Source organism: Amblyomma americanum, chromosome 5, assembly GCF_052857255.1.
Source record: "Amblyomma americanum isolate KBUSLIRL-KWMA chromosome 5, ASM5285725v1, whole genome shotgun sequence".
NCBI lineage: Eukaryota > Metazoa > Arthropoda > Arachnida > Ixodida > Ixodidae > Amblyomma > Amblyomma americanum.
This window is the reverse complement of record NC_135501.1, coordinates 180656474-180717421: the sequence shown is the minus strand read 5'-3', so window position 1 is coordinate 180717421 and position 60948 is coordinate 180656474. Positions and strand designations below refer to the sequence as shown.

The window sequence follows — 60948 nt, the reverse complement described above, 5'->3', positions numbered from 1 at the left end:
CGCGCAAGATGGCAGTTAGAATCCAAGTTCTACTTGAAAACTCTTATCAGTTCAGTTTTTTCAGTATTCACACCTCGAAAACCATCTGTCGTTTACACACCCGGGGGGGGGGGGGGGGGGGGGGGGGGGGAGGGGTGATGTTGCCGGTCAGGTCGTATTCAGAGATGAGAGCCAAAACTGTTGCTTGCACCACTCAATACAAACCAACTTTACTCTTCTTTATTTCACAAAGCAGTAGCCGCACACCGAAAATAATTTACTATTCCACGTCGTAGTGCGTGTTACCTTGTATGCAGGTTTCATTACGAGGGGGCTTTGGAGCAAAAATTGCACTTTAAAACAATTTCAGACCAGCCACGAGAAAAGACCAGGAGCTCGTGTGCTGTATCGTTGACGGAATGAAAATACGCGTCAGTCAACGTGGCTCGACATGCACTTCTGGAGTTACTTAGACCCTTAGGGACAGTAATTAAAGTGTGTACAAATGAACTTTCTCTCATTCAGTGTCAACAAGAAGTGGTTGCATCAGTTTATATTATTATGAAATAAACGACTAGAAAAATTATAGTGCTGGTTTTTTTTTGCATTTTTAGATGCTCCAGAGAACAGTAAAAAAAAAATCAGTATTCGCGATTGCCCTCACATGAGGCAAATTCAGCAATGGCAGACACTAGTAATTAGGAATTACACGCAAATAACGTAAAATACTACACACGTTATAAGCGTATCAATTAGTAATTTTCATCTCAGCCAACGCCAAGGTTCCGTTTCATCTGGTCGTTACTAGAACACCTTAAGCGCACTTCACCCGTTACAAATAAATCAAAAGCCACACACGGCTCCTCTATGGACAAGCCAAGGCCGGGCCCGGTCCAGGCCCGACAAAACATCAAATTTTCAACCCAGCCTGGGCCGGTCACGGATTTTCCTAATTGCATCGTAACAGACTTCTCAATTGCATCAACAACTGAAGCAACCTTCCAGATAGACATCCGGGCTAACCTCTCCAGTTCTTTGTGCCCTCCAGTGTTAAATCTTCCTTCTTCCGTTCTTTCTGCGGAGATGAATTGCGATGAACTTCGTGGGGATTTTAATTTGTCTATTATAGCACTCAATATAAATGACCGCGATGAAACATTCAGGGGAGCACGAAGTGACCTTACCTGACAAGCAGCTTCTTGTTGAGCTCTCTAGCTCAACACGATCACCTCAAGCTTCTCGTATTAGTCTCAGTTTCAAGTTACGACATGCTATACTTTCGTTATATACAGTGTGTTCGTTATATCCGGTTTCAAGTTACGACATCGTTATATTGAAAGTGTTCACTACATCCGGTTTACGTTTTGGAAACACCCTCGTTCCGTCGCACTAGGTGTCCAAGTGGTTAAGGCGATGGACTGCTAATTCATTAGGCTCTGCCCGCGTGGGTTCGAATGCCATCCTCGTCGAAATCCCTCTGTTTTATTTGCTTCACACGTAGAGCGGACACTTTCTAAGGACGCACAAATTCTCTCCACAACGATCAGCCTATAAAGGCATTTGCCTTAAAAACGTCCCTTATTTGACTCGGGGCCCAATCGCTTTTCATTTGCTGAGTTGAGGTATGCTGCACAGACGGCTATGCTGTAGACGCTCAACCCAGCGTGGACCTAGGCCCTGCCTTCTTGAGTGGTTTCATGTAACTATTTAGTTGCAAGTAATATTCGCTTTCTCCCACGCTGACAGAAGGCGACACAGGAACTTAAAAACGATTTCTCTTGCTGTAACGTACTACCGCTGAACGCGTTCGTTACGTGTGTAGAAAGAAAGGGTTAGCCTCCTTGAAGTTATTCGAATGAGCATGTTCGATAAAAACGATTTATGAGCTTTAGTGAAGAGACTCCTTGCGCAGGAAGACTGGTAAATAGTGTAAAAGTGAAAAGCACTAAAGTATGCCTGCATGAAATATGAAGCCAATCATATAGACTGAACGCGAATAGAAGAGAATTGAGGGTACTACTCGTAGAGTTTGAGAAGGACTTGTAGCGTTAAATTTCCTCTCTTCAGCTTGTTTATGGGCTGGAGTCCTAAAGCAATCCAAGGACCAAGCTAAATAGCATAGGATCGAAGAAACCGTAAAGCTTCTGCCAATTGTCCTAAGATTGATCCTCTTTGCATAACATCATCGAGAGAATGACGTTTGTGTATTTTACTTAGCACATTTGAAGCTAGCCGCATCTCGTACGCATAATACTTAATTTAACAAAGAGCCGCATGACCTCATTGTGTGCTGTTACTATCTACAATGTTCACACGAAAACACTATTATCAGAATACGCCTAACCATCGCACATTCTGAAAAAACTCGCATCATTGCCTCGCCAGTTCATACTCGTATTTCGAAAACCTTCAAACCAAGCCATTGCCAAGTACAAATGAAGCGACTTGCTTTCGAGTTTGTAAAATATAACTTACAATGTATACTATACCATTCATACAAATACAAAATACAATGCATGCTGTATAGTCTGCATTCTTCTATGCATTAATAGGCGATGCAAGGTGAACATCACAGGCGACCCAAAATTGAGCAGGAATGGGCAAAACTCCGGCCTCCACCAAAGGTGGCAAGGTGCTTTCGTCCAAAACTTTTACTCTCTGAATGCAACAAACTTTCTTGGCCACACTGCCACAAGTTTTGCCTTGCCATTTTTGAACTTACGTCGGAAAGACATCCTCAACATAACTGGTAGCTTTTTATGGAGGTCTGAATTAATACACCATACACGCACTTCTCCAGACATGGCAGGATGAGATGGTTAAGCGGTCACTGCCCCTTAGGCATCAAAATCTGCTAGCTATCCGTTGTGCACCTCCTGATAATAGAAATCTCTGAAGCCCTTGGCGCGTTCGAAGGGGCCCCCAGGAAGGCAGCGTCCAGTGGTGTCTGTCAGGTGCACATTGAACAGGAACCAAGTGAACAGGGGACGCCTGCCTTGTGTGTCCATGATAATCTTCGCCTGCGAGGACACCGAATCAAAAAAAGGTCTTCTGAGGACTAGTTCACGCATGACAAAAGAAAACATGCTGCGCGAAATAGCACGAAGTCATTAGAGATAAATTGACAAGAAGCGCTTCTTTAATTGAATGAACTTCAAATCGCGGGACTGAACCATGAAGCCTACATGATGGACAACAGCGTGGTGGACAGCACGGGTCGAATTTAAAAAACGGGACGTGAAAAGCGCTCTACCGGCATTATTTTTGAAGCCCCTTTCATTCTTTGAAAATAGTCACTTGCCAGGTAATTAATGCATACTTTTCACATTCGTATCATCCAGGATGCCTGCGTCAGTTGGCTATAGGATTTAGGGGTGAATTCTTTCTCAGGACAGTGCTGCTTGATGGCTTTCTTTCTTGCCCTGTTTCTGATTGCTTTCTGTCTGCGCTAGCCGCCGCGACTTTCTCCTCTAACCATCAAGACTTTACAAGTGTTGTTGTTGTTGTTGTTGTTGTTGTTGTTGTTGTTGTTGTTGTTGTTGTTGTTGTTGTTGTTGTTGTTGTTGTTGTTGTTGTTGTTGTTGTTGTTGTTGTTGTTGTTGTTGTTGTTGTTGTTGTTGTTGTTGTTGTTGTTGTTGTTGTTGTTGTTGTTGTTGTTGTTGTTGTTGTTGTTGTTGTTGTTGTTGTTGTTGTTGTTGTTGTTGTTGTTGTTGTTGTTGTTGTTGTTGTTGTTGTTGTTGTTGTTGTTGTTGTTGTTGTTGTTGTTGTTGTTGTTGTTGTTGTTGTTGTTGTTGTTGTTGTTGTTGTTGTTGTTGTTGTTGTTGTTGTTGTTGTTGTTGTTGTTGTTGTTGTTGTTGTTGTTGTTGTTGTTGTTGTCGTCGTCGTCGTCGTCGTCGTTGTCGTCGTCGTCGTCGTCGTCGTCGTCGTCGTCGTCGTCGTCGTCGTCTTAGTGACATGCCATATACCCACCACGGGGGATAGGCAATGGTTCACTGAGGAGAGCCGAAAGATGAGGGTCAACTGGTGCCAAGCTAATGGCTGTGCTTTTGTTAATATATCAGAATAATGAAAGAGAGAAGACAGAATTAAAATAACAGAGAGAAGATCAGAGAATTGAATACATGAAAATTCCTGAAAGATGTTTCAAATGAGAAGAATTTTGGATGCAATTAGCAAGGAAATCTGCCGGCAGCTGTTATGTAATTGAGGAGGTATCCGCAAACTTGATGCAATGCAAAATCTTTGGCGCTCGCACCCAAGGAGAGTAGAAGCGGGACCGACAAAGTGAGTCATTACAAAGTTGGGACATTTACGCCTAGGTTTTACTACATGCACATATATGTGGAATAGGACATACCCTATATTCATACATCGCGGGCAGTCCTCGTACAATTTCGGGCGGAGTGGTGCCGCCCTAAAGCGACGCGATAACACCTCTGCAGGTGGCTGTTTAAAAGAAAGCCATCGGTGGGGCCTCGGAGGTTCGTGTAGCCCTCCATGAACACCCTCTCACGACCAATCATTTAACTTCCGTCTGATCAAACGTTACCGTGTTAAAATTACGACCATATTTAACGTCAACCGAATCAAAAGAAAGTGGTGCCAAGAAAAATAATACCCACGTTCAAAGATTGAATAACACTTTACGTAAGTAGTGTCACTCTGCTGTGGTATTATTATTCTTCTTTGATTTTGTTTCCCACTCTGTAGAGTGTAAAAACTACGTCGCATTCGACAAGCATCGAGATTAAACTAGAACGTTGCGTTTCAAGAAGCAAACGTACTCCAGATGTACACCGAATATTTGGTTTTTGGTATAAGAGAAATCACTGTGTGGTGACGCTAACACTAACTAGAGAGAGTCAAGTGAGCCTCAATAGAAATTTCTAGTATAACTAGTCCTCACACCGACAACCACCGCCTCCACTACATAGCGAAGGGTAAATTTTACGGAATTTATTAATGACTCTCATGACTGCTATTTAACGGCTGCACCAATAACTCCAAGATATCACACAGAACCTAAAGCCACCTGTGCGTATACTTCTAACCAGCACTAGGCTCGCCAACCGGGGTGACTGACGTACTTCATGTGTCGAGATAAACAGTCGTGACTAGCGTCAGAGCTCTTCGGTCAGAATTTTTCAGTACTACCCTTACCCTGCTGTGCATTGTGATTCCTGAGGAGATTATGCAGTTCTATTTATTGGTGTATAGACCCCGCGGGCAACGAAAAAAGTCACCTTCTCCTTCATGAAGTCCAGCGTGTCATGTGACTGCATATATTTTATTCCCAGTGCCTGAATCTCCGGCTGGCGGCTGAGGCCAATGACGGTCTTCTCATTGAGCAGGTCAGTCGTAGTGACTTGGCATGCCTGAAGAATAGTAGGAAGAAGGTGAGAGCATAAACACGGAAGCACACTGGCTCGTCTCAGCATACTTCATTTTCGTCAAGCGCTCTCACATCACTCGTGCTATTCCAGAGATATCAACATCAAAGTAACGAGAGTGCTTTCACCCTGCAGTGTCCGCTTAAACATCTTCACTGCTTCTTCTTAAATACAGAGAGAAAATCTGGAATGGAAACATCAGCTACCACTCCGCCTCAAGCACCACAGCATAAAGAGACATCCTACCGCTGTCCATGATTTAGCATAACAATTCAGCACTAATAAGGAAGAGGCCTGCAGGTTTTTCGAAAGAATATACCTGAGAGTAGTCCGACACAAACATGGCAGTGCATTCCTTGTACAAGGCATCCATAGCGGTGCTGTGGTTGTCCCTAAGCTTGTAGGCCAGTACTCCCATTTGAAAGGAAAATGCCACAGTGAGCCTTGGAGCTGAGAAGTTTGCCATGGCGGCCGGCAAGGCTTTCTCCTGCGATTGCGTGAAAGTCAAGATACAGCTTTATGATGGAGCTCCTGCACAATTCAAAGGGCACAAAAGCTTTCAGAACAAAGTAGGCCAGAGGCAGGTGTGTGCAATATTCAGAGTTTCTTGGTCTCACTGAAGCTGCTATACGCAAGCAATGCTCACTAGACTTCAATCCCAGCCAGACTAGGCGGATTTCAAACGTCAGTCCCCTTTTCTCTTATCAATCTTCCTTAATCGTGCCTATCCGCTAGAGTTCGTGCCTGCTCTGCAACGTGAGAGAGACTAATTTACGGCTTGTATTTTTAATATGGCGGCGCTTTACACACAGGACCATAACCAGAACCGCAATGACGTAAGCTGCAGCTCCCTATGAGTGGCGCCACCGCGCGGAGCGTAAGCAAACAGAAAACTCCGAAGCGGCGTCATTGACAGGTTAGCGATGACATATAAAAGACACATAGGTGCAGAGACTAAAGGAGGCTCTAGCGCAAGCCAAGAGCTGTAAAAAGCTGCAAGAATAAAGAAAAGTATCTGTTTAGACAGCTTTTATAGAAAATTTAGCTGAAGTCTAGTGTTTGCGCCACTTCTTGTGCGTTCTTGCCGATTTCTGTAGCTAGGAAATTGCTCTTTTCTTGCACCAAAACCAACAACCCAAACTTTTTCCCTCAGTGAAAGCTGTACAGCCTCCGAGATTTCTGTATTCGTGCGATTTTTGATGTCAAAAAACCACCACGTAAACCATGATTGTCACCAGAAAGAAAAACAATTACCACTGTTGCTAACTGGCACCATTGTTACATAACGCCTTTTTACTTGTTAAACGGCTAGAATATGCAACCAGACATCTGTAAGCTTCAGGTGCTTAAATACCAAGCGCTCATTCATCCGCACTCATCCCCATCCAGTCATCTGGTTCGGGTCCTTTTAAATTGCTGTATTATGCTCCAAAACGTCTTTGGTAGATTATGAGTACTGGCTTCAGGGCTGGAAAATTCCATTTACATGAAGTGGCTTATCTTTCCGTTCACTCTGCAGTTAAGAGAGCCCTGCCGACTCACACCACCAGTTACCCGGCCTTTTCTTTTCTCAGAAAATATGAGTCCGCCCGATGATTATCCCACCGTTCTAAAAGACTGGGCGCAGGAAAACTTAAGTTTTTGGTTATTTGTGTTTTTCTGCACACATTCTTTTTAAATTTAGCAATATCTCTGGCATATATATGCCGACCCTTTCCATTAAGGCGCGCAGTTTTGAAAGGCAGCGAGTAACATTTACACAAACAATCGTCAACATGAAAGTGGTTCCATAGGGAGCGACGTCTTGTATTATGGCAGGCCTACCATAGTGGGTGGTAAGGCACTTGGGCTTTTCAGAGCGTTTGCAGGAAGGGCTGTGCATTGACGTCGGGTGCGAATCGCCAAAATGCTGGTGATGATAACAATGATGTCGACATCGATCCTGTAGAAGAGACGAAAATATTGACTGAACAGACGTTCGGAAAAGGACATGAATCCATCAGCGGACGAAAAAACGGGTAATGTAGAAGCCACGTCTCCAAAGAAAAGAACGACGTTTGACACACGAACTAGCATAGCGTCTGTATGCCTTGTGTAAGACCCTGATAAGACTTTTTTGACGCTTCGGCCCGGTAACACTAAATACTGAAATGTATAATTAAGGGCTGGCCGATTGGCTTACAAACTCGAGCTAGACACGAACTGTTATGCTGGCAAGGTCAACAAATGCTCCCTGAAACCAGCCATAAGAAAGCAATATACTCTTTGAAAGTAAATAAGCTGATACAAACAGGCCCTTTCATTCACTAGTTTAGTAAACTGTCAGTACTGCAATGCGGGTTGTTTTAAGTTGACTTCAATCAGTTTGTTGCAAATGCCCAAATTATAAATGTCTGCTCCAGCCGACAAATCGGAGGAATCACCGAGAGGATTGTGGGAGACAGTGTTAACAGCACAAACAGCACTTGCTTTAGGCTAATATCTGCACCATTCATTCGCAGTCGGCGTGGCATATAGCGTGCTGATAAAGGCAGCGCTGCTAAAGAGAAGAATTGAAGACTTTATAAAAGATGCGGCTACTGACAACTGATATTCATTTGGCGCAGGGAAAGAAATAACTAGAAGGTATTGACATTTCGAATTAAAAAAAAACACAAGGCGGTTACGACTGTGTAGCGCAAGGTGCAGCGATAGCTGTTCAGGCGTTTATTTTTGAGGATATTTTGCTGGCGCACTAGTGTAGTGGTCGCGTGATACACCCCTGCACTGCCAGGCGGCTGCTCCAGCCACCCGTAGGCCTATGCGACCAAGGTTGACCGGCACAACCGGTGGGTGCGCTAGCACCCGCCGGTTACGCCAACGGCGACGGCGGACGACTACGACGCGAAAGCCAGAGACGGGCGCCTAACAGCTGTCGCTGTAAAATACGAATGGGTTGGAACAAAAATTAAAGAAGCGGTGTACAAAATAGCCCATTACAAACTGTCGACTGCTAGCAGGGATAGCGCGAACTGTGTGAAGCAATTAAATTCTAAGTCACAGGAATGCTATGTTGCCAAAAACAAACAGCTTTTTGAATGTGACTTACAACTGCAGGACATCATCACAACACATTTTTTACTGTAAAACAAAGTGTTCGTTTTTTTTTCAAGTAGAAAATCACTGACTGTCGTTCATAACGTTATGGAGCAGCTTTGGACATGTTTGCCCGGTTTGCGTAGCGAAATATTTTTCGGTTTAACGGGCAAATGCAATTTAACCGTCTAGTGGACGACTTCCCGTCGTGTAGCCATTCTTGCAAGGAAACAAAAAGCGCAGCTGTCATCCCGCACGTGAGAGCTGAAGGCAGATGTGCCGATACTTCCACACGATTCGCAGTGAATCTGTGTTGATATTGTGGCTCTTGTTAATTCTAATCAAAAATTTCGCCGTGGCGAAAGCGCCAACCTTCCGTACGCACCAGTAGATGCAGAATTATCCGAAGCAGCACAGGTAATCAGCCCAATATTGCGAAAAGATGATTTACTCTGGCCCTTTGTAGGACCGGCGTTTGCCAATACGTTTCCAATATCGCTCAGATTACCTGTGCTGCTTGAAATTATAATCAGCGTAAACAAGTGTCTATTGTTCAGTCTATTGTTAAATTATGTCTGCACTGTTTCACGTGCAAAAGTCTGAGCAATTCCTATAGTTTCTGAAAAAATGTCTGCGTAGCCAGGATCGCTATCAAAGGCACAAAACTCACGTCGCTGTATTCCCCGCGACGTAGAGTAGATCTGCCCAGGCATTGGTATCGCTGTAGTCGAAGTAACCAATGCCGAATATGACCTTGTTAGTTGTTCTCTCATTGCCTAAAAGTGTTCGGAATTCCTGGAAAGCAAAACAGATTCTATTTGATAAGTGTGTCATTTTTTTCAAGTCCATGCGTGGTGGGTAATTATTGTAGTTGGGAGGGGGGTGGGGGAGGGAGAGAGAGGAGTTAGGATATAATTGAACAACCCGGCTAATATTTTCATGTGTTCAAAACGGGTACACAATGCATAAATTTTTAAAACGCACAGTTGCAACACAGGTGCCCTGCGGAAAATTCAGAGTCAAACGTACACTAGCAAGATATAGGCTGCTTCCTTTTATTAGAACACAGACATTGTTTTTTGCAATTCTCCGCTAAACATCATTGACATCTGACGAAATAAAGAGCTCCGAAGTATCGTTAAGGAATGATAATTCCTGGTACTGCCCCTCCATTATCCTTTCTGAAGCGTTCTGCATGATGACAATTATTCCCAGGTGACAACACCAATCCAAATAGGCCGAAACGATTTGTCTCTGCTGATGACATCCAACTTTGCTTTGTTGACTACACGAAAATAAGGCAATATAGTTAGAGACTTCTTTTTTTTACTCTCAGCTACGAGTTCTACACGCACAAAATTGGTTGCAACAACCCATCGTGTGCTAATGAAAGAATGCTCAAAGCCCCTCGGCACAGAGCCTAACTCATGTATACAATGGTCTTAGAGCTATTCTCAAATGCATTATAATAGTGCCGTAAGAAGTCCTGGCTCCTGTCAAAACGAGTGCACCTCTGGTCAAACACTATTCAGTGTATTCGAAGTCACTTCTAAGCAGCATAAGTTAATCAAGGAGAATATTTTTGTTACCGCGCAACTATTTCTCTTTCTTTTCAGATTTCTGCAAGATTTTTGAACGACAAATCTGAAAATGTTTGAGTGTATATATTTCCAGCCCTCTACTTCGCAGAAAAGCATCAATGGCTAAACAACTTCGGGTATGCACGCACTGTGCTTACTTCCACGCTTATGAAAATGCAGCCCTAATTTTCAAAAACAAACAATTAAACCCAAGAATTTATTTTTTTATCACAGAAAGCAGCACCCGCAACGAAACTTCACTAGAGTATCCTTTAGTAAAACATTCTACTGAACTACACAAGGAAAAAACAGCACCACAAGGCGTTTCCTAGACGCACCATAAGCCTTCGCCACAGTGATTTCCCTTGTCTTCAAAAACCGATCCTTCTTATTTTAAACCACAAAATGGCCCTGTTATTCTATGCAGAAGAGGTTTTAAGCACTGCCAGCATCCTGAAGTACGTGACAACAGCTCAGGATCTTTCGAGAAAAAGTTTGAAAAGTCTCGTGCAGAATCCTAGATGCCGTGCCGCAAAAGGATATTCAAGCCAACTGTTCTCAACTGCTTTTACGTGTTTAAACATTAGGTTGGTTTGCTTTGGTTTTATTGAGTTTTAACGTCAGAAAGCGGCTCACGCTATGAGGGACGCCGTAGTGAGGGGTTCCCGAAATTTCGACCACCTGGGGTTCTGACATCGCACAGTAAACGGGCCTCTAGAATTTGATGACTGACATTTTAGAAGGATTTTAGCGCCAAGACACACTAAACACAAGAAAGATTATAACGCGGACACTTGTAGTAAGCCTATGTGTTAAAATCTTTTGATAATATCTGAAAACCAGCTAGTCTAGCAGGCAACACTTATAGTGTGATGACGGAGAACAAGAGAAAAAAAGTGTAGGGCTAAATTTTGTGACATTTGGTCTACGAGTTTTTCAGAAAATGTATATTAGCAGAATAAGCTTTCATCCAATTATGAATTCCCCACTGAAGTCGGCCGCTCTCAGTGACAGCGCTGCGACGCCAGTTCAATTTCGGACGAAAATTTTGAAAATTGTAAAATTGTAAGATACTTTTACTGTAATATTGAAGGCAATTGTCCATTTTTCTGATATCTAGCAAAACCTTTGTTTGGAAGTGTTTCCATCACTCGCATCGAACAGTTAACACTCGCATAGAAAACCAGTGGGGAATGGTTTTGACGAAAGCAAAAACGTTCATAGAAAAAAAAATTAAAGTCTGCCGTCGGGCAGATGGTAGAAATATTAATTTTTTATAGTGAAATCTTGCATTAAACGAGAAAATTGCGCTCATAAACGGTTTCCCACTCAAAATTGCTGTTGTCCAGAATTGCTGGGTATAGACGCTATGTTTGCTTACTCCGAATACTAAAATCGCCTCCGCTGCGTAAGTTGCCACAAGATCCTTGGTCTCGTAGATGTTCATGATCGCGTAGTGGTTGATCCTTGATCTATTCATGGCCGTGGCTAACTCGTCCCGGACCTCCGTGGTGGCGAACATATGCTGATAAATGTAGCTGGAGGAGAAAAAAATAAAAATAAATTGGATGTTCGCGCCAATATCTGCAAGAATTCAATTGGGTACGCAATGATTGAACTTTTATTAGTTACAGCAGCAATCGCGGCGTCCTGACGAGAGTCGAGCGCAGGCTAGCAAAATATAGGCTGCTGTCAAGACGCGTATTATTAGTTACAGTAATTCTTGTGGTAACTGTGGCAGTAGTACTGTTAGTAGTAGCAGCGGTACTAACCTAGTAATTGCAATGGGATATTACGGTAAAAAAATTCATGTGCACTTAAGTCTGCGGAAATGCGCAAGCTTTTCACTGTCCTCTGTTTCTCCCTCCATTTATTATGTATGTGTTTTTCTTCACTTTTAATCTTTTTCTTGTTTTATTTTTTATTTTTATTGTCTTTAATTTTTTTGTTTTTATTTTCATATATATTCCTTATGCGACTTTTCTTTCATTTGTTACTTCTATTTTTTATTTATGTTATTTTTTCATTTTCTTTGATTGACAGGAGGAGCAAACACATCTTGTAGACGTTTCCTGCGGAAAACTCTTGAGCACACTCGCGAGCCAAGAAAGGCTTTCGCCTTAAAACAAGATTATTGCTGAATACAGGGGACCTAGCTGCCCAGCCAAATGACAGGTACGTATGTACATCCAATATTCCGGTGCTGACAAAACAAGAGAGATGACAGATGCAGTATCAGGACATTTAATTATGCAGAATGCGTAAACTCGAGTAGAAAAGAATGCACACCTCTTTATATTTTCGTTCATAGTTTATTGTCGACCCCGTTCCTGCAACTTTCAGGCTACGTCACTCAAGGATCTTGTCGTCAAGTTGTTGGCGTCTAATATGTTGTAAGAATCGTCTCTGAAACACATATTTATTTAGACTTTTCCTGTGGGAACCTATACTGGTAGTTATCTGCGGGAAGCAATGTTTAATTCACGTTTGTCTATTCCAAGTGCTTTATAAACGCATAAAAACGCAACTCTAAGCCTAATATCAAATCAGGTTGCCTAGCGTTACTGCGCAAGATTTTAAAGTTTACATCAATAATTCATATCTAAGGTCCCAGATTGCTTCCTTCAGGCGGAAGGACGTCCAATGCTTAGCCTATTGAGAAGTAAATCAATTTTATTGCCAACTTCAGCCGTATACAAAACTCTGCCATTTGGAATGCAGACATTTATAGAAAAAGAAGTGCTGGTCCCGTATGTGACCAATATCAAACAATGCTAATGAAAATTTGAACGAGAGCTAAATTATATCTTAAAGGCTGACAGCAAAAGTACTAATAAACGGCTACAGGCAGCTATTGAGCACATCGTGCTTTAATTTAAGTTCTAGTCGCCTTAGAAAACAAAGCTTTGCTCCAGCACTCTAGTAGCAGTGTTGCCCTACAAGTGTCTCCAATCTCGAGCCAGTATTGCGGAGATGATCATGCCAGTTGTTTCCCGTCGCCAGTGCACCACTACTTTCGTTTAGAGAAATTGCTTAAAATACGTAGTTCTAACCCTAGTGGCACAAGGTTCAGTCCTTCAAGAATTCTGTCTGGAGAACTAATAGCCGTCCTGAAGAGATATCATCTGCAAGAAGTTTCTAACAGATGCACAGTGAACAAAAACTCCTACATAGTGGTACCCTACCGGAATAGTACGGCTGCTTCCGCAGGTACTTTAAAAATTCCTAAAAGAATAGTGCTTAAAACAGCAAATTTTTCAGAATGACACCCTTAGCCGCGGCAGACCTCAGTTCTTCAAAAATATTACAATTCAGTAGCTCATTAATTATTGTTTTCTTAAAAACCTTTAAATTAAGTCTCACAACGGAAGCCAAAATTTAAAAAATATACTAATTGGAATTACGAATTATGAACTGTGTAGTTTATCCGCCCGAAGCATCGTGTGGGCTTTGAGGGATGCTGCAGTCGAAGTCGCCTGATTAATTTAGATCACCTCGTGTTTTTAACGCGCGCTAACATCGCACAGAATACTAATGAGATACATCCAAAAATAATAGTAATTATTTTTTTCAATGCAACACAATCTGCAAAAGGGTACTTTCTTGAGCTCGTCGGTACATGTTCATCTGTTAAAGACACAGCGTGGCTGGGACAAAAGGAAGGAATTAGACAGACTGCGCTGACACACGACTGACGACCTTTATTGCTGTCAAGCGATAGATGTGTGAAAAGTGAGCACACCCTTCACGTGGCACGGCATCAAATTTTTGCACATTTTTTTTGCTTTTTTTATTCAACAATATCTTGATTCACCAATGTTTCAAATCTATGCTGCAAATCTTTGATGCACTTTCTATTTATTGCTTGGCAGCAATTAAGATCATCAGTCATGAGTCAGCGCTGTGTCCCTTCTTTCGTCGAGTCCCAGTCGCACTGTGCCTTTACCTGATGAACGCAGCCTGGTAGTTAGTTGCAACGGTGAATTCGTGGCCACGAACAAGGGGACGCCATATCAGTTTAAGAAGCAAGAAGTGGTCATTCTTTAAAGGCCTACTACGCGAGAACATGTCCTGCTTTTTTCTGCGCAAATCTTAACCTTGGAGTATGAGAAGCGCAGAACGCCGAATGCAGACGCAATGTCCGCTGCTGTATGTTGCATTCTCACCACCTTATTTCATGCACCACAAGATGGACTTACTTTGTCACTAAAAAATAACCGCTAAGCAGTTGGCGATCACTACATTTTCTGTGAAGAAAGGTGTAATAATTCATCCCCGGCGCGGTCGACAATTGCTTCCCGACTTTTACCGTTCTATGCGTTTTTTTTGTTGTTTTTAGAACCGTTCTCAAAAGCATCCGCTCTAGACATGTACCACGCTCCACTTGAACAGTTCCTGAAGTAATCTTCTACTAAGCAAGAAGCCGTAAGTTATAATTTTATTAACCCCACTTATTTGCCAAGGCGCATTCGAAAGCATAGCATTCTCGAGGAAAAGAATAGTCGACCCATTCGTTCTAGGCATAGCTGTTAGCCGAACAACCGTATACCGTATCTGTATCTTCACATCACCCCATCGGCTGTTCTTAAGGTCCAAGGGCAACCCAAAGGTCACTCAATATCAACGTTCAAAAAGCAGAGGTCAGCTCAGGGTCAAAGGTCAACGGCAAAGGGATACTCGGTCCTTATCTGCCGTTGCGATCAGTTTCAAATGGAGTGCGCACGAAGGCTCACCTACAGTCACGTAAGCCTGTTTTAGAGGAGCAACGATAATTTCCTTTAACTATAATTCTGTTTAAGCAGATTTTAACACTTAACCAGTACCCGCCGCGGTGGCTCAGTGGTTAGGGCGCTCGGCTACTGATCCGGAGTTTCCGGGTTCGAACCCGACCGCGGCGGCTGCGTTTTTATGGAGGAAAAACGCTAAGGCGCCCGTGTGCTGTGCGATGTAAGTGCACGTTAACGATCCCCAGGTGGTCGAAATTATTCCGGAACCCTCCCCTACGGGCACCTCTTTCTTCCTTTTTTCACTCAGTCCCTCCTTTATCCCTTCTCTTACGGCGCGGTTCAGGTGTCCCGCGATATATGAGACAGATAAAGCGCCATTTCCTTTCCCCAAGAACCAATTATATTATGTATATCAATGCATGCATCTTTCTGTCTCTCTATCCACATCTGCACATATTTGTTCTGTCTGTCAGTCTATCATTGGTCTATCTGCGAGCAGCTATCTATTTTCCCGTGTCTCAGTCTGCCTGTTGGTCCCGAACCTTAAAGCACTGAGACTGACGGATTTAGATAACGTATAACAACCCTCCCCCCTCTCTAAAGCCGCAGTGTTTTCGGAAGCCGGTATGATCAGTGAACACAGTCGCGAACTATTTGATTTCGACGCACCGGGCATCGAAGGAGATCCCACACGTCGTGCGCCTGTACAGCTTGCAGACGTCCTTGAATGCCCCGTAGCTGACCTCGTTGTCCACCGCGACGACCTTTCGGCCTTCGATGCGGACGTGCGTGTAGATCAGGATGTCGCACGTCATGTCCGGCGGAAACGAAGAATTCAGCGCCGCAATGAAGTTCACTGAGCACAGCAGCGGCGGTGGCGGGGTGGTGGTCGTCGTTGTAGACTCTGTGGTCGTCCTCTTCTCCGTGGTTGTTATTACCACGGTTGGCGGGATGGTTACTGCACGCGCAGCAGCCGAATAAGATGAGGAAGAACTGATAAAACCGCTCGCTACAATAGCAACCATGCTTGCTACTCGTGACATGGTCTTATGACACTTGGGAGCCACCTAAAAAAATGGCAGTGGCTTTACTTGGCACCCTGGAATTCAGCGAAAAGCAAGGACGCCTCCAAAGCGTGTGAGGCTCGTCCGTGGCATCTCGCTGCACGCTCGCGACAGCCGTTCTATATATATATATATATATATATATATATATATATATATATATATATATATATATATATATATATATATATACACGAGTACGACCACGCGCCTATGACGTGGTATAAACAGGTGTTACAGCACCTTCATCGGATGTCATCACATGGCTTCACATCACCCCATCGGCTGTTGTTAAGGTCCAAGGTCAACCCAAAGGTCACTCAATGTCAAAGTTTAAATGTCAGAGGTCAGCTCAAGGTCAAAGGTCAACTCAAGGTCATAAGTCAAGGTCAGTTGTCAAGGGTTTGACACCATAACTGTACCACACATGGTAATACACGACTATTCTTGGCTGGCCTGAAGGTTGTTCAAGGTCGTTGTGCTGCCTAACCGAATGCCGCTTTATCCAGCGTAGTGAAGCATTTTGGCTTCAATAACTAGCTTCGCTCATGTAGGTTGTCAGACCTAGAAGGAAAATTTCCTTTAACTTTGTAAGTGTGATGCGTCTGTCACGCGTCATGTTATTACATGAAAAACTAAAAGGCAACACTGGTTAAAGCTGCGAAAAATGAACTAGGCTTATGTTTTAATAGCTGCGGAGACCTTCCACCCAGTTGCGCTATTTGGCTACGTCCCTATTTCCGATCACAAAAAATTGATGATAGCCTAGCCCTACTAGGCCAATGTACTTTTAAGGCGCCAAAACCACACACACACGCGCACACAAGAGAAGAGTACGGGACAGTGTGGTTTTGGCGCCTTAAAAGTACAATGATCAATTGCCAACTAGCCCAACAAGAAGTCCTCTCCTGCTAGGCCAGGATATACGTAGCGTAAGCGCGGCGACATCTGGTTCGGAAGAGTTTATATATGAAAGGCGAGCATTCACTCATCATCATCATCATCATCAGCCTGACTACACCCACTGCAGGGCAAAGGCCTCTCCCATGTTTCTCCAATTAACCCTGTCCTTTGCCAGCTGCGCCCACCCTATGCCTGCAGACTTCCTAATCTCCTCCGCCCACATAACCTTCTGCCGCCCTTTGCTACGCTTGCCTTCTCTTGGAATCCACTCCGTTACCCTTAAGGACCAGCGGTTATCTTGCCCTCGCAGTACATGTCCTGCCCAAGCCCATTTCTTCATATTGATTTCGACTAGGATGTCATTAACACGCGTTTGTTCTCTCACCCACTCGGCCCACTTCCGGTCTCTGAACGTTACACCTATCATTTCCCTTTCCATGGCTCGCTGTGCTGTCCTTAACTTAAGCTGAACACGTTTCTGCCCCGTAGGTGAGTGCCGGTAGGAAACAGTTTTTGTACACTTTTCTCTTGAGGGAAGTTGGTAACCTGCTGTTCATGATCCGAAAGAACATGCCATATGCGCTCCACCCTATTCGGTTACTTCGGCTACTTTAACTATCTTAGTATTGCTAATGACGTTGCCCACCTTGTCTCTTAACGCATACATCTGGTTTTTCCCTATGCCTAGTTTCCTCTTCACCGCTTTTAGGCTACCTCCGTTTTTTAGAGCATGCTTGATTCTCTCCATATTAGACTTCCTTATGTAGGATACACTGCGCTTATTTATTTTGCGCCTTTATTCACGGTTAAACATCGAGCCGTCGTGGCGGAGTGGCAGCGTCTCCGCCTCGAACGCCAAAAGCCCTGGTTCGATTTCCAGCTTCGACACAGCGCTTCACCTTATTCACCTTTGCGACGTCAAAGTTCCTCGCGCATGCGCAGTACGGCTCTACAGGATGCTAAACTGGTCAACTTCGACCAGCGTAGCTATACGCTACAAAAGAAAGCCTAAGCTACCCAGGCGTAGTCACTTCGCGCTGACATCCGAGTGAAACTACTAGGTCAGATCAAATAAGGGATCTGCTCACGCTACGCATGTTTGAATTGCGAATGTAATGTGATCGCTTGTAAGTAAAACGGCTTTATCCGTCTTTTTTATGCCGCGTCATGCGACCAGACTTATCTCGAATGATCGCGACCACACGTAGCCGCTCTACGTTGTTCGAGATAGTTGCGGTTGCCTTTTTTTAGTGTCAAAGTACCTTGACAGCTTGAAGTTAAGACCGGTTGAGAACAGCGGTGACTCTGTCCTAGCTTCGACGACTGCAGAAAATCCTTTTTCTATTGCCGCCGCTCAGTTGATCAGTTCTTTTTGCACGGAAGTCAGCTCAGTACAGCTTCGTTACAGACACTCAGACTGCTCGCCTCATACCCCTGACGTTCTGACCACCCTGTGATATTGTTACATCAACTGAGGAATGACCCGGAACCAACAAGATCCGCTGTCTAAGAATGGAAATTACAACGAGTGCTTTTCGTCGTTGTCAAAGAACAAACAAACGCCAAGCACCGCATTTTAACCACCAAACAGCTCAACCTCTCTGCCAAAGCCCCCATCGTGTATCACCGCGAGAACTTTGAGTGGAAGAGAGAGAGAGATGCTTCTCGATGACGTCATTTAGCCATCGAAAAGCTCCTGGGAGGCAACGGTTGTTCTAGTGTGAACGACAGCACACTTTGGCACTGCGCCCATTGCCACCGCTTGAACAACATAACAAAGAGTGATGTCTATTCTCATTCCAAGATCGACAACACACTGAGCTGTATCTGCAACGCCAGGTACTTCTCTTCAATGGACCTCAATAACGGCTACTGGAAGACCGAAGCAATGAAAGAGACCGACAGCAGCCGTGGTGGCTCAGTGGCATGGCGCTCAGCTGCTGACCCGAAAGACTGGATCCCGGCAGCGGCGGTCGCATTTGGATATAACCGAAATGCTAGAGGCCTGTGTACTGTGCGATGCCATTGAATGTTGAAGAAACCCAGGTGAAAGAAATTTCCAGAGACCTTCACTAAGCCGTTCCTCATAACCCGAGTCGCTTTGGACGCTAGGCCCCGATGAACCATATTTTTTACCGCCTTGTCTTCGCTGAAAAGAATCAGGCCGATGGTTCTTTAAGAGCGGGGTAATAACGAGGAGCTTTGTAGTGTAGGTTCATTTTTGCTGAAAGGCGCCGGCACGCACCTGCAGCTCTGTGAAGCGTGAACCACAAGATTTATCAGGAATGATTGCAGCGACACGCAACTTCTTCTGGGTTGTTTAAGGCTGTTGTGGTTGGCTTTCCGCTTCCCGAAAGTTCTACGAAAGCTTTCAGTTTTGAGCGGCCGACAGCGGCGAATATTCTGACCTTCATCGACCGCCGACTGCGATTGTTGCTATTGCCGCCGCCTAGTTGTTAAAATTTTTGTGGGCGCTTCCATGACAACTGAGTCTTCTCGTCGGCTGTGCCCAGCGTTTATTTATATATTATTTTATGTATTTACCATACCCATAGTGCCCGGACGGGCATAATAGTAGGGGAAGGGATATACATAAAAATGTGAATATCCCCAAGAGTAACTTATATATCACCACGGGATGCCATGTTTTATATGCGATAGACTAATTCAAGCAGCTATTGCCCAGCTCAAAAGTCTATGTGAATCACGCTGAACGAAAAGTAAAATGAGCCTAATGCGCACCCCACTGCATTGTTCTGCCTATAAGCCATCGTTTAGAATACGCATTTTTTCTCTAACACTGTTAAAATAAATACTCACAAAATTTACGAAGAATATAGTCGCATGACTGCCGGATTTATATTGGATTTCAATATAATCTCCGCAAACATGCATGGCTCAAGTGCAGACCTTCCATAGACAGCACACAAACGTTCAGGAACACGACGAAACACTTTCCTTTTCACCAACAAGAAATTAAATAACAGCTCGCTGTTTACAACGGGCGTCAAACAAAGCCGCCCTTTTCGTGGTCTGGTTTAGCGGTGCCATCTTTGTGACGGAGCTCAAAGTGGCCACACATACGCGGAGAGCATGCTTTTGCAAGCCTGTACAAATTTGAGCGCAGAATTGTGTTCTCAAAGGAAAGCAAAAAATGAGAATTACTTTTTGGTTGGTTCTGGGAGCCCGTAAGAGCGTGTGCCGTGTTCTGCCCTCTCAACTCACTTGGTTGCACCGGTGGAAAAATGGTGACTGGCGGTGGGACCACTGGGCCAGGAGGGACCACTGGTGGGACAGGAGGTCCAGGAGGCCCAGGAGGTCCAGGAGGGGCAGGAGGCGCAGGAGGGCCAGGAGGGCCATAAGGGCCATAAGGGCCATAAGGGCCATAAGGGCCAGGAGGGCCATAAGGGCCAGGAGGGCCAGGAGGGGCGGGTGGAGCAGGGGCAGGTGGAGGAGGGCCAGGTGGAGGATGGCCAGACGGAGGAGGGCCAGGTGGAGGATGGCCAGATGGAGGAGGGCCAGGTGGGGTAGGAGCAGGCAGCGTGGGAAGGGAAATGTCTCGTCTTCCATCGCCACCTGGTACGTCCTGGGGATCCCGCGAGTGAGGTGAAGACGGCAAATTAATAATGTAGTTTAACATGTTAAAGCGTTAGCACTATCAAACCATAGTGGTGCGCTCTGGGCTGCCTGTTCCCAAAGAAGTTCTTAAACCTGGCCTGAAATACAGGTACAAGGGTTTTGGTTTAACAAAATGCGGCCACAGAACGCTACATACGACCTCAATGCTGGCTTTTGCCAGCCAAAAGACGTGGACGCAAGACTTTTTCTTGAGGGCTAGTACACTGAGCCTCATACATCTCTAGACAGACAAGGCGACCGTAGCAAACGACTTTGCTTAAATCTAAAAACTCTTTACATTATATCGTTTCACTCACAGGCATGGCGTCATAATCTAATCCAGTAATCCCAGGTGCGAAATGTACCAGCAATACTGATGTCATCTTGAGCAGAAGAGTAATCACTAACACAATTCGCACATACATACTCAGAAATAGAAATACTTTCAAGTAAATATCGTCGTATTCAGAGCACGACAGAATTGTAGTCTACTTTTTAAAAAAGGCGTATATACAGTGACATCACCATTTCAAAATCTTTCTTCCATTCACACAGCGCAAGGACGAACACGAACAAGAGGGCAGACATCACAAAGCGCCGACACACGGCGCTTTATGGTGTCTCCCCTCTTGTCTGTGTTCGACTTTGCGCTGCGTGAATGAAAGCATGAAGTACCAACTCGCCCAGCAACTGATTTTAAGCAAGTTCAAAATCTGCCAGTCCAGTCACCTCCTACGTATGGTTTGAATTTTCTGGTTAGATTGTTCCTTGTCCGCTTTTGTACATCATTTTCCTGCTCCCATCATATTTATTTACTATTTCGCTGGCCCATTTCACCTGCGCGCCCGGCGTGGTGCAGGTAAAGGCCAGTTCTTGGACTCAGTCTATAAACGTGCATGCGAAGGTAACATTCTATGCCGAATGCCTGCAGAGCATGCATTCCCAGACTAATATGGCTTTATTTGATCGTATTTGGCTCATCCTACATATTCCTTTGTCAGTAGCCCACAAAGTCCTGTCCTTTCAAAATTACTTTAGTAAGTAGTTAGAGAGTCTGCTAAAACTGACGTCAGCGGTGTGGCCCAGGATAGCGCCGATGCTCTCCTTATCTCTGACCAGGTGAGTGCCAGATTTTTGCTTTAAGACATACGAGGGTGGCTCAGTCTAGCCTAGCTAAAGAAACGTTTATATGTTATAAACAGCTAGAAAAATATCAACCCACAAGTTTGAAAGTTCTCGCCTTTGCCTGAGTAAGGGCATCAATGGCCAAAGAGCGCCATGGCACAAAGTATTTTCGACTTCTCAAGCTGGGGTCAAAGACTCATTTCCCAAGCATTCGCCCTAAATAAGCCGAGCACCAGACCAGGGGAAGCTTGCACCCATCGTATTACCGCTGAGTATCCGGTGGCACTGGGAATCGAACCCCGCACCTCCCGCATGCGAGGTGGATGCTCAACCACTTCGCCACCGCTGCGGTCTCAACAAGTGTGTTCATGCCGCGGCGGAGTTTGCTTCGGTGAAAAGAATGCGTACCGTGGGTTTTTCCGGTACGACCATGGGCGACTCGCCGGAGTCACCGAAGTCTCTCACACGGCTTCCTCCGTCGAAAGGGCCAATGTCTGACAAAGATAACGATAGATAAAGCTCCACATCTGCGCGGTGCACGCACTTGGGAAGCCGGTTACATCAGAGCATAGGCGTGTAAAAAGCGTGCAGCGCAAGTTCTAGTAATGGTAATAACATTAATTATAGAGCACCGCCTAACATGTACTCCAAAATTCTTCAGAATTTCAACAATACTAGTGTTTGGACGCAGCGAGAACTTAGTTCAATCAATCAATGCAGTTTATTTGCCAGAAAAAAAAACTGGCTGGTCACCATGGGCTAAAAGCTGTGCACATAGCTTGACAAAGGCCTAAGGTACCATTATATATGACAGCAGTGAACGTACGTCCCATGCAAAAACGCCCTATGGGCTTCTATGGAAAAAAGCTATGTCCGTCTATGACCTTTTATGAATGTCTATACGCACCCAAAGAGGTGCTTATTGCCAGCTGTTGGAAAAATCTATGGCACTAAAGCTACAGCTGTGAAACCATACAACTGTCTTTAGGTCTGTATAGAAAAATATATCCCCCTTAATATACAGCTATAGATGGACATAGGAAAGGTTTATAGCTATTTGGGCCGAATACCTATAGCCGACCGTAGGACATACATAGGACTGCGTATCTGCTGTCAACCTGTTGTTTCTTTCTCTTTTTCTTAACTTCGAGGTTACTGTAATTAGCTGTCTCTTATGTTTGGTGTACCTTTCATGTTGTATTAGAGTAGCAAATTGTTTTTCTTACGTATGAGATAGGCATTACAACTACCTCAAAGTTAAAAAAGAGAGAAACAACACGTTGAAAGCAGATATGCAGTATCAAATAACAATATAATACTCATAAAAATTGAGACATTCGGCACTATGGCACGGAATACAAGAAGGACACATACGGCAAAAAAGAAAAATGAAAGTTACAGGAGTACATATAGATCAGGAGTTGACATTTACATATGCGCAAAATGATTCCCCCGCTCCTTGGAACTAAAACCACCTGTGCGCTTATATTTTTTTAGTATATATGGTAGATTATGAGCCAATGATTGCAGTTTATATTTTGCTCTGAAATGAATTATTTGCCATACATAAGTTCTCAGAGTTTTGATATTTGTACTTGTGTAGCCCAAAGGCCCGAGATTTCCTAGATAATTTTTCGCTCCAGATGCATAAAAATACACAGCCTGTATCAATCGAAATTCATATTTACGATCAACACGTATCGCGTTATATGCACCAATAGCACGCTTGGCTGTATGCGTTGGCTGTATATTCGTTACGTGACGGATTGCTTTTTCTGTGGAAGTAGAAGTATATTTTTTTAGATGTCGTTGCTCAGACTAACGTGCAATAATTTAGAAATGAAAGAAACAAGGCTGATATATGTTCCTTTATATTTTAAAAAAGGTATTTTGAGAACCCCACGCAACGAATCAGTTTTCTAGCGGCTTCAAATTTAACACTCACAAGGCTTCCCATCACTAGACGCTGTTTCTGTGGAAACAATGACGACATGTCTTCCAAAATTGGGTCTTTACGCAACGCGGTTACTCTCTATTACACTGTAGAGCTAGTCACTGCGTCGATTCATGTACACACGTCGCGCCGTAGACGATTGGTCTAAAGCGACACAGCACATTAAAGGGGCTATAACATCGAAGTTTCGCTGCCGCCCTATTTTTTTCACAAGCGACAAAATATCAAGTGAACTAGACGAGTGTTCTAGGTTCCTGGTAACGACATATCTTCTTCTCGTTTACTTCGAATGTCAATGCCTTCAAGAAATCTGAGTATATAAAGCCTCTATCTACCTACATGTTCCCGTTTGGTATCTCTCTGCATTCCTCTTGTAAATAGCCAGTGAATAAGGCCAATGTGGCAAAGGTGTCTGATGACATCTGGCAAACACTCATTGAGTAACACCAAGGTGACAAGAGGCCAACGCTGGTAAAAATTCAATGACCAACGCCAACGGTGCAAAGAATAGCAATCCTTTTGATAGCGCAGCCTTGTTCTTTGCATGCTTGCCAGAGGTACTCAATTTTTGTGCAAGTTCTCTCCCCCTTAGTAAATCTTCTACATAGGCTTATGATTGTAAAATCGGGCCGTGCTGAACTCGCGGGTGCATTTTCGTTCGCGCTCAGTTTTTGCTTCGTGAGAAACGCACCTTGTACGATGTAAAAGATCACGCCGACAACGAGAAGAAAGAGCGAGAAAAGGAGGCATCCAAGCACCAGGGCCCAGGACGTTGCATCATCCCTGAAGGCATGCGGAAGAAATGACACGCTAAAGTTCGCGTCCTCAGTTCTTGCCGGAAGTAAAAATAAACCCGAGCGCCTCCCTCTGAAGCCTTTCACGGTTTAAAAAGATCGATTGTTCCAGCGACGCTATATTATCTCTGTACAAAACGCTAATTTCATTTTTTTTATAATTTGAGCCTTTGACATCATTGTCAAGAATGACCGGCACATGTGCTTTCATCGCAGACTATTTTCACGTTCAGCTGTGACCAGTACACAGATGTCTACAAAAGTAAGGTAAACCGCGGTTTATGGGGCTTGTATTCATTGCCTCCGTTCTGCTAAGAGCTAGTGCAAGTGTAGGGGAAGTTCTAAAAATTTTAACGAACAGCTAAAAATATCTTGCCTGAGATCTCGCGCCTATTATTTATTTCTTGCCGTATAGTTATTGAAAAAGTGAATATCTGGTAAATCTACAATCTCCTGCTTTCATCTGCTGCATCCAATAAGGCTGTCAAGATGAAGCAAGATGTGGTACTTACGCATAATCTGCGGTAAATTCCAGAAAAGAACTTTGACTCAATATGCACTTCAGATCGCTGCATGCAGAGGTGGGTAATTCCGGCAAAAGCAATCTTCATATCATCAAACAGAATGAAGAAGGTTCAGAATGATTCTGTGCTGGGCCACTTAAACGGCGCGTTTCGCCTGCAGGGCTAGGCATCGCGCAGCACACCAGCCATCTCATATGGCAAGTCTCGAACAATACCTATATATAGCGTTGAATTTCATGATAGCAGAAAACCATATGGTAGGACTTTAAAAGGAAAACATTTTTGTCTCCAGTTTGAGCTCTTCCACGCAAAATCATTACAAAGGCGTTAATTAGAAGTATAAGAGAAATAGGCCTTTGTCGTGCAGTAAACATAGGCTGCTAGTGATGAGGATGATGCTCACGATTGTGATGACGACGCAATATCATGTTGCGCCGAAACCCCAAGCACCCAGTCTTTACCTCCCTGTCGTCGTACTCACGATCATTATATTGTTTAGTACTGTTCTTATTTTAGACGTTGCCCACAGCCTCCTACGTGTCCTTCTTTTGACTCGAGCTGACATTGTAAATGTATGCATGAAAAAATCATGTCACCTGCCCTGGAAATTGCAAATTCCATCATGGCAGCGTGACCAGATTTTAACGAGATGGCGCTAAGAGTCCTTGAATCGGAAAGGCCGGGATTGTCGTTGGCGTCGGTGACCATGAGTGAAAAATGCACGAAAAATCCCAAGTAAAGCATCCTAGGTGGCAGTTGGGACCACTATGTCACGTGTCCTTGTGTCGTTATGACAACTTGTTCCCTGGGCAGTAAGCAAACTGCCCACCTCGGCAAGTGGCACCTAAATCAATTATTTGTCGCGATAGGTTGCTCAAGAAGAGCAACCTGGTTGCATCAAGCCCCACTGGTGGCAGAACCTGTCATTGCAGGGCAGTGGCGCGTGCCTTAACGGCTGCACCCCTGCACCACAAGTGCTATATGAATGTAAAGAAGGGATATATGAATGTAAAGAACGACCTATTTCACATTTATGGGCAATAACTCACTTACACCAATGCTCAATACTACGAAGGCGGAGCTTAAGTGTTCCCTCCAGTATATTAAATTGAAGTTAGGTACCATGCTGAAGAATAATGCTGCCCGTCCTTTTACGCGCCTCTATGAAGTATTGCAGTCCTAAAGGCAGGATTGAGCACAGCGCTTTCAACAATTACTTCGCAGATTAAAAGTAAGAAGTAAACATAAAATTACGTGGACCAGAAGGTAACGTTAATTAGCACAAGACCAGCGACAAGCAGCAGTCGAATTTACCTTCTCTCGTCAGACCTGTTCCAGATGCTGGAAGACAGACGACCAGTACAAGGTAAGTCAAACGCACAGAGAGAATTTATTCCCAAGCATAACCCCTCTCACTACTCACGTACTGATCATCATGTCTGTCTCAACGTGGTCGTCCTCAAGGATCAGGTTGTGCAGTCCTAAAGGCAGGATTGAGCACAGCGCTTTCAACAATGGCTTCGCAGATAAAAAGTAAGAAGTTAACATAAAATAACATGGACCAGAAGGTGCGATAAAAAAAATACCAGTGACAAGCAGCAGTCGAATTTACCTTCCCTCGTCAGACCTGTTCCAGATGCTGGAAGAAAGACGACCAGTGCAAGGTAAGTCAAATGCACAGAGAGAATTAAATCCCAAGCATAACCCCTCGGACTGCTCACGTACTGATCATCATGTCTGTCTCAATGTCGTCGTCCTCAAGGATCAGGTTGACCTCTTCACCTGCAGGATGAATACAAGGAAACAGCACCAGCCAACATGTTGCAACACTTCCTCAAATCTTTTTTTTTGTCTTGTCTCGCACAACTCTCCTTCAGAATATACCACAATTTCTACGAAGAGCTAGAATACTGCTTCGTTAAATGTGATTAGCGCACCAAGAACTTCAAGGGCGACCATCCTGCCTATTGCACACGACAGGGCCTTATTCGCTTTGTTTCTCTATGCCGGTCCGCACCCTTAACAATCTCTCTTCCCAACTTCAGAACCGTCCGTAGCACTACGGAAAATCGTGATCACGAGCTGTATACTCCGTTGAAGACTCTTGTCTGTGTTTAAGCGCCTTGTGACCAAAGTGTGGTGTGACGTTTAAACTGAGCGTGCCAGAGAGTTTACATGCATTTCTTATCTAAGCAACGGTCCAATGCCAGATCTGCAGCCGCCACATCGCGCGTTGTTTTCATTTTATGCTACAAGATCGATCAGTGGACAGTTTCCCGCTCAAGCGTTTACTTGCCAGCCTACATGCCGTTGGCACCAAAAAAAACAGTAACATTTGTTTCTGCAATAGTCTAAATGTAATTGCGCCTAGCCCGCCACTCTCCCCGCAGCAAACTGAACTAAGGCTAATAGAACTCGTCAAGTCTTAAAGTAGGCCCTCTTTTTTCCGGCTAATAGCCATCATACTGAAAGTAATGCAAATGCTTCATGCAAGTATCTACTTACGCTTAAAGAAAACAAATGATAAAATTTCCGGAGAGCTTAGTCTAGTGGCGCGTTGCCAAAAGATATCGCGTATAGGTGCGCTCGAGCAGAGGGCGCCTGTATGAGCGAGCACGCAGAAAACAATTAAAACCACTCACTGCCATAGGCTCTGTGGTTAATGAACTAGCGCTACGTTTTTGAACCCGTAGACAACAGCTACAATTTCGTTTCTTAAAGAAAGCACTTTCTCGTCCTTTTAGTAAAATCAAGAATTAACAGCAAGGTAATCATTTATTACGCAACTTGGCTGTGTGACGTCTTTTAGGTTAAATTCTGTCGTAGTCTGCATTCGAAATCAACGCTTAAAAGACTCGCGCTCAGATACTTATTCCTCGTGCATTTCTCAACCAATAATTACGAGTACGCAAACTATTTCACTTCCCCTTAACAATGATTATCTGTTGGGTTGCATTTTGAGATGCTTTTCAGCGAAAATGAAGGCACTTAATCGCCCTCCTAGGCGTCGTCTAGAATGCGCCTACGGGATATACTTTAGAAACGTGCGGCTCGGTGCGCTCCTATCCTCAAAGTTCCAAAAGACGCAGGTGGCAAATCAAATCGTTCTGTAAAATAAATTTAAAAATAAATCTCATTATCTATTTCCAGTGGTCAAAAACACGCTTGATGTGGCATATAAAGATAAACACAGCTGTTTAAAGTACCTGCTACTACAAAGTCATAATGGCAGGCACATTTCCGCAGGTATTCCACATGCTAAGGCTTTCATTTGGGCTAGTTGGTTGTAGCAGTGAAACATATTGAATAGCGCAAACACAGACATAGACCAAAGTAAGAGGATACAGGACACTAGCGTGGTGTCCTGTCTCTTACTCTTATTATGGTAACTTTCTGTGCTTGCACTAGTCAATAGGTATTCCACATATGTTCCAACGCGCCGTAGAAAATAGCCGGCAGACGTCCGGCGTGAGCAAGAAATGCTATACCAAATCTGCAGTAACTGTGCCTTCCCCATGGGAGTGCCACAACGTGGATTGGACATTGAGCAAAGAGATGGTCCAAGGAGCCCAGTATTGAAAATAGTTTTTCTCACTCTGGTCCTTTGTTGGACCAGCCTTTGCCAATACACTTTCGATCAGCTGTGCTGCTGGCGGATAGTCTGCCTAGATGCACAGCACATTAAAAGATAGCGATACTCGTGCACGGCTTGAAACATGGCATTCACGGTCCGCTGGCTGAAGCCATACGTAGCATGCGTTTTAGTAACAAGGCGCACGAAAACAAGGCACGAATCAGTCGGGCGTGCGTCTGGTTCTCGCATTCAGAAATTTGTTACTCTGCATCACGTACTAGATCCAACCGTACAGGAAACACTTAGCGGGCAGTACTCCGGCAGGCTTACCCATGGCTGAGACTTGCACAAGCAGTGTAAGCAGTGAAGACTTAAGGAATGGAAGCCTTTGTCGGGGAGACAGGAAACCAACGTTCGTCGCCTTCGGTCTTCGTTCTTCTCTGTTCGTCTCGCGTGAAAGGCGCCTCCTGATGATGATGATGATGTCCTCAAGCTTAATGGCACTGCCCGAGGAGAACTTCTTCTTCCTTCTGTGGTGTCAGCTGCAAACAGCCCTGGTACTGGAGTTATTCTCGAGATGCATAACTTGTTTCGAGTACCTGTGCTCTCACTGCACTTCAGATACTCTAAATGTGCAGGTATCTTGAAACAAATAAAAAGTAACTAATAATTTACACAACTGCAAATTACAGCTACCACTCGGGATTGTTCAAGATGAGAAGAAAGGCGCTTAGGACTTGCAATGCTCCTGCCATCTACTGTGCTGATCATGTCTCCTTGAAATTTAAAGCGGAGGACTCCGACGTGATTTCGACTGCATGGAAATTTTTAATTTTTATTTTGGTCTGGAACATAGTGTTACTTTATTCGAGGCTTTTGCAGGATTTAGGAGCAATATAATGGCTTTATACAGGTCACAGAAAATGTCTTCCACATAATGGAAGTTAACACAATGGAACTAAAGAAATAGCAGGATCATTAATCATCTTTGGCAACTTCAAAGCAGGCACTGTAGTATACAGTCGTTCACACACGTGGCCTAGGGCTCTGAACCTGAAGTTATCTTTGAGTGAAGATGCCTATGCCTACGTTTCAAGTTCTAATGCCTTTAAAAGACGTATCTGTCCCAGCAACCAGCGGAGATTGTCATACATGCACAGCAGTGTGTGCCATTTGAGCGCTCTAGAAAAGTGTGTCGACGATTGTACTAATTATACATGTATAAAGGATAGAAAATATTTTCTGACATATGATCCCTTTTACCAAAATAGCAGGTTGTGCATGTGGGTTATCCATTTAGAAGTGAACAGAGCAGAACGAAGGGACATAGGACACAAGCCCTGTTCACTTCCATATACTGGGCATGCAATGCCAGGGTATAAAGGATGTAATAAACAACTGTGACAAGATAGAAACGTGCCTTTAAGGTGCACGGAAACAGTGCTCTGTGCGATGTCAGTGACCGTTAAGGATATGCAGGTACTCGAAATCATTCCAGACTCCTTCACTAGGGCACCTTTTTTTTCTCTTATTTCTTTTACTCCTACCTTCATCTCTTAACCCACGATGCGGTTGATGTCTCCTGCGAGTAATGACACAGTTACTGGGTGGGGTAACGAAAGGGTTAAGTTTCAAAAACAGCTGTTTAGAGTCCTCAAAATCAATTTTTGCGTTTTGAAAGAAGAAAGGAACAATAGGTGCCGTAGTGGAGGGCTCCGGAATAATTTCGACCACCTGGGGATCTTTAACGTGCTGTGCGATGTCAGTGCACGTTAACGATCCCCAGGTGGTCTTAATTATTCCGGAGCCCTCCACTACGGCACCTATTCTTCCTTTCTTCTTTCACTCCCTCCTTTATTCCTTCCCTTACGGCGCGGTTCAGGTGTCCAAATATATATGACACAGATACTGCGTCATTTCCTTTCCCCAAAAAAACAATTATTATTATTATTAATATTTTGATGATGAAGTTTTAAGGAAAACACGTAAGAGACTACAATAATTGTTTTAGATTTAGCTTCGCATTACCTTTGGAATTATTTTGATCATTATTTGTATTCTTGCCTTTTTTTCACAATCGCGGTGAAATTTATTTGGGTTTTTTTCTTTGGAGATTAAATTAAATACGTCACCGACACTGCGTTGGTGCTTATAATGCACCGTGGAATACCATTCTAGCCCCCTACAAGAACAAGGGCCCACAACCCTCAATAACTGGCGAACGGTCTTCTGTTTAGATATCAACAAAGTACGAGATGAGTTGCGCTGGCGCCGATCCGCGCTTACCAGTGTTTATCGATCGCATTGGCAAATGTTAACAACGACAATTGAAAGTGGTGAAAGCAGTGACGCTTTCTAGCGCGGAGAAGTGAACTGGTGCAAAATCAATTTTCGCAACGCGCTCATCTTTCTTCAACGGCCGAGCTTTTTCTGTGGCCGATGTACGAAGAGGCTGGGCAACCATGGCACATTTTTCCCGCCGGCCGCCAGGCACGAGACCGACGTAGTGGCCACGTCGCGGTAAAAGCCCGTCCTCCCTGCGTGGAGGGAGCCTAACCGATTCTGCAGGCGTTTTCAATAAAGTTGTTCTCTCTCTCTCTAAATTTGCACATACCCACAAGGGGGAGTGGCCATAACCAAGCGGTGACTGCCTGCACTCCCAGCAGTGATGATTTCATTGTTACCGCCTTGGGCTTCCTTTGCTCTACTCCAATTCAAGCAGGATGAACTAAGCATTGCAACTGTTTATACTGGCTGCTTGAGAGAAAGATCGCGAGTAATTTTTATAAATAGACCTTATGAGGTACGAAGGTAGGCCTTTTAGAAAATCTCGCCTATTGTTTACTATTCTCTAGTAGCAACAACTAAGTCTTAACACAATTGCTTGCTTACGTCGTCGTAGCGCACAGTGAGCATAAAAAAAAGCTGAAGCAGAGCATAGCAGAATTTTATGACATTAGGAAATTCCAAATGCAGAATTTTTCGCCATACCCACCGTGCTGTTTGTGCGTCCTGCTATCTTGAGAGCTTCGTGCTATTTTTGTGAACCTAGCTTCCCTCATTCGTACCTTAACTATCCTTCAGATACCCTTCCAGGAGTTTTTCCTGTGGCTGCTGCTTTCATGCCTTCGTAAGGACAGCATCCTCATATGACACAAGGCAAACGTACCGTTCTTTTCAACGTGCTCCTGAAAGACCTGATAAGTCACTGCGTTACTAAAGGTTCGTTTGACCGCCTGTAGGGCTTCACGTGCTTCTACAATTGTGAAGAAAAGGAGAGTGCACTCTGGAGTGCGGTTTCGTAGCGGCAGTGGCCTAAGAACTGTATTAGTTAACTGTCTACCAAGATGTGTGAGCCCCGAAGCAAAACTGCCAAAGCTAAACACTGCTGTGAAGCAGATTTTTACAGCCGCCATCTTAAAAATGGTTGAGCAGGAGAAGTGACCAAGTCACTGCTAAACTTTCAATGCCTTCCTGAGAACAGAATCGTGGGCGCTAAATCAAAAAAGGTTTTTCTTGGAAACCACTGTCATTTTTTTGTTTCTGGAATCCTTGGCTGGCGACCTTAAGAGTTGGTTTGTGACATTTTGCACGAACCCCGTCGGAGATTGTTCACACCCGATTTCTTGTTACAGACTCAAAGGCAGCCCAATCCTTCTGGAAGTTCATTTTTCTCGTGGTTTAATTTCAAAAGATACGTCTGAGCCAAGGAAAGCAAAAAGATTCTTCCCGAGGCTTCGTGGGCGAACAAAAATTGATTTGCCTGTGCACAAGCAGCGTTTAAACTAACCCAGCAGTCAGTTTGTCGCTAGGGTTTTTATTATTTTATTTACTAACAAAAGTCCTGCCGAAAAAGCGACCTCTTTAGCCTAAGTGCCACGAGGTGAGTTCGAATACCACTGATCACTTTTTTTTAGCAAGAAAGGTACTAGTGATAATCAATGCCCCCTTCATGAATTTGAAGTGATTGGGCGCTTACTTCATTGCAGTGTTCCTTTGAAATCGTCTCCCATAAACCAAACCTCTTGCTGGAATAAACTACCACCGGCTGCTGTAAACTGCAACTCAATCGAATCATTCATAGAGCATGTTAACAGAGTTGAATCACTGTCAGTACCACCGTGATGAACCTATGTCGCCCAATTTCCATTTGCATTTTCTTTGCAATTACATGTGTTTTCTTTTCAACCCGCTAGTTTCTTCTGGCTTTGACGTCATTAGTACCCTGTGCCACTATAGCGATGAAATGTTATTTTTGTACCCTTGTACTTTACGTATTCCCTTTGTTTTATATTCCCTCCTTGTAACCACTCCTGCATGGGCCCGAGAAGGGCCTGCAGTATCTGTAAATAAATAAATAAATAAATAAACCAACAGGTATTCGGCGTGCATGTACGACGGGCATAAAAGCCAAAGCCACGAGTAAACTGTTGTACCAATGCTGTTGACACTTTCTCACCCTCCAACGCGGCCTGGCAACAGCCAGTGACTGGTTGTGAATGAAGTAGTACTAACACTAGTGCGTGCAAGCTCTTCGCCTTAGCGCACGAAATGTGCTGTCTTGCTTTGCATTTGTAGTCTTGCTGACTAACTCCGTGTTCATTACCTTCTATGCCTGGGTGTGCTTGGATAGCAGGAGAAGGGTATGGCTAGAGTGCAACGGCAGCAGCTGTCTCACTCACCCTTTCTACTCTTTCAGACAACACGCAGCTCTCGATATTTACCCAGGTGCATTCCAGCCTACAGCCTCCTTAAGGTTGCGCCAGCAGCACAGTGAATATTAGCGACTCAACGCTGGCAGAAAGACAAGAAATGTCACCTCGCAGGTGTCAGGGCCGGAAAATTGCTATAATTTTTGGACTCATTGCTAAAATTTCACGCCGGTGCCCGCCTATCCAACGGCAATGAAACTACCCTTACGAACTTTAAATTCATTGTACGATCACAAGGGGGATTGCATCTGGGCTTTAGTGTAGATTTTGCTATCAATCGCTGACGTCCGCAATTGTTCACACTTCTCCCCGAATTTAGCACTCCCGCAGACAGTACAAATGTAGCATTACACGGCTCATAGCGAACTTCTCGGGCTGTTTAGTTTTAAAAAGGGCTGCAAGTCCTATATCGAGGTAGCGGCTTTAGAAGCGTATACATCACAACAGTTTTTCAATGCAATAAAAATTTTGTCTACCGAACACATAATACAGAATGCAGGGGTCTGAATCAACGAATGAATTTATTTTGTGAAGGAAGGCCCGAAGCACTTCAGTGCAGGTGAGGGTATAGCTTGGGGGCATTCGTTTAACCAGCCCCCCCCCCCCCCCGGCAGCACACCACCGACACCACTAAGCCTACCGTTTCGTACTTCTGAGTAGATTTCTTTATACCAAAATCATTCATTTAGCAGTACGCTAGACACAGACGTTTCAGGTTCCTTTCTTCGTACAAAAGAGGCATAGAATACCTCTGAGCCTCTACTATCGACACATCCTTTATAGAAATACTCTTAAGTGTTGTGAATTCGATCCTCCGCTTTATTACAACTGTCGTTTTGAATGCATCAGTATCAAGTGCAAAAAATACACTTGGTCTAGTTTAAACTTCATTAATTCAATATAAATTGTCCTACCGTTTTATATCGATTACCTTTCAAAGCAGGCACACAACATTACGTTCACGCTGGCAAACGCTGCTTAGGAAACAAGCCGGTCATTCTTTTTTTTTACTTTTTTTCAAAGCATCCAGCAAGTTACGCGTGCACTGTGCCAAGAAAGCAACAAGAAAACCTGCACAGGTATGGCGAACGCAGTGTGTTGTGTGTCTAGTAGTTCTGGTGGAGAAACTCTCTGAACCCCTTCACGCGGCTGAAGGGGCCGTCAGGGAGGCACCGCTTCGTGTTGTCTGTTAGATGCACGTTGAGGAGGAACCAGGTGAAGTTGCGCCGCCTGTTCGGTAAGTTCATGACAATCCCAGCCTACGGAAGATAGAGCGAATAAACGTTTGTGGTTATGTGCGGAAGAAAATGAAGCCATGCAGTAGTGTACTATCAGCAAAGAGTGAAAGGCGAACAACCGAGTTGAGCCACGAAAAGCAAAATAAGAAACTTTCAATCAGGGGAGGCTCAATACTAGCGAAGGGTAACTTCACTTCGAAAGCACGAAGATTCTACTTCAGAAGTGTTTATAAACCTCGCTTTTATCTGCTCTCCAAGAGCGAATATGTTGGTTTTGTGTGTTTCCACCTCAGTTTTCTTGTTGCCGTTTCATTCGTTGCTGATAGTACAACAACACAATTCTTTAATATAATCGTGTATCTATTAAAAATGCGAATGACAGTGTACAGACACTGCCTGAATTCCTTGGGTGTTCCTCAAGTGTTCTGTCTGCGAGCGAAGTAAAATCAAAACTAATCAGATACAACATATTCCCGTGCACGACGAAACAATCATTGTGAACAGCAGCTTGCAGCGGAGAGTTGCCAGAGTTTCATTGGCATATTCAACTAGGCTAGCAACAATATGAAACAGTGGACAGCGTTCCAGCTCTACTCAAACCTCGGTCATTCGAATTAGGGACATTTCTAGCGTGCATGACCTGTAGCACGACAAAAGAACAGCATCAATAATTCCTTCTTAAGCAAGCATAGCAAACAAGTGAGTTTTCGTTCAAAGAGCCTTCATTGGAGTTTTCAGAGATCTGATATTAGGTGAAGGTGTCGTTACCGATCGGTAAAACCTCCGATTAATAACTACGATCCAACAAAATTTCAGCATTTATAGGAAAAGAGGAATAAGTAGGACCCGCAACAACCTTATGGAAGATAGAAATAGGTCACCAACAACACGGCTCAAATACTACGGCCTATTGAAGAATACTGCTGTCTGTGAAACCTGAATATGCCAGCTTCTCTGGACTATCTACCAGCAAGGCGCGTCGACGTAGGCCGCACGTTACAGAACCTTGTGTCAACGCCGCATGGTTCACCCTGACACAAAATGAATCTCACCTTCTCTTTCATTCTTTCCAGCGTGTCGTGCGACTGGAATATGTTGGGCTGTCGGTTCCGGAAGCCAACGACTGTCTTCTCGCTGTTCAGGTTCGCGAGGGCTATCTGGCACGCCTGCAGAGAGCGTGAACGGACAGAGTGCAAGATCAACGCAGAGCGCTTCACCGCGACGGTTTACTTGACAAAGGTTAGTTGACTGGCCATGAGCCACGTTATTATGAAACATGGTACCAGTGCAAGAAACAAGGACGAAGGGAGAAGGAAGACAACACGAACGCCGGTACACACAAAAAAAGAAGGAATAATGGGGCCCAATGTATTAGAAAGTATGTCAGTAAGGGTAGACAGCTGGGCTAGTTGGTTTGCATTATTATGGAACTTCCCATATTAATGCTAACCTTCGTCCCTTCGTCCTTGTTTCTTGTGCTGGTACCATGTTTCATAATAACGCAAACCAACTAGTCCAGCTGTTTACCCTTCATGAGCCACGTGCCCAGTTAGTAAGAAATGAAATGCCATGCTTGGAGCGCTAATGTCTTCGCGCATGCTACACTACTTGTCGCGGCTGATACAAGATGGATAAGCAAAGAGTAGATTAAAACAAATCTTCGCAGCTTTCACACGCTGGCCTCAAACACCACCCACAGAGAAAAAATCAAATACCAGGTGTTTCAGGAAAGACACAAAAATAGGCTTATTGGAGTAAAAATGTGGCTTCTGTGGCATAGTATTATTATTGTTGGCGGACAACGGAAAGCCGGTTGGTTAACTGTCCTAAGTAGTAAGCTGCTTAAGTAATTTCCGCTAATTAACTTTTTAACAATCACATCTAGGCAACTGGTTGGAATTTGCGATTTGCAGCCGCTCGTTAGTTATATCCACACAAGTCTTTAGAATTACAAAAATGGGATTATTCTCGATGCTGCGGCTCGAAAAAATTTGGCTACATTGTGCCAAAATACATGCACTTTCGAATAGCATCCAGGCAAAGCAACCTTTCCGGTGCACGTAACTAGTAAAAAAACACATTTTGTCTAGCCACAGCACCAAGGTTAATCGCGCTTTCTAAATTGTAAACATAGGGACGCAGCGGGGATTTTGGAGCCACTTCTAATTGCATACCCATAGAAAAAATTGAACATCCTATAAAAGAATATGGCAGTTTCCATCCGCCTGTTGATGCAGGCACAGTCGGTCTCCCTCAGGCCCTAGGCTTTAGAGATAACAATGGTCTTGTGATTGAATTTGCGGTAAAACTTAATAAAAGCAATTGGAAGATTTGGGGCTCAAAACCAGAGAGGTGACATAAGGTTAGAAGTGCAGGATTAAAAATTGCACTTAAAGAAAATGGCGAATGTCTAGACCATTAATAACGCTAAAAACTATAAAATATTAGTCGGGTAATGCGAAATTAGAGCGCTAATCTTCACCCGTGAAAGGCGCGGCAGTCACCTTCCGGTTGTCCATTCCTCAGCCCTCGCCATGGCAGGTGGCGTTTTGCTCTGCTGCTACCTGCCAACACGCCACATGTCATGTGCCTACACACGCCACCTGCCAGATGGCGTGCTATGCCGACAAAGGCGCGGAACGCCGGAACGGGAACCTAAGAGCTGTGCTCCAAGAAAAGCTGAGCGTGGTGGCAACCGCCCTCACCCCGCTTCAAAGGGGACGCTCCTATCCATCCATCCAACGATCCATCCATCCCCCCCCCCCCACTAACCCTACCGCCCGCTCCTTCATCCACCCGCAAACCCATCCATCCATCCATGCAAAGAAAATTATACTTACATGTGAGTAGTCTGTGACTGTAAAGGCGGTGCATTCTTTATACAGAGCGTCAATCGGAGTGTTGTAAGCGAGCGGCATGGCGTACTGTAGCACGCCCATTTGCAACGAGAATGCCACCAGAAGTCCCGGCGTCCCAAAAGAGCTCTCGATAGTCGGGAACGCCTTGTCCTGCGAATTTCCGACATTCGTACTTCAACCTATGTGCCAGAAACAACAAGGCTGTGTTTGCGGGGTTACAGGGTGGAGATATAGGCTGGGTAAAAGTGAAATAGGGTCACGGATGTTAAAATATAGGCAGTATTGCATGGTATTGAATCAATGATTGTAATGGCTTTTTAAGGCAAAACGGCATATCCGGCCGGACAGCACTAAACGCATTGTATAAGGTTGTATCATATGGTATAGTACGGTATTCTATCGTTTGGTGCCAGATGGACTGAGCGACTCCAGAGAGGAACACTACGGATTGATTGCGCCTCACCCCACCCCCGCCCTCTTGGTTCTTCATAGTCTACTACCCTCCCTCAACACACTACATCGTTTTGAATTTCGCTTCCAAATCAATGCGATCCTGGCGGGTAAAATTATCTCTCGCGACTTGAGCTGTGGAGCGGAACGTACAAGCCACTCAACCAGTGAGGCGGGCAAGCTGCAAGTGGTATAGGGGCTTTACATCTATTACGTAACCGATTGCACCGCCGCTCTCTCATATCAAGATGAAAATGTACAGGGTCTGTCAAAAGTTCCCAGGCCACAAGCTCTGCTTTTGAGCAGTATCGTCAGGCACTCGACACCCGCGAAGCTCAAAATACCTGCGGAAGGTATCAAGAGCATCGATCTAACCTCTTACAACTTTGATAGCTTTTTTTCAGCATCTGAAGTGCCAGGTTATACCAACGTAAAACAGACCCTGGGGTCTGGGAACTTTTGGGCCACCCCTGAACCTCTTGCAACTGTTCACTAAATATTTTCAAAGCAGCTTTCTTCTGCTTGCAGAAACGAACTGAACTAAAGCTTCAAAGAGCGAGTATTATTTTTATGGTGTACTGGCAACTAGGTTAGACATATTACGATAAGCAGTGGATAGCTCTACAGCAGCCTCCCTAGCGGCTACGATGCAAAGAAGATTAGACCTATCAACGCATAGCGAGCGGTGCGCTGGCAGGATGCCGCCAGGCGGCACGTCCCTTCAAGAAGCGCGTCACAAGCGTCGTGTAATGTATTCTAGTTTTTAGGCAACCGAGAAACCTAGTTGTCGCCATTTGTTATATAGAATTGTCGATATATCGAACTATTTTGCGATCACCTTCGAGTGCAATATATCCGGGTTATCCTGCATTCATCACACTTACTTTTGCTCTCAGTTGCTTTCATAAATCTTACCCGTTCAGAAATGTACCATTCACGTTGATTCTTTCTAAGCTGTTTCATGCGCTTGGCATTCGTTCTTGCATTACAAAACTGACTATGCCTTAGTCGCAAGTGTAATCGTTAGCCATATCGTTAAAAGCAGTATCTGGGACAAAAACTTTGCGCTGTTTGCTATTATTGTCCTCTACGGGAAAACTCGGCAGACCGAATACTTGGCCAGCAGTTCAAATATATGACCGTAAAATCAATGGTACTTGAATATGTGTTTCCATTCCTCGGCGGTAAATTTTTCTTATGTCACGAAGATATTACTGGCCCGCCGCGGTGGCTCAGTGGTTAGGGCGCTCGACTACTGATCCGGAGTTCCCGGATTCGAACCCGACCGCGGCGGCTGTGTTTTTATGGAGGAGGAAAAACGCTAAGGCGTCCGTGTGCTGTGTGATGTCAGTGCACGTTAAAGATTCCCAGGTGGTCGAAATTATTCCGGAGCCCTCCACTAAGGCACCTCTCTCTTCCTTTCTTCTTTCACTCCCTCCTTTATCCCTTCCCTTACGGCGCGGTTCAGGTGTCCAACGATATATGAGACAGATACTGCGCCACTTCCTTTCCCAAAAAGCCAATTAATATTATTATTATTATTATTATTATTATTATTATTATTATCTTCATCATTTTCGACTATGTGGGAAAGTATGCTGTTATGCCTTTTATCAGCTACCACGACGTCCTTCCCTTCTTTTAGCCCAAGTATCCGACCAGGCGTTTCTAAGCAATTAAACTTATTTTAAACTTAATTCCAAACAGGGCAGGTGAAGTCAAGGCTGCTACCCTGGTGCAACATACTAAAAGCTGTCCAGCTTACAGCAGCACAAAGCGCAAGAGGACAATCTCGCTTGACGATCTCCGTCAGCGTGGGTTGTTCTGCTTTTGCCAGCATTCATAACAAAGGTTACAGATTACAGCGCCGCGTGTACCATTTGAATTCTAGTCTAGACGATCCCTGCATTGTTGTTCTTTAACAAATAGCTCAGCAGTCCGCGATGCGCACAATGTCTGGTTTCATTATCACGGACACAGTTTGTGAGACGTCCAATTGAGATAGAAGTAACGCTTATGCCTTCATTTGTACTTGTCACAGTGCGCTCACTAATTGAATAGTCAGATTCAGTGTACATAACCATAAAATAGTGCGCATATAAGTTGCGATAAAGCTTCCTTTAACATCTAGTGACAATGACGCTTACCATAACGGGTGGGTATGAGTTCGGGCTTCTCAAAGCGTTGGCAGGCATGGTGATGCACTGCTTTCTGTCTGGTATGGAAAGGACGCTTGTTATTAACACCACGATGTCGACGTCAGTCCTGAAAATGGAACATGAAAATACAAAAATAAAACAAGATATTTCTTTCGAAACAAGCACTATACGAGGCAGGGCCTGACCGAAAGAAGAGATTTCCTCAAACTGGAGCAATACCTTCACCTTTCCGGTGAGCCCTCTAATGCAAGCCATTGCCATAGCGTGCATGCGTACATGTTACGAGAAAGCATACATGTTTCCAGGCCAGCTCCTATAGCGGCACAAATGATTTATATACTTTGCATTTGCTAGCATACACTTCATCTCTAAACTTGCAGAGCGCATAATTGTGTAGACGTCATCATTAAACTAACGAGTTCAAATTGAGAGGCACAAAAGTGATTTTATTTTCAATTCCCAATTTTCCGCACGTCAGTACGCCATTTCCTGCTGAATGAAAGCCAACAGATTCGTAGTACATACCCAGCAATTCTTGACAAAATCATTTGTGAGCGGGAAACTATTTATGCACGCAATTATTTCATAAAATATAAAGATTTCACTGTAACAATCAATATACCCTCGGATCACCCGTCTTGGTGACTTTTTTTTTCTTTTCACGTTTTTGCTATCATCAAAGGCGTTCCCCATTGATTTTCCATGGCAGCCTTAATTTTTCGATTCGATCGATGGAAACACTTTACAAGAAAAATTTTGCTACATATCAGCATAATGGACCATTACCTTCAATATTTCCACAACAATGTCTTACAAGTGTCCAATTTTCAAAACTTTTGCCCGAGAAAGCTGGACCTGGTACATAGAATCAAATTTTTTATACTGCAATTATTCGACGCCGTTGCCCTCAGTGTTGATTTAAAGTGGCTCGGTTTCCAGGCTTGACTCGTGCCACAAAAAGTCCTAAGCCTTAGAGAGCGGCTTTTGCATAAATAATATGGTTTCAGGCCAACCACTCTTTGGCAATGGGCGGTCGTATTTCCTTCGTGGTACTTACGTCGCGGTGTTCTCAGCGAGGTATCTCAGGCTGTCCCAGGAGTCTGAACTGTTATAGTAGAAAAAACCAACTCCAATAAAAATTTTGTTGGCTGTTCTATCTTGTCCTATAATCGATCGAAGAGTCTGCAAAAGAGACCACACAAGTTTTCATCAGTTACACCGTTCAGGATGCAAAGGCAGGCCGGCAATAGGCAACAAAATAAACAAAATGGGAGGACCCTTAAGCTTCACCTTTAAGAGCAGGATGCGACAGCATGTTGCAGCATTGCCAAGGAATTAATGGAACGCCATCGTCTTTCGGTGCGACCCCTTGCCCGGACAATTGAAGAAAAGGAAACATACCTTGGTGGACACCCGAAAAGTGCCGTAAGGCAAGGAAAATAATTTTTTAAGGAAAAGAAAGGACGCCTGTCTCACATATCTAGGCGGACACCAGAACCGGGCCGTAAGAGAAGGAAATTGAAATTAAAATTGGTTTTAAGGAAAGGAAATGACGCCTGTCACAATTCTCGCTGGACACCCGTACCGCGCTGTAAGGGAAGCAAAATCCCTTCCATTACGGCGCGGTTCAGGTGTCCACCGAGATGCGCCATTTTTCGCTCACGGCCAAAGACGCCGACGACACCGGCTTTTCTGCGACACGAGCTCCTTAACGCTGTCGCGTTAAACAGAAAAGTCACCCTGCCAGCTCTGTCAACGTGTTGCTTGCCTGGCGGCTTACTATCCGTGCTCCCAAAGAGCGCCTGAAACGACCGTTGAAAAATATTTAAATGGACCATCTCGGGGGCTGCAGACAACCTGTTCATTCGTCTGTCTGTTCTCTGTGCATTGTTTTCTATTCCTGAAAGATGGTACAAATTGATCAATACTTGATCATCACAATTCCGTGTTTCTTTTTTTATAAAGCACACGATCTTTTTGCTTCTCCTCAAGCCCGTATTGCACTTCGCAATGGCTCTTGTGGAATCGAAGTCCAGTCCATGTGGGCATCTGTTTCAAAATGTTTCAAAATTTTAGCGGTGTCTCGCAGACCTCGCTTTAAATAAAGATTCATCTAGAACGAGAAGTAGTAGACCTGCTCATAGTTTAAGGGTAAAAAATGTACTTAGAAGGGGTCGAAAATAAAGGTATTTTGTCTGCGTTCCGAAGGATAGCGCGTCGATCGTTCGGCTGCGATAACTACGTTCTTAATTTGGATTCGATGCAAATGGGGCACAGTTTTCGATACCCTAGGGCAAAGCATCCAAAATTTCTTATTGCATGTGACAAATGTTTCGCACCCCGTACCTGTGATGAGAAGTTTCAAGGAGCGAAGTTCGCATATCTGAATACAAACAGAAGTTGGCCCGTAATAATAAGGTAACCCATCTATCACACAAAACAACTCTTTCACCGAAAAGAGGGCGTTTATAAGTTAAAAAATCAGAAAAAAGACAAGTGTCTCCACATCGAAGTAAAATGCATGCATCGACAGCGAATTTCGGGCGCGGACCCAAGCGACCATTCAGCCATTCAGTTCAAAACGGTGGCAACCCGTCCTCTTGAAGCGAAAGCTTCACTACGCTAGATAAAGCCGCTCTTAACGTGTTACTAAATTTCACATTCTTTGACCTTGAATCAAAGAGAAACCACGTGACAGCTATAACTTAACTCAGCCGGCGCAGCCGCCGACGACGAAACCTAACGCTCGCCTCTGTTTCTGTAGACCGTCGGCGTTCATTGCGTTCATTGGTGTTGGCGTTGACAACGTTATTCTACACACCGATGATTTTGAGGAAAGGAAGGGCACATAACTTGCTCCCTGCGTGGTTGTAGTAGTAGTAGTCGTTTAATAAAATAATAATAAAAAGGAAGGAAAAGATTTTTTGTTATCCCCGGCATCTGCCATCGATACTTAAGCACCTGAGCTGGGGCAGCGGAAATAAACGATAGTAATAATAATAATAATTGGTTTTTGGGGAAAGGAAATGGCGCAGTATCTGTCTCATATATCTTTGGACACCTGAACCGCGCCGTAAGGGAAGGGATAAAGGAGGGAGTGAAAGAAAGGAAGAAGGAAATAAAGGATAGCATTTTCATTTTCAGAATGGAGAAATGAAATAAAAGGGGTGAACCAGCCGCGGTGGCTCAGTGGTTAGGGCACTCGGCTACTGATCCGGAGTTCCCAGGTTCGAACCCGACCGCGGCGGCTGCGTTTTTATGAAGGCAAAACGCTAAGGCGCTCGTATGCTGTGCGATGTCAGTGCACGGTAAAGATCCCCAGGTGGTCGAAATTATTTCGGAGCCCTCCACTACGGCACTTCTTTCTTCTTTCACTCCCTCCTTTATCCCTTCCCTTACGGCGCGGTTCAGGTGTCCAACGATATATGAGACAGATACTGCGCCATTTCCTTCCCCAAAAACCAATTATTATTAAATGAAAGAGCCCCGCCGCAATGGCTCAGTGGTTAGGGCGCTCGACTACTCATCCGGAGTTCCCGGGCTCGAACCCAACCGCGGCGGCTGCGTTTTTATGGAGGAAAAACGCTAAGGCGGCCGTGTGCTGTGCGATGTCAGTGCACGTTAAAGATCTCCAGGTGGTCGAAATTATCCGGAGCCCTCCACTACGGCACCTCTTCATCCTTTCTTCTTTCACTCCCTCCTTTATCCCTTCCCTTACGGCGCGGTTCAGGTTTTCAACGATATATGAGACAGATACTGCGCCATTTCCTTTCCCCCAAAACCAATTATTTTTATTATTAAATGAAAGAGGTGAGGGGACCGGAATAGACGATAGGGGGAGAGGTAATATACACAAACTCTTTACACAATCTTCATCATGAACTCATCACGCGCGCAACAAGGTGAAAACCTTTACTGGCTAATCAAGGTACAGGAGGTGTGAATGGATCAGACCGTAAGGAACCGGCCCTTGCAAACACTAGGTGGAGGCCCCTAGTTTGGGACCCCAGTGGCGGTGGCCTCCGCCCGGGCGCGCCCGACAAAAGCTTGTTGGACCTTTAAGTTGTGGCAGCCGAGCACGGTGGCCTCCAAGTGCTCGCGGGCTGGGAAGGTGGGAAGAGCCGTGTTCGAGATGCAGGCCCACACCATGTGATGCGTGTCAGAACACACCTATCTACGGAGCGGGCAGCTGCCGCTAAAGGAGGGGTCAAATGATTTAAGGCTGCTGGGCACAGCAATGTAGTGATTAGAAGGTGGAGAAGGAGCCGCTCATGCGGCTTCTTGCCGGTTTCTACGCTCCGCCTGTTAGCGTCTGCGCTTGGCAAGACGTTCTTCTATTTGCTCAGGCGTCTCCGCTGCTCGTTTAGCCTTCTGATAATTCTTTCTCTGCAGAGCGACCAAGTGCTAGGAAACGACTTCTGGGTCCCAAGAATTGATCTCCTGACGATACCGCCGTATAGCGGCGGCTGGAGTCTCCTTTTCGTCGCCCATATGAAGCCATTGTGGCACACCGAGTCGTATCACCTCAGCTTTTATACACAGAGCCGCACATACGCAGTTTATGCACACGAGCTCACCTGCGGCCGCGGCAGCGGCCGAGCTCTGACGTCATGCGCCGCGCACCTGCTGCCCTTCTCCGGTTGCTGCGCATGCGCATTCACGCGCTGCGCCGGCGGTCGTAGTCGGGCCGACGTGGCTTCTCGCGCAGCGGCAGCGGCGAACTCTGACGTCATGCGCCGCGCACCTGCTGCTCCTCTCTGATTTCGCGCATGCGCACTATCGGCGTCCCAGGCTCACGGCGAAATGCTCGACTGGGTAGCGTAGTGTAGCTCTCGCTTCAAGATCGGGTTCATTATCGGGTGGGGAGGTGTAAACAGCCCGGTAAGAAAGCGCGCGGGCGGCTGCGTCTGCTGCCGTCTGCTGCCACATTCCCTGTCAACCCCTGATTACTGGGGGCCCATATGAGGTAACGGTGTGCGGAGTCCGTAACCCTGGGTCGGTGGACGCCTCAGTTGCGCTTTGAGGCACGTGGCGGTGGTGAGAGAGAGAGAGAGAGAGAGAGAGAGAGGGATGTGGCTGCATGCATTAGCGCTGACAACGTTGTGGCAGACACGACGCACTGCAACAATAGGCAACAGCGTTCATTAATTTAACCGCCACTTGCCATAGTGGCAGGGTGGGCGCGTTGCCTATGCAATGTGGGGAACGCTCAACGTTACAGACACCAAGCCGCTTCTATTTGCCCGATACACCACAGCTTTCGCTTTCTAACCAGGTTCAGCTGTAGTTAAACCGCAGCTATATTTTTTGGGGGGTGGGGGTGGTTAGGACGTCGCGAGTTTCAGTCGACAGGAGGGAAGATATTTAAAGACAAAATGCCGATTATTCGGGCCACTTGTTACAACATGTTGAATTGGACAGCGCTAAAGAGGGTAATTTTTTGAACGAATAGCGAATAACATTGCAATGTGGCCCAAGAGAAAGAAAAATGCTTAATTCATACTGATGTTCCGAAAGACAACCGTAATCGAAAATAATAGTTTTATAGGATGATAGTCTCTCTTTGTAGATTTAGGGGGCTTGTCTTTCCAAGCGACTAAGCCTATATAGAAGCATATGTCGGAAATATAGAAAATATTCCCACCAAGTATACAGGAATCATAGAAAAATAAAGGAAAGTAAAGGAAATAATTCTAGCCTTTACCATGCTGACCATGCAGGAAGATGAATGCGTGAGCAGCCCGTCTATCACACTGCCCAAGAAAGAACTCGCCTATATCCAGAAAAAAACAACCACGAAAACATCCCGATCAATGAGCCCGGGCGACTGTTGGCAAGAAATGCCATTAGATGTGTCTTTCCCCTTTTCCTACAGAACACTGTTACCAACTCGAAAAAGAAGCAGTTGCAATTAAGCGCTCCTCCTGTTTGTTTCTATGTCATATTCCAAAAAAAAAATACTCTTCAGGGTTTTCCTTTTCAATAAATTATTTAAATATATTCTCTCTGCACTCAATGCGTTTTTTGCAAATCGGAAACGTCAAAACCGCTAGATAGGCCAGATAATAAATTTTACTCAGAAAAATATTCGAATGGAGCAGTCTTGGGTGTTCTCTTAAGCATTGTTCTTCTCGAGTGCCATACTTTCTGTACTAAGCTGCAGATTTTACGCTCTAAAAATTTGTGATAACAAAGAGGTATTGCTCCCGCTTCCTCCCCGCCCCAAAGAAAAAAAAATAACAAGGAAATATGGCGGCTACAGTTAAAAGTCTGCATCCTGCCTCACACTGCTCCGGTCCATAATGAAATGCACTTTTCAGTACATTCTGATCGCGCAACATAGTTGCCACACCGCAGTTTTAAACGGCATCCTTCATTTAAATACAAAAAGTGAATGAGGTACGGGAAGTACTCAGTGTGCTCGCAAATGTTGCGACAAGACGACGCGTCTTTGTCTGGGCAAAGCGTTCGTCATTGGCTGGGTTTAAATAAGGCTTTCACTCCGAAGAGGAAGTCCCTGTTTAAATAGGGCCTTCACTCCCAGGAGGAAGGCCAATTTAATGTTGCTTATAGATTATTATCATGTTATACATGGTTTAAGAAGTAATGACACCAGCCATGACACAAGATAGAGTAAACTTGTCCGGCGCAGCTATACCTGTGTGCTTGCATAATGACCCACTCCCAGACTCTCCACTGCACGTTGCTGGGCAAAATGAAGCACTTACGCTAATTATTTGGGTCGACAGCTGCGTGTAGTTCGTGACGATGTCTTTAGTCCCGTACATGTTCATGATGCCATAGTGATTAATCCTTGATGTCTTCATCTCGTTCATCTGGTCCCGCACTTCCGTGGAGCCGAAAATGTCTTGGCTGAGGTAGCTGCGTGTGAACCAAGCAAATATGCCCGCCAGCGAGAATCTTTCAGAATTGCATTCTCCACACTTCGACTTTGCGGTCGACACAAAACGGGCGACATGTAGGTCATCACGTTCAGGTTCAAGTTTATTATCAGTCAGTGCAACGCATCAGAGTAGTATTGCAGAAAGAGGTACCAAAGCGTGAAGCTCTAGTGGGACCTCTTGTGAGAAAGTCGATGTAGTTGTAAACATAGCTAAGCAAAGAATAAACAACGATTATAGCGGAAGACCAATGTGATGCACGTGTTCTCTAAGTCCTCGACACTTTATTTTACCGAGCGCCACTAAGGTCCGAAAATAACCCCAATTGGCACAAGCCTCACATGTAAGCTAGTTTCGCCCCAGACCGCTGCCTTCAGTATGTTTCCTTTTTTTTAATCAATGCCTCTAACTGAGAAATCTTTCTTTCTCCGTTCTTTCTCCGACGTTATAGCGGCGCTGACGTTACGTGAGGCTCGTATAAGCCGTAATCACTCGTTGCTGGCACCGCTGGACCCAACTGCTGTATGCGATTTTCGCCGCTGCCGAAGACATGCAACATGAAAATAAAAGTTTCATGCTGTTCTCGCACCAAATTCGTCGTTGATTACAGGAAAAAATCTTTAAATGCAAACGTTACCTGCGAATTAATTTGTTTCTTAATTCAATTTTCCTCTTAATTTTATATCTCATCTCCTCCGGCAGGTAAATTTCGATGTCTCCATATTTTTTCTTCTGCCTGTCTCACATACGCCGCGCTTCAACTAAGCCACTTTGAAATGACTAAACGGGTAGCAGACCACACCGAGTATCTCAAACAGCAGCACGGTATGAATCATCTTGTTTCATCATCGCCAACTGCTGTTATTCTTTTCAAAGAATGTTATTGCAAGCGAGTGTTGCAAGCTTAGGGAAAGGTCGCAGGAACTAGCAAGGAAGGAATGTGAAGCGCGAGGGGACGTGGAAACTTTTTTCCTATCTCTGTGTGTGCCTTACCTTATCATACGCGGTCATATTGACGAAGGTGAACCGATGGTAGCCGCTATAGGATTCCGATTCGATAAATATTATACTTCGGGCTTTCCGATTCATTCGTTATTAGCTGAAGAGTTTCTCCTTTATTTTAGTGAGTTAGTAATTGCCGAGTAGATCACCAAAACTGGTTATCCCTCAAATACGTCAGTGACAGAAGTTACTGCTTGGCAACGCAATAAGTCTAGTAGCGCTCCTTACTGTGTAAATCTTGGAAGAGCGGACGAGGAAACTTCCCTCTATTTGTAGGGAACTTCGCAAATAGCATTTCAGAAAAAAAATTTACAAACTTAGTGCCCCGAAAAACTTTTGTAAAGGACTGCACTTAAATGCGCAATGTGAATACGGCTCTTCGTGCTTTCAAAGCAACCGCAAGCGGTCGCCTCGTTTCGTGGTGGCATATGGTGTGATAAAACAAAATCAATTTTTTAGGAAATTAATTCGCGCAGTATCTGTCTGACATATCGGCGGACACCTGAACCGCGCCGTGAGGGAAGGGATAAAGGAGGAACTGACAGAAGAAAGGAAGGCAGAGGTGCCGTAGTGCTTGGCTCTGGATTAATTTCGACCACCTGGGGATCTTTAACGTGCCCTGACATCGCACAGCACACGGGCGCCTTAGCGTTTCGCCTCCGTCGAAGCACGGTCGCCGCGGTCGGGTTCGAACCCGGGTACTCAAGATGAGTAGCCGAGCGCCCTAACCACTGAGCCACGGCGGCGGGTCAGGTGTGATACCACAATCTCTGTATTTGGGACTTCTGTGTACTGCGCTGCTGAGCCCTTGCACGCTATAAACTTTTTTATGCTGTAGAAACAAGCCGGACGCCACTTCACTATGACTCACCGGACGTCGAAGGAGAGGCCGCACGTGGTTTCGGAGTACGGCGCGCAGGCTTTCCTGAACGCCTCCAAGCTGGCCTCATTTTCCACCACGCGTATCTTGCGTTCGTGGACGATCACGTGCGTGAATATAAGGATGTCGCAGATCTTGTCCGGGGGAAACTGCGATGGCAGCGACGCGATCAGGCCAACGGAACACAGCAATGGCGGGGGTGGTGTCGTTGTCGTTGTTGTCGTAGTCGTAGTCGTGGATGTGGTGGTAGTCGTTGTCGTCGTACTTTCGGTCGTCGTAGTCATCGTCGCAAAGGTGATAGCTACACGCGCGGGGTGCAAAGTGATGAAGCATTTTAAGACGGGTGTTTTTACAACTTATTAGAGGGGCCTTCCGGTGCCACTCTTTTCTACCATTCTGTTCAATTCTTTTATGCGTTTGTCTTTTTGTCATTGAAAAGCGCTCAATTTCACACTCACGATAGCGACATACCTTCTTTCCTAATGTCACCCAGTGCAGTGGCTATTGAGAACATCATTTGCATAAATACACTTGCGAACATTTGAATGGCTGTCATGTGCAGTATACTGTATGTGGAATGTGCTGGTTTTGTCAGTAATGTTTCCTGCTACCACTCCTGGCTTATAAAGAGAAATATACCCAACGCAATTTTTAACAAACAAGCTTTCAACCATAAAAGCTTACTTCAGGAACTGGGAGATAGTAGAGCTTCGCGATGTGTGTTGTAGATGTCCGCAGTAGTTTATACAAAGGCCTGGTGTGCGGTAAGATAGCAAAAAAAAAACACTTAAGAGAACTAGTTCTGCACTGAACATCAATTCCAGCTATTTCAAGGCAAACAGCAAAAATATGCCGCCACTGTCTAAAAGACGTGGAAGTGACGAGCGTTAGCTGTTTGGTTTACTAGAATTGATATGAACGAGGTTAAAGTGAAGTACACTCATTGAAATACGAACTTCATTCATCGTTTATCGTTTAGGGGGGTTTAACGTCCCAAAGCGACTAAGGTACGCCGTAGTGAAAGACTCCAGAAATTTCGACCACCTGGGGTTCTTTAACATGCACTGACATCGCACAGTACACGGGCCTCTAAAATTCCGCCTCCATCGAGATTCGACCGCCGCGGCCAGGATCGAGCACGCGTCCCTTGGGTCAGCAGCCAAGCCGGAAATACGAATTTGACATCTATTTACTATGGAGGCCGCCATCATGAATTCCTCGTACACAAAATTTCACGCCGAAGGGAGGTGGTAGGGCTAACGTTCTTAAAATTTACCGCGCTCTGAACTTAGTTACAGTGTCCTAAAAATGTTCACCGGCCCACATTTTATGTAAGCCGCGTATGGATATTGAGATTGTTTTCAACAATCTGTAAGTATTCATTTAAGGTCACTTCTTATGTTCTCTGATTCCGCGTCGCAGGAAAGCGCCAAGCATTCACAGCAAATTTATACCCAGCGCGCCAGAGCTGCACCCTTCTACGTGAAGAAACCTACGTAGCCTACACTTTTGGAACGGTGTAACAACTGCCTGCGTTTTGGGGCTTAGACTGGTTACCGCGTAGAGTATCCCCAGAGGCTTGCCAGCTGTGAACATAATTGTCTTCAATTGCCCATTTACTTTCTCATGATTGGCTACGCAATATTCAAAGCCAGTGTCTTCCTGACCCCAACACTTACTTGGGTAAGGCGGTGCAGTGGTGCCATATGGACCAGGGGGAGGACCAACTGGGGGCGGAGCAACTGGGGGCGGGCCAACTGGGGGAAGGGGTGGAGCAGTAGGTGGGAGTGTTGGAACGACATCACGGCCAGTTGTCTCCATCTGAAGAATTCGGGTTTGCGGCATTCCAGCAAAGATGAAACAAAGAAGAGGTGAATATGGTGTTTATTTGAAACGAGATGTATCTGCGTTACCATCTGCTTTCTACTACCGCAAACCATGCCGACTCATGCTTCTACGCAGTTCATTACGTTTGTGTTTCAGGACTCATATTCTTCAGGTCGAAAGCGCCTTCAATATATTGGCTTCTCTTTATTCATTAGCAGCGATGTACCAAAAACTGCACAACTACAGCTTTCTAAAATACAAGAGCCGATGCCGTGCCCTCTGGACAGCTGTAGGAATCTTAGCAATAGTATCACTCATGGCATGAACACAAGATTGCCGTAGGTATGTAATACCATTGGGTTTATCTTGTCATTCCTGATACACTTCAGCCGAGATAATAGCCACCTAAAATTTCTTCACGTTAAATAACAAACAGCGGTGGGATTAAGAACTAAAAATGTCGATTGGTGGCTACTATTCTGCTTTAAGGCAGCGCACTATCGCTTGATTACGCATCCTTCGAGTGCCTAATGACCTCGTTACGTGGTACTTTGCTTCCAATGACCAGATCACAAAGAGTTAATAAAACCTGGTTCGCGATTAAGCCTGCCTGCTACTGTTTCACCCAACTACTGTAGAACTGACCCTTTGCATGAGAGTTCAAGGCGTATGATCACGCTGATATATGCTGCACGAATCTTACTTAGTAACTCTAAGAATTCAAACTGCCGTGAGTTTTTTTTCTATCCGGCCTTTCTTTCATGCCTATCAAAGGGGTTCACAGGAAGATATCAGGCCTCCTACAACTAATCTCAATCATAATACGCGTGTCAGTAACAAGTCGGTAAGTACCGTCACAAAAACTTCTTTAGACAGTCTATAAACTGTCCATAGACTTGTGTCTACAAAGTCTATAGGCTTTCTATAGATGAACTCTAGAGAACAGACCATAGGCAGTACATTTCCTATAGACAATCTACTACAGACAATCTATAGATTTATGGCAATACACATTTAGTAGACCTTTGTCTATAGACAGTCTACAGGGTATCAGTAGACCATAGTATAGTATAGTATAGTAGGGTATAGTAGTACCATGTTCTCTGTGTTTTGAGGAGCATCGTGAAGAGGAAAAGGGTACTCACCCCAGGGGCGGGTGGCACTACCATCTCTCCACCGCCGCCGCCACCGCTACCGCTGCCACCAGACGGAATATTCCGGTCTCCTTCTTTCATATCAGTGTCTATAAAAATAAAAGATTACAAAATATTTATAATAGTACCGGCAGGAGCGAATTAACCTTTCTCGTTCTATTCACTCAACTACCATGCCCATCCCTTTGACTACTAAATCGGAGTGTACTTCACCCTTCTGCCTACTTCGTCCCTACTGCTGTCGCACATATCTGCCTTTTTATTTAAAGTACGACAAATATGAGAGTCGACAAATATGAGAGTCGAAAAATTTAGTGTCGACAAATATGAGAGTTCATTGCTGTCTTGCATCATCAACAACAAAAAAAAAACAATATCAACCAGCATATCACGACATTAAAATCACCAACTGGGTATAAGCAAAGCTTTCACTGACTTCACCAAGAATGCGCTACTCCATGCACGAGCACCTGTTCCTGTAAAATTGGTACACACGCTTAATTGGGAATAAGTGAATACATGAAGAATAAAAGGTGGCGCGAGGTGAGTAATGTAATATTGTGCAACAAAGGTATAATCAAACTAGGCATTATTAATGAACAGAAATACTAAGTACGAATCCGGGGCTGAAGGTTCGACAGTTTGATTTGATTTTTATTTTCACACATTTGATCCTCTTTTTCAGGTATACCTTGCAAAGCATCGCTAACAATAGCAGTTCGGTAAGGCACCATTGTTCTACGGAAGTCCAAGTAGTACTATAAGCTTGCAGCAAAATGTTCATTTATTACAATTTTTATTCGCTTTTATTCAGTGATTTCACTCAATCTAAAAAAAATGGAGTTTTTGCTAGAAGCTTATTACTTTATGCTTATGTAACATAAATTTGGCTTTCCACGCTGCCAACTTCCGCGCTCTGTTAAAGCCGATTCTGAGAAAAAAGAAAGAAAAAGCAGTGAATGTATAAAAAAAAAGTTCATTTTCTTGAGAATTTTTTTTTATTTTTACGTCGTGTTGATTATTTATGACATGTTTCATTATTCTAGCTTCTATTCTATCATTGCTACACAATATTTTATTATTAGTCCGACACCACCATAATCTTTACGACCATCACTTTGCATGCGCTGGAGGGTATTTAACTCAAGTTACCTTTTCATACCTCTAGTACTACGCCTCGGGTCTCATTCATGCCCATGCTTTCGCGTCTACTGTTCAAGGACGACTGTACAGAAGTTTTCACATCTCTCTTCTGTGTCATTTATGTGAGTAGCACTGGCACTCTCCAACACTTTTTTTTTTCGTCGTAATGAAGGGATCTTTAGAAACGTGTGTCGCTGAGCGATATTCTAATAAGGCTGTGTTTCCCGCACGTGCGCCGAATTTTTGAGGGTTTGCCCTGCAATACCTTGTAGAAAAAATTCCATAATTACTTACGATATTTTTAATTGTTGGTTGGTGCTGTTTCACTCTAAACCTTAATTGTCACGTGGTCTGCGTAGTAGGCAGCTTGCTACGAAAGACACAAGTCAAGGTGACGACCAGACATTTGCAGGGCGCAGCCCTTTGCAGCTTCTACAAAGAGCAGTTCGTTCTAAATCACGGCTTTTCGTTAAGTTCGCTAGATATGTTAAAGCAGGAGTGAGTTCTCCTAGCAGAAGCACCGACGCTGCGTCTTCGCTAGCACGCCATTTCTTTTCCCCATTACGTAATATTAGGCCGCCATGTACTCACACCTCCGTCAGGCGCCAGGACATAACTTGCCTCTGCTCCTCGTTGCGAAAGAAAGGATTTCTGTTAACCACTGAAGCAGGCTCTATGAATAAGTCGAATGTCAAGCTACCCCACAACGCATTTCAGAAAGCTAATTTAAGCACCTAAATTTATGTTGTCTACCTTTCCAAGGTTTATGCATACCAGCTCCCGGCGTATAGCATCTTAACTCACCCTTAATGAGTGTCGTGCTGACCAGGAAGATGACAGCGATGAGAAGCGCTGCCAGGCCTATACAGATGGACACGATGATCCAAGCCTTCTTTGAGTCGTCGCTATAGGTGCAAGTGCAAAAGAGAAACAGGGTGCATTATCACTTCTGAGCGCGCATACTACAGTTAGCTTTAATTTTACTCTGTACTGTACAGCGTAGCAGGAAGGCACTGTCCCGACATAGAAAAATTTTGGTCACTGCCGCATTGATGAAAATAAAAACATTGTCAAATTCTGGCTTGAGAAGTGCCTCTAGATTTTTTTCTGATGCTATAATTTACCGTCTTCAAAACAGAAATTATTAAGCTTAAACACTCCCCTCAGGGGAATTCCTACAGTACCTAGAATGTTTTCAAAACTTGTGTCTAAGCAAATTAAAAAAGTGGTCACTGCAGCGCAATGCAGATCTAAAATCTAAATCGGTTTTTTTTTTCACTTCGCTGTGCCCTCAGTACGCTTTCGTCAATGAATTCGACGAACGTTCCAATGTGCTTACAACAAATTTCGAGCACAACCACCATTGATGTGGACTACAGCGCCACAGCTGCACGTTGCATCTTGCCGTGATGCCAAAGAGGTTCTGAAACTGCGTGAAAGCTTATATGCGCTCTTCCAGTGCTCAATTTTTTATATAATTTTTTTCATTTACGAAGATTAAAGACCATATTAAGGTAAAAGATGGATGAGAAAATTAAGCAAAATGTTATAGCAAATAACGTGACAGAAATGAAGAATTCCAAAGTCCTACGTAAAACGTTAAACGTTAGGCTAGAAGTGTGCTTAAATTTCCGTACCAGTACACACAATTACATTGAAGGAAATTACATTAAAATGGGCCAGCAGTATCAGCGAAGTGACAAAGCGTTCAAGCAAGATTGCAGTCGTAAAAGAGAACAGTACAGCTAATGGTTCACAGAATACGCTGATGAGAGCAAAATTACGACGCGCTGTCGTGCTTTATAGTTTCCAATATAAACGCATTCAGTGCTTTAATCATGTATCAATGTCAAAAAGCTAGGAGGCGGAAAAATTGCGATACTTACGCCGGTCCCTCTGTAAACCAAATGTCAAGCATAGCTCGGAATTAGCCTCGTTGATCTCGGACAGATCGGTCGCTTTTTCTCTTAACGTATAGTCACGGCGCGCGAGTAAAGCTCGAACAACTTTAAGTACACAGTCATTTAGTCCCATAACGCTCTCTTCCTATCCCACCATAAGCGCACCGTCTCCCCGAACCACAGGGGTTACATAACCGCAGGTGTCACATTAAAAAAAAACAGCACTCTAAAGCCCACATGTCCCGTGTGACACGTAATCTCCACGTCCATGTCTTCCCATGGTCGCATCAAAATGGCTGAGTTTATGGTTACACTATAGCAACAGGCCTAAGCAGTTTACTGCCGAGGATAAGCATTTCTTTCATCTATCACTTATAAATGAAATAAAGAGAAGCTACCAGAGTGAATCCCTCACTCAGTCGCACGCTTAAAGGACTACAGACACCAAATTTCTGCTTGCGTGTTTTCTTCTTTCAAATGATGCGTCAGACATTATAATACATGGAACACCGCGTGGTGTTCAGCTACGACCGCTAGATAATTCATAATTTCGTTTCTTTTTTACACTGTTTCGGTTTCGGCTTCATCAACCGAACGATGGCTGGGAGTTGAACTAAGTCACGTGAGGCAATAAAAAAACAGCAATATAACTGCTGTTACGTCGTTTGTTCAAATTCTATCTCTTGAAGCATGCCGGCTTGAGTGCTCCAGCGGGCTAAAACTACGTATCAGCGTTTATATCGCAGTTTTTCCGTGCCTCACGTGATCTAAAGTTCAAGCACACGTCTCAACCATCATTCGGTTGGTGAAGCCAAAGCCCAAACAGCACGAGAAGAGAAATGAAATCTTCAGTTATTTACTGGTCGTAGGTGAATACCGCGCGGTGATCCATGTCTACTATATCTAACACTTCCTTTGCAAGAAAACAAAACGCAATGAAATTAGGTGCCTATAGTAATTTAAATTTTATTCGGACGGTTGCAACCAAGTGGGTTCTGTGAGCGTTCTATCCATTTTCCTTGATAACTTTTCAAGTGGCACTATAGTGAAAGACCCCAAAAAATTTATTGTTCAGACACGCTTCAGTCACCATTGGGGTGGCAGTCCTTAGTCAGTTTCAAAAGTCGCTTCGTAGTTAGTGCATTCAAGGTATTTTAGACTTATTACTGACAAGTTAATACCGCTAAGGAGCCTGTGGTTGAGTTTGTTGCATGCTGCTTGCGACATTAAGCTTGCATTGCAATGACGGTCGATGGCGATGCCGTCCAGTTAATATTAATACTAGAGGCACCTGACCGTCGTAAGTCACCAGGACAGCCTTCTCTCTGGACAGCAGGAGAGCGCGATAGTGGTCGCTACTTCTCCAACTCCGCCGTCACAATACACAATGCACACCGTCAGACTACGAAGACAACATGACAAACCCTACGAAAATTCTTCATACACCTGTCGTGGCGCTTTGGAAGGCGCGGCCCACCAACTCACAACTCGCTTCTATTCCTCTTCTAGCCAACGAACTACATAAAACTCCTTCAGCTTTTACAGAAGCAACAAAAGCTCCCATAGACAAAATAATTTTACAAAACACACACACCGCAGCCGCTTCGTTTCTCATATTCCCTGGGACCTATTCGCGACTGAACCACTTGCGTGCTATTTTCTTTCGCACTATAAATCGTGATGACTGACGTCACCTGGCAAGTGCATGCAACATTACGCTTACCTTGTGTTAACCGCATGCCAGATTCCACGGCTACGTGGAAAGACCAACATATTAGTCATTGAAAAAGCGGCCAAACATAGGCAGATCGAACAACCTGAAATTCGTAACGTCTTACGTACAGGACGGCATAGCAGCGGGATCCTGAAAGCCGAGATCATCTGCATCTTGAGGGTAATATCCTTGCTGCTGAACTGCATACGGATCAACTGCTGCTGCTGCAAAAAAAAAGAAGTCATTGACATATTTATTTTTTTTTTCAGATGCTTATCACGTATAGGGCTATTTTTTACAACTTTTCTGACAACGTCGGTAGAGATTCTAGTATTTATTCGTCGCGCTGGCGCCGAGGCCGAAAGATAATTAAAATGTCTTTGAACCGTGTTCGTCGGTATTTTCAAATGGAAAACTAACTAGGCTACAGGGAGCCTGCGTCCGCAAAAACGAGGAATCATTAATTAAGCATGAACAATTCCTAATCATGACAGCATTTTTTAGATAAAGGTGGGTGGGTTGGCACTGTTGCGTAGATATGTGACGAGCCGGAGAAAGTCGATGATTTCCAGACACCTACGAGGCACTAACTCTCGAAACAGAGGGCAACTTATACGGAATTCAGTGTGTTAGTTGAGCTTGTACGGAAGTGTCATCATCACTGTGGACGATATTTATATTACTCTGGACCATTCTTTTATTATAAATACTCAAAGAGAAGATGTGCTGGTCACTAGTAAAGCGTAGTATACTAGCAAATTACTGTACGCGAAATGATATCTAGATTTATGCATTGGTAAAGATATCCGCTGCAAATCACGTTATGAAATGCAAGCATAATACCAAGCCAAGATAAGCTGCTGGCCTTTACCACAGTAATGACATTTCAAGGTTTCCACGCATTGTTCTTCGTACTGTAACCTTACAAACCTTGGTAAACGGGAACGAATACCAGCAACTACTATGCGCGCCAGCTACGAGGCACACGTGCATATTTGTGTTTAGTTACATCGAGTCGCACGGTGCCAAATTCGGTACCGTGAAGTGCTATTGTCATTTTTTTCTCCGGAAAACGTCTTTATTCGTCTCGCGTTGTTCTCGGCGATGAATGAAAAATATAAATCGTTTCTTTCATCGGTAATACAACGTCCAATTACCTTAGCATAAGGAGAGTCCTTACCATTCGCCGTAATCTTAGAACACATCTAAGACGTTACCATTTCCTTAAAGGCTTGGGATTCCTAGCCACTACTCAAGATAATATACTTATTGGATCCTGAAATCGCCAGAAAGCTCAGTAGAGGAAATGATTAACCATTAAATGCTTCAGCGGAAATGGTGGTACAGAACTGCATCCGCTTCATTTCAACTATACGTCTCGAGAACTGGGTAAAACAATGTAAAAATCTATCATTCTTGGTTAACGCCAAATGCTAGGCTCCTGCACTAGGCCAAATAAAGTAAATGCATCACAAAACAGGCACCAAATTTATTAAAAGACATTAATCAAGTAATAATTCAGTAACACAATAATCTAGTAATCCAGACATTAATCCAGAAGACATTAACGCCACTAGGTTACTGCGAACAAGGATGAAAAAATATACGTGCCTCTAAACAAAACCTGTCAAGCATTAGCAATTATGCTCATTGAAAAGTCGAGCAATACAACCAAAACGTAAAATCTGCAAATGTTAATAGAAAATTGAAGTGATCAATTTTTTAAGGAAATTATCGTTACAGTGCAAAAGAAAAGGACGAGCTAAGTACACAGACACGGCGCTCAACTTGTCGGCGTTCATTTATAGTACAATGGGCCCTTCATGTTCTGTATTTCTTGGTGTTCAGTTATATAATCATTGGAAATATCATGACCATATTGCTTATGTAACTAAGGAAATGGCACCTTGCATACGTATTCTTATCAAAGCACACCCCTACTTCAAAATTAACCCATTGATCGCATTGTATCATACTTTTTCCACAGTCACATCACGTACGGCTTAATGTTAGAGAAATGCGTACTGCTCTCACCTTGCTTCAACACAGGTCCTTCAGAGCAAAGCCATAAGAATTATTACCTCCAGTCCGTGCATTGTAATGCTAGATCTAGACCTACTCCATATTAATAATATCGTAACTGTTTCAGAGTTCATTCAGTTTCATTTGGGTATTTTCTTCTTCAAGCTCATGAACAACCAATTATCACCTGTTGAGTTATAATCTAACCTACATAATTCAAAAATTACTCGGTTTGCTTCTAAAAACTATTTACTCCTACCCAAAGTTCGTACTAACTATGGAAAGAAGACCGTTCAGTTTTCGTCAATAATATTATGGAACACATTACCTCTGAACGTTAAAAATTCACGTGCACTACACAATTTTAAAGACACTAAAGCAACACCTAAGCGCCATTATTTAACTATTAGTTTCGTCAATTTTTCAAAGTTCGTGTTTAATGTGTGCAATTTTGTGTACTACGTTTCAATTAAATGGCACCTTTTATTCCTCAAATGCTGCGCATTGTTTTATTCATCCCATGGCTATTCTGTAGAGGAGGTCCCCTTTCAGTCGTCGACTATGGAGCCTCCTCCTGCATATCAATCTGTACTCATCAACTGAATGACTAATAAAAAGTATCTAGTCCTTCGAGGTTACCTCGATGGTAAAAAAAAAGTAAATATGCCTCAGGAATCGCCAGGGGGGCCATTCGCGTAAGTTCGCCCTAGAGGAGCGGTAAAAACTAGTCATAAAGATGGTCCAGTGAACGGGAGTAAGTTAACACGCGCCGCATGTTCAAGAGTATAAGCTTATATTAGGTATTCAAAGCGGAGGACCTTAGTGGAAAAGATATAAAGCACCTGAAAGGCATCGCGAAACTTTTTTTTTTTTTTATTCGAGAAGTGTGCCATGAGGCATAAGTTGAAAAGGAAAGGGGGGAAGGAATGCACGGGATTGAAAGTTAAAAGAAGGAGTGAAGAACCGTTGCGCTGAGGTAGTCGCAGAGGTTGTTAATGAAACGGTTGTCCATTGTCCACTTCACGAAGTCACTTTCGCGGTTCCACCGCAGGCCAACCTCCCTGAGGAGCCGTTTTCTGATAGCAGCCGTCGCTGGACACGTCCACAACAAGTGCCGCACATCACATATGTCCGGTGGAGCGCCACAGTGAGGGCACCTGTCAGGTAGTGGCAGATCTTTGGCACGCCACCGATGACGGACAGATGGTGTCAGAGCCGCCCCTGCCCGAATCCGGCGCACGGATACCTCCTCCTGCCGAGTAAGACTACGGGGGAGAGGGTGCGAACACGGAGGAATTAGAGTGCGTGTTCGCTGGCGCAGAACTTCGGAATCGGAAACGTGGGACAGGAACGGATCTGGGGGAAGAGGGGAAGGTGGCGGATCGTCTAATGTATGAAGATGAGTCATAGCATCCGCTTGAATGTTATGTGGATCCTGGGCATGGCCGCGAATCCAGTGTATGCGCACAGGACATGGATACTTTGCGCAGAGCACATGAATAGATTGTGAAATCTGGAACGTTCGTCGAACAGCCTTCAGCTGTTTAAGGGCGGCGCGGGAGTCGGTGTAAATGTGAACTGTATTGAATGTTGGAACGAGCGGAAGGGAAGCAATGGCATTGTAAATGGCTTGAAGTTCCAATGCCAGGGGAGTGCACGTATCCGCAGTATACGTCGCGCGAGAGTTGAGATGCGGATGAGATGGACTATACACAGCAGTAACTCCCCTCTCTGCAGAATGAGATGCATCCGTGTATAATATGCACCCTTCAGGCAGATACGCTGCTGATACCGACGGGGAAACAGTGGGGCGATTGTCAGTGAGCTGGCAATAGGACCACGGAGGAAGTGTCTTTAAACGATGAAGTTTGAGAGACTGTTTTCGAGCTCTATTTGCCACCCGTTGGTCGATGATCTCACTGAGTGTATTAAGTTGGGCGAACTCCTGTAGCACAGGTATGGGTGTTAAACGAGGCAGATATGTTATGACGCGCATAGCCTCACGATTGATAGCTTCAAGGGAGTCCCACTGTCTGCGGGTGAGACGTTGAAATTGAGCCTGATATACTATCCGTGGCTGAAGGATAGAGCGCACAAGCTGGCGGGCCGTATGAGCACGTGCGCCACCAGAGCGCATAGCTATGCGACGAATCAGACCTAGAGTAGCGTGAGCCGATTTACGGGTGGCTGTCAGCCACGGGGTGCCAGTCCCAGATGTATGGAGGAGAAGACCAAGAATACGAACAGTTTCTACCTGAGGAATCAGAGAATTATGTACCGTAAAACTTAAAGGGGGAGCTTTCCGTAAGGCGGCTTTATTTCCAATTCGAATGAAACATGATTTATTAGGAGAGAGTGTTAGACCCAAAGGTGGGAGGCGAGATGTCAATACATCCAGCGCGTGTTGAAGGACCGACTGATGAATAGACGCATCTGGATGACAGCACCACAAGGTGATATCATCGGCATATGCAAGCACGCGGATAGAAGGGATGGTCTCTAGGGCTCGAACCAGAGGAATTAAAGCCACATTAAACAACGTGGGAGCGAGAACGGAGCCCTGCGGCACTCCTCTATTGGAAGTGAAATTACCAAAGGGCTTTCCGTGGACACGCACGCTGAAGGTTCGATTTGCTAAAAAGGCGTGAATGGAGAGGAGGAACCGGTGAGGGAGACCAA

At 44.5% G+C, this 60948-nt stretch overlaps 2 protein-coding genes and 1 long non-coding RNA gene across 3 annotated transcripts; all 3 read right to left on the bottom strand.

The window, feature by feature from the left end:
- Positions 1-2821: 2821 nt before the first annotated feature.
- LOC144134426 (uncharacterized) lies at positions 2822-20358 on the bottom strand. The gene is made up of 8 exons (XM_077667342.1): positions 19944-20358; positions 15421-15709; positions 11406-11562; positions 9115-9239; positions 7194-7311; positions 5689-5856; positions 5223-5354; positions 2822-2999 (listed from the first exon to the last, which is right to left on the bottom strand). Exons 1-8 carry the CDS (start codon positions 20356-20358, stop codon positions 2838-2840), a joined length of 1566 nt encoding a protein of 521 aa, XP_077523468.1. The 3' UTR covers positions 2822-2837.
- A 5646-nt stretch (positions 20359-26004) lies between these two features.
- On the bottom strand, positions 26005-26516 carry LOC144135369 (uncharacterized). The gene is made up of 4 exons (XR_013315481.1): positions 26459-26516; positions 26346-26372; positions 26161-26214; positions 26005-26074 (listed from the first exon to the last, which is right to left on the bottom strand). It is a non-coding gene; the product is annotated as an uncharacterized LOC144135369 (long non-coding RNA).
- Positions 26517-34025: 7509 nt separating this feature from the next.
- On the bottom strand, positions 34026-55328 carry LOC144134425 (uncharacterized). Its single transcript, XM_077667341.1, has 11 exons — positions 55318-55328; positions 53437-53537; positions 51481-51578; positions 50188-50329; positions 48500-48809; positions 46453-46606; positions 40782-40906; positions 39713-39830; positions 37098-37265; positions 35310-35423; positions 34026-34278 (listed from the first exon to the last, which is right to left on the bottom strand). The coding sequence occupies exons 1-11, from the start codon at positions 55326-55328 to the stop codon at positions 34126-34128; spliced, it is 1494 nt and encodes a 497-aa protein (XP_077523467.1). The 3' UTR covers positions 34026-34125.
- Positions 55329-60948: the final 5620 nt, after the last annotated feature.

Bases quoted from the DNA above. Each gene is read 5' to 3' on its own strand.
- LOC144134426 (XM_077667342.1), bottom strand. From the start codon at position 20,358: ATGTTAAACTACATTATTAATTTGCCGTCTTCACCTCACTCGCGGGAT. The intron at 5,857-7,193 runs GTAGGCCTGCCA...ACGCAATCGCAG, and splicing joins GTGCCTTACCACCCACTATG to GAGAAAGCCTTGCCGGCCGC. The intron at 5,355-5,688 runs GTATATTCTTTC...ACTATTCTTCAG, and splicing joins TTGTGTCGGACTACTCTCAG to GCATGCCAAGTCACTACGAC.
- LOC144134425 (XM_077667341.1), bottom strand. The intron at 50,330-51,480 runs GTGAGTACCCTT...CGAATTCTTCAG, and splicing joins TAGTGCCACCCGCCCCTGGG to ATGGAGACAACTGGCCGTGA. The intron at 35,424-37,097 runs GTAAGTATAATT...CGCTCTCTGCAG, and splicing joins CAGTCACAGACTACTCACAT to GCGTGCCAGATAGCCCTCGC.